The sequence below is a fragment of the Durio zibethinus genome, chromosome 5 (genome assembly GCF_047325235.1).
Source record: "Durio zibethinus cultivar Kanyao isolate XHJ-2024 chromosome 5, ASM4732523v1, whole genome shotgun sequence".
In the NCBI taxonomy this organism is placed as follows: Eukaryota; Viridiplantae; Streptophyta; class Magnoliopsida; order Malvales; family Malvaceae; genus Durio; species Durio zibethinus.
Window position 1 is genome coordinate 4225772 of NC_143166.1, and position 55318 is coordinate 4281089.

The window sequence follows — 55318 nt, forward strand, 5'->3', positions numbered from 1 at the left end:
CATTTTGTTCAAGTCTAGAAAAACTGAAACTTGAAATCCAAAGATTTACAATTTGAAAATTCAAATATTCGTCACAAAACTTCAAAGATTTGAAAGGTTTCATAATAAAACAAAAAATTGAAAGATTCTAAGACTCCAAGATTCATAAAAATTTGTAATGATTTCAACGTTTGCAAAAATTCAAGATTCATAAAAATTCGTAAGAGCTTCAGATTCACAAGAATTTAAAAATTAACAAGAATTTTAGATTTACAAGAATTGTAAGATTCTCAGGCTTTTCAAATTCTCAAGAGCTCAAAGTTTAGCAAGAATTTAAAGATTTGCAAGAATTTTTATCATTGTAAAAATTCGTAAACTATAATTCACATACAAGAATAAAATATTTGCATTCAAAAGCTTTTTTTAGTGATTCACAACCAAAATTTAAAGTTTCATGTTTGAAAAATTCAAAGATTCACATTAAAGATTTCATGATTCACAGCCAAAATTCAAAAATTCTCATTCAAAAAATTTTAGGGTTTCATATCCAAAAGTTCAAGATTTTCATTTGAAAAATTTAAGGATTCACATATGAAGTTTCAAAGATTTTCATTCAAAAAATTTTGGGATTCAAATTCAAAGTTTCAAAAGTTCTTTTTTAAAAACTTTATGGCTTCACACCAAAAAATTCTCATTCAAAAAAATTTTTAGGGTTTCCTATCCAAAATTTCAAAAATTCTTATTCGAAAGACTATATATTTGAACAATTTTGGAAAGTTTTCTTTGTTAAAAAATCTTATCATGAAAGATGTTCCTCATTCAAGGATTCAAAAGTAAAAAATTTCTCTCCAATCAAAATCAAATTTGGCATGCAATAAATGTCAATGCAAATGTCTTTTACATGTTACAAATGTAACAATACAGATTCTCACTAAATGATGCAAATGTATATCTTAAACAATAATGCAAATGTCATACTATGATTCAAATGTTCTTTATATGATGCAAATGCATGCCCCAACCATGATACAAATACAATTATCAAATATTTAAAAGACAATGTAAACACAATGTATGTAATGCAAATGTCATTAAATCAATGCCATGAAATTTCAATTATGGTAATAAAATTCTCAAGACTCTACCATCTCATATATTATTTCTTAGCTTTTCGACATTACTGATCTCAAAACAAATTTCATCATTTAATCTGTCATTTTTTTATCTTGTCACAACTTATAGGTTATGTTGATCAATCCAACATTGAGTTCATCATTGGGTCACCTTATTTGCCCCTTTCAAATCATCCTCTCGGGCTTCTTTCACTTCTATCATCTTGGATTTCTTTCTAAGGGATGGAAAAATCTTTTACGGACATTGTCACTCACTTATTTATCATGATTCTAATTCATGATAAATATGATACATTGCTCCAATTCATTTAGGGGATGTAAACTTGGTAAAGAATAAGAAAAATGAGTATTCATTATTGAAAGGAAATCTAGTCAAGAACAAATCAAAGATGGATAAAAACAAAATAAGGTGGCTATTTAAAAGGGATATCAATATTTAGAATAATGACTATTCAGACAAATTTGAATTCTAACTCAGAATTCTTTCTCAAAAATACATTCTATCGATATTCTCTATCTTTAAACAAAATCCATATTTCAGAGGTTTTCAAATGAAGTTTTTTTCCCTAGTCTCTACTTTTTTACTTAAATTGCCTTTTCGGATTTTAAATTTAAGTTTTCTTTTATTCTCTTTTTTTTTTTACACATCTCCTATTTATTTATTTATTTTTAATTTCCTTTCCCTGTGGTCTATCAATTACATTAAAATTCTAAACAATCCAATTATAAATCTACCTTAATTCAATTTATGATTTTTCAATTCGAGTACTTACATTTGATTAAAATGGACTTTTAAAGAACGTAACATAAGTTAGGGTGAAGGGTTATGAAAGAAATAAATAAATAAGCCTAAACTATATTTGAAAGGTAATCAAAGCCAAAAATCATTTTTTTTTCATGTAGGGCACCTTGACATTTTGCCCCATCATTTTTTTTTTATTTTTTGCATTTTTCATCATTTTTCAAGAAAAATTTAAGCATAAAGGGCTTTGCCCCTGAAATCACTAAAGATCTCCACTTTTCAAGCTTATCAAACCTTGTCTCTAGTGTAGGGTGATCTTTGGTTAGGGTTTCTCAAAAAAATTTTAATAGGTTCAAATGGGAAAGCAAAGGATAATTTTATTTTATTTTTGTGAAGCGTATAAGAAAGATGGCTATTTATCATTTTCAACATGAATACTATCGATGGATAACATTGATTGACCAAAAATAGATTTGTGAATGAACAATTACAAAGATTACATACTGTATTAGTTTCATCTTTCAACAAGTGAAATTCTTTGCCATATGTGTCTTTTATTATTCAATAGTCCCAATGAATCAATAATTCTAATTTATCAATCATATCATCATAAATAATATTTTTAAAATTGAATTCTGGATTATTGTAATAGCTGTTTGAACATTCATTATTTTGAATCAAAGAATGGATATGGGGAAAAGATGTGAAAAGGTAAAAGTATATAACGATAATTCACACATAAGAGAAAATATCATGAAAATGCATCATATCCGCCATTTTTGTTAAAATGATGAAAAATAAGATAAAATTCAAGTACCTAAAAAAAATCATTATCCTGAAAAAATCTTATGATGATAAACAGTTTTAATCAATCTTTCCAAAATTATGCCTATGGATGATTAGGCAAAAGGCCTTTATAGACATTTAGCTCCCTTAATTCATTGAAGCTCACTGAGCTTATTTAGATCAAACTTTGTATCTTATGCTTAAAAGTAGGGTATGTTTCTATGGAGTGCCCATATTACCATTATGGTAGTCACATGTGGCATTAATATTGTATCATTTGGGATAAAGTGACTTTAATAGTTCTCAAAAAAATAAGGATACTTGATCGTTCTTTATCAATTTTGAGAATAGCTTAAAATAGGTTATTGAGATAGGAGCAATACAAGCTATTTCTTGGTTGCCCCTAGATCTTTCCAAACTTCTCGCTTGATTGTAATGCCTTGAAACTAACATATTGACAAAATTAAGCTTATATGTTGGAGCTTAAAAGGCTGGTTGATAAGAATCTAGAGCGATATTGTTCATGGCTGGGCAATGAGGCTGGTAAGGGACTTTTGCAATATTATTGGTTGTCGGGTAGTAAGCATGATGATCATATGATGGATATAGAGCATAACTTTTGAATTGTTACCCCTCAAAACTTATTGCTTGGGTTTCAACTTCTTCTTTCTTTGACATCCCTCTTTTCTTAGCACTGCTGGCTTTTTTTTCCTCAAGCTTGTCACTTTTGATGGCATTTTCAATAATCTCTCATGATATCACCATGTTAACAAAGTTTTTTATTATGTTCTTTATCATTTTTTCATAATAGAGTGCTTTTAATGTGCTAACGAATAATATTGTCATTTTTTTCAATAAAAAAAAGTCAAACTTAAGCAACTATATCTCTTTATTGTTGGGTATATTCTTTAAAAGACTCTATTGCCTTCTTTTCCATGCTTTGTAAAAAAAAAAAATTATGGGCTAAGTCTATGATGTGGCATACTGATTAATAAATGCTCGAGCAAGCTTATTGTAAAAGTGGATGCAAATTCGATCTTACTAAACATACCACCTTGCAGCTGAAACAGTAAAGTTGTCTAACACATCCATCAATAGCTTTTTATCACTGGTATTAGCAATTATTTTTTGACAATACATAATGACATGTGTGATTAGGCACTTAGTATCATTGTACTTTTCAAACTCAGAGACCTTGAACTTTGGTGGGATTACAACATCTGGGACCAAGTAAAGGCCAACTACATCATGAAGCCATAAAAGTCTATACCTTTGATGGCTCGTAGTCTCTCCTTTAACAAGTTCATTTTATGTTCAAACCTTGAATCCCCTAAACTTTCAACTGCCTTCAATTTCAGCTTCTTATTCTTTTTAAGGTCATCTAAATTAGAAATTATGATTGACTCTACTGCTTTTTCAATAAGATAGAATTAGCAAAACTTTGAAATTGCCCCTGAGTTGATGCAAATGGCCTTTCTATGTAAGTGTACCATGCAAGGAATATGAATTGTTACGGTGATGTGCCTTAAGTGGAATGAGCCTAATATGGGCTATAGCTAGAAGGATACAAAAGATCCACATCTTGCAATAGATAATCTTTAGGTCTAGCCTTTTTTTTTATAATCTTTCCTTTGTTTAGCTTGTTTAGTTCTTTCAAAATTTTGCTCAACTCCCCTTTAAACTCTTCTTAGGCCCTTTCCAACTTCTCAATACTGCTTGCATTTCTTGCTCCATTATTTGGCTTGGGCTCAAATGTTATACTAGTGTTGAGCTATCATTGAACCTTGATTTTCTACAATTAAGGTGCAAATTTAGAGGGATGTTTATGTAACCACTCAATTATACATGAGATTGAATGTAGAAATGCATGAATGCAATAAGGACGATTTAATGATGTGAATGCATGCATATACAATTAACAAAAAATGGTTACTATGATATATACAAAAAACAATATGACATATACAAAAAACAACATAAAGGGTTAGTATGCAAATAATATATACAAAGAAAATATATAAATTTACAAGCAAAATAATGTACCATCATGTATCCTATTGAGGATTTTTAAACATAAGGGAAGGTATGGCTCTAACTTAGTTCGGACCTTTAAGGTTTATTTATATGCTATGTTCAAACATTTGACAGTATAATGGTTCTCAAATTATTCTTCACTTCATTGTTCATGATAAACTCATAAGTCACCCTAATCATCACCTATTATAGGTTATAAGCAAAAATGGTTTAATTTGAATAGGAGTTTTCTGCTAGCCTATACAAAGATATAAAATCTTATGAAAAAGTATGTATTTTACTCCCTCAGAAGGGACAGAACTTAGGTGTATAGCTCATGTTATGCATATACAAATGAACGACGGATATATAAAATGAATAAATAAATAAAACAAATAAAATACAAATAAGAAAAAAAATTAAACTTATTAGGTTAGACTTGGATAATAAGAAATCATTTACTAAACTGACTCTCAATGTCCCCAATGGAGTCGTCAAACCGTCATCACGTATAGATCCGTGGACCCACCACTAAACATAGACTTTAAGAGTTGCTACCAATCTTTTTTGTTTAGGTATGATTGACCACCTAATCGAATTTATCTCATTTAAATAGGAGTCCCAAGATTAATTTATATATCTTTACATAGTAAATTCTAGTCCACAAAACCAAAATTTAGGTCTAAAAATATGATTATGTGTGAGGAGGTTATAACATCTTCATAGCACGCATCCAAAAGATGATACCAGTTTGATTTCAAGTTATCTAAGCCTTAAAACATATTTAAAATTTATCAAATAATTTAATATTGAAATTTTTTCTTAAATTACTCTAATATATTCGTAATAATTTTAAAATATTTTCTCATTTCAGGAGTATTTAGGAAGACTATTTGTCACACTTTGAAATGGCTTCATCATCGAATTCACTTAATTTTACTTCCAAAAATAAATACCTATAAACTGGGTTTATAGTTAGAAATATCCTCTAATCTCTTAGTAAAATTTTCTATTGAAAATTATCCTCCAATCTATTGGTAGGATTTTATGCAAAAAGATAGGAAATATTATTTTATTATTATTATTATTTTTTAAACTTGATTTTTTTTAGGAAATTATAAAGTTTTCTAATATGTTAGTAAAACCTTATTTTGAAAATAAAATATTGGCCCTCCAATATGCTAATAAGGGCTTTTTTTTAAATTAAAAAATAATTGCTTTCCAATCTATTGTAAGGTTTTTATTTAAATATGCTTTTATAAAAATATATTTAAAGAATAATAGATAATCAAATAAATAAATAAATAGTTAAATAAATAAAAATACCTGAAGTTGGCTCGGCTAAGCTGCTGGGCTACATGACTTACTAGAATAAATCTTCATTATTCCATATTCTACAAAGAATTCAAAAATAATAATAAAAAAAAACTACAATGAGAAATTGTATCTTTTTTAAAATGATTTTCCTTTCATTTTTTTCTAAAAAATTTTCGTATAATCTTTTTCTTCTTTTGTTTGTATGTGGTTTCTGTTCATTTATAGGTAGGGACAGATTCATGATTTATGCTCAATGAGGGCAAAAATATATATAATACTGAATATATATAAGTTAATTAAAATTTATAAAAAAATTATTTTAGAATACATAAAAATAACATATTACAATTGGTCTTTATGACTTTTCATATTTTGAAAGCATTGTAAAATTTTTCATTATCAATATCACAAAATATATATATATATATTTTTTTTATATATGTAACCAAACAATCATTTATCTAAGAATCTCTCATTCGGTTACGCAAGCAATTCTTCACAATCTGCATAGCAAAAAAAGCTCTTTCAACTAATACAATAGAAATTAGTAATATCAAAACTAATTCCACAAGTATACTAATGGATACACAAAATGTTTCTTTGATTCAACAAGTTTCATAGAAAGGTCACTAATACTTTTCATACTTGTAAACTCATTATGAAATCTTAAATCAATAATGTAAGTTTCAAGTTGATTATCAAGAACTAGTAGCTCTACATTAGAAAATTCAACCAGATAAAATTGAGTAAGACAAATCAACTTTCCCTTATCAAAAGTTACAAAAGAATCATAAGGATTTAAAGAAGTCACACAAAGAAATAACACTATATTCACCTTATTAAAACGATTGTTGAGTTCTTAAAGTTGCATATCAATTACAATATAAAATAACTTAACCCAATAATAATGTAAATTTATCATTGTTAGAGCATTGCATCAAGGTCTTCTATAAGTTATAAACCTATCGTTGATATTCGGGATGCTAATATTGCTTTTCTCACAAAATAAAGAAACCTCTTTATGCAAAGATTCCTATCTATCATCTCTTATCATTTATAGTCGTTGCTTCGTTATTGTTAGTAATGTCATCGCATTCACAATACTTTGTAATGCCAAAGACAATTCATTTGTAATCCCCAAGATATTTTTCATTAAATGCAAGTTAAAAGCAAAGTCAAAAGATTGAGTCAAATCTAATAAGTCAAAAGCTTCACCTCTTTGTTTCGAGCTATTCCCAACCTCCACAACAATTTCAAGCACATCAATGATGGAACTAAACATAAAGATCAAATTTATTAAAGTTTTATAATATGAACCCCATCGTGTATCTCCAGCTTGTTGAAGACTTATTTTTTGGTTTAAACCCCTTCTCATAGAAAGTTCACTAACTCTTAATGCCTCAACAACTTTATTAAGTTATTTTTCTCGAAGAACATCTCTTGATTTACATGAAGCCCTGATAATATTCACCACATTTTTCACAGTGTTGAAAAGTAATGCAATTTGAACTAGATTCTTTGCCACAGCTACAAGTGTCAACTGAAGTTGATGAGCAAAACAATGAACAAAATAAGCAGATGCATTATTTTTCATGATCAAAATTTTTAATCTATTGAATTCACCTTGCATGTTGCTTGTTCTATCATAGCCTTGCCCACAAATCCTTGACATACTCAAATTATGCTTAGAAAATAATGTTTTAATAGTTACCTTAAGTGACAAAGCAGTTGTATCACTTATATTTATTATACCCAAAAAATGTTCAATAACATGCCCTTTAGAATCCACACAACGCAAAGCAATAGCAGCTTATTCTTTGATTGAAACATCACAAGATTCAACAAGTGAAATGAAAAATAATTTATCTCTGAGATCTTCCATGATAAAATTGGTAATCTTAATTGTTGCAGCATGAACAAGATCTTTTTGAATATCATATGTTATCACTTTTGAATTTTTCGGTGCATTCTCCAAGACAACACCATTGATGGTTTCATTATGATTGGTAAAAAATCTAAGAAGCTCAAAAAAATTTCTTTGATTATGAGAATTCTCAATTTCATCCCAAACCTTGAAATAAAAGAAAGCGAATACAATCAAGTGTCACAGTTAAACAAACTCGATAATCTTCTCTTGCTTGATCAGATTGTTTTCTAAAAGTAAATTTAATATATTGCTTTTGATTTAGCAAATCTTGACAACACTTCCAAGCTTTGTTATGGCTACTATTAGGACCTTTAACATAAATATCAAATCTTTCTTTCTTTTTCCAATTTATGAATCAATTTTAAACAAAACAATCACCACATACTTGTTATTTAATATCTGTTCTATAAAGATAACAACACAAACAAAAAGCGGCATCATTTCTTATGTTATATTCCAACCAATTAACATAATCTTTAAACCATGTAGGAATAAAACAACATAATGCCTTTCCAATTTTTCTTTGGGAAAAATTATGTTTATAAGATTGACATGGACCTTTTTCCAAATAAGTTTTTCGAACATTGTCTCTATCATTAGCATTATAGTCCAAAATTTTTTTTCATAACCTGGGATCCAAAGAAAGATCATCTAAGTTTAATTCAACACGAACTTATTTTGTACAAAGTTGTATGTCGTTAATATTGATTTCAGATGATTCTTCAAAAATTAACTTTTTCTTAATAAGATATTTTTTCATAACTAATTAAATTAAATAGTTTAGTTTATGTAATTTATAAAAAATAAGAACACATATTCAAAATACAATTATGCATGTTAATAAAGATCAACTGACCATATATTTGAAATATATGAGTATAAATGCAATTCACATACTGTAACCATACTACTATGCAAGAAATTGGATAGAACTTTTAACTAATTTTATAATCTCTATATAAAAATTAATCTTTGCCAAACTTAAAGTTATTAGTTGAATGAGTAATAACTAAAAAAAATTAAAATATATATATATATAAAACACAAAAAATTCAAACATAATAAAAAAAATATAAATGCTATCAATAACATGAATACATTATCAAATTATTTTATCAATATAACAAATTTCAAATAATAAATAGACACTATATATAAAAATATATTAAAAAAATTGATTGACTAAGTATAAAATTATATATAAAAAAATAACTTACTTGAATATCTTGTTGGAAGAAGAGGATAACCAACTTGTAATTTGTTTCTTTGCTTTAAAGACTTTCTTTTTCCTATTTTTACTTTTTTAATTTTTTTCTCTCGTTGTCTCTAATTTTGTCTGAAAAACTAAAAGTTGCAAATGGGGTAGATGGAGGAAAATGGAAAATCGATTATTTTTATTCACAATCCATTCATTTGCTTTTTTTTTTTTAATAACGTTAAAATATTTTTTAATTAAAAAACCTATCACTTTTAATTAATGAAAGTTTTACTTTTACATAATATATATATATATATATATATTCAATGGAGGAATTATTAAGGATTTAAAGTTTTCTAATATTTTTATAATATATTTTTAAAGGGACAAAGATCTCAATAGAGTTAACTGACCCCAATGCCCCCACTGTGTATCCGTCTTTATTTATAGGGATCGAATCCTTTTAATTCTGAAAAATAAATTAACATAATCTAATATGTGATTTGATTTTAATTTATGATTAATTGTATGATTTTATTTGATTTTGCAATGATTACATGAATGAAGCTCAAAGATTCATCCATAATCAACTCTGAGATCAAAGCCCCAATTCCTGTTTTCTTATTTCCCTTCTTTTTTTTTTTCACTTTTGACCTTTTTAAAAAGTTATAATTAAATTATAATTAAATCAAATTATAATTAAAAATTTTTTGTTGGGTCTAAAGTTTCACAATCGGGCCAACCTACGATCAAATGTTCGTTTTTTAATGCCAGAGAAACTCCCGGACAGAATGGATGTCTACAAGACAAACAACCGTGCTTCTACGGGTTGAAATATGTTACATTAGTTGATGAAGCTTATTTAGTTACCATTAGATTCAATCCAGGGTGTTACGGATGCAATTTGTTTGCAGTCTCGGTTACTTGTTTATATATTTCATTGCTGTCACCAATCTCTCCTCCCTCCTGATTAAACTACCTTTGCTCGAAGAGTGTGGTTAAATCCAGAGTGAATGGGAATGGCAGGACAAGCAGCAAATGGTGACTGATTGGGATGGCATCTGCAGCCACATTTTTTGATTGGTTTGGTGCCCCCATTAGTTGTTGAGCTTTATTTTATGCACTACCAGTCAGCTGCTATTTCTGTTGTTACGTTGTTTCTTGTATATGCTTCTATGATAGCAAAATTGTACTACCGTGTACCATCTCATGTTGAGCAAACACAAGCTACGGAAGGGAAGGGAAGATGTTGCTCACGACAGTAGTTGTAGTTGAATACCTTGTTCTTAAACTTGGAGCAACCCGTACTTAATCAAGCTCATGCACCCATAATAGGACCAAAAAAATAGAAATACTGTGTTGTAATTAAACATGACTGACCTGATAGTTCAACATTTTATCAGTCCAACATTAGCAAATTGGAAATTAAAATTCATCGCTTTATCAACAAATCTGTAGTTGGCTTAGGATTAATCAAGACTGCAACGTTAACATTAGTGTCATGCCTCTAAAGGAAGCTATACTCAATTGACCGGATGTAAAAGTTCTTAAAAAAAACACCTGCAGCAATGTTAGATAATCTAGTTTCAAGAGGAAACTAGCTCCATTCTATAAGTTAGTCATAAATCCAGAGAGTAAACATCAAATAGAAGCACCTACATGAACAATTCATATTTGATCCACATTGCAAAGAGTTAAAACAAATACCCAATTTACAACTGTAAACTATCCGCTATCTAGTACCGGTCTAACCACACAGCAGTAACACCTACAAATCACTTAGATTTCTCCATAGCAGAGACAGCTAAAGAAAAGCATATTTCAAACGAAAAAAAAAAAGAAAAGGAAAACTCCCTAATCTGATTTATGAGCATCTACATGTCTTTTGTCCTTTGCTTTAGCTTGCTTAACTGCCTCACTTAACTCATCAACAGGAATCAGTGGCAAATATCCAAACACATTATAACCTTTCCTAGACATGTCCTTGACCAGACGGGTATACTTCTCGGACAAATTAGCAGCTGTGGGAACAACCATCTCTGCCACCGAGTGGAAAGCTGAATTGTGATTCAGTTTAACCCACAAATTGGTTGAGTTCCATAGAACAAACTGCTTGTACTCAGTTGCAGCATAGTGCAAAGCTCCTCAGGGTCCGTTGGTTCGAGCCTCATCAACTAATTTCTAAGCCTTCAGTGCCGTCTTGTGAACCAAATCTTGTGCTAGGCTAATCACTTGTTTAGCTGCTGCTGGAGCATGCTCATCAAGTTTGTGTGAAGCCTCATCTACCTGCAATGATTTTAATTAATCCCGTATTAACATTTAGTCACCAATAAATCAGTGAAGAAGAGAAAAAGTGATATTGAGAAACTTTTTATCCAAACAGGGAATCATAAAAACCGAATGCCTTTTTATCAAGAAAGCCAAGAAGATGCTCAGGAACGTTCTTGAATTTCTCGTAGACGGGACCAATGACGGTAGTAACGGTACCCTCGACTATCCCAACGGTGGATCTCAACGGCTCGGAGTTCTGTTTGGCGTAGTCGTAAAGATTAGACACGCAAACCAGCGCGTGGATCGCAGCCACCCTCACGAAGGCTAGGTGCTTCAGGTCTTGATTCTTGTTCTCGAACTCTGCCTGCTAAAATTTTAATAGAACAAAATTAAAAAAAAAAAAAAGAAAAGAAAAGAAAAAGAAAGCCGTAAGCTTAACCATTCAAAGCAGAGAAAAAGCGAAGAACAAAAAAGAAGACCAACGAAACCTTCTCCATGGTCGCCACCTTTTTGAAGTTTTTTTTTTCTTTTTTGTCTTTTTGTTGTTCAGTTTTCTGAAATGTGCGAGTGCGGTATGTTTAATCTTGGTCGACGTGAAAAGATCTATTAATCTTGGTCGTTGATAGGATTCAGCGGCTGATATTGGATCTAAGAACGGGGGAAGTGAAAGTGGGCCTTCGTAAGAGGAGTTTTCTGGCAGAAAATAGAAGTTTCCAGATCGACACATGGAGAAAGGTAACATGTTGGAGAACGGACATGGGAAAATGCATAGGAACCTTCTCTGTATTGATGACTCCTACGTTGATTTGCTTTATGAAGCTGGTATGTCATTTCTTCTCTTTCCTGGCGTTTTCTATATTTTGTTTAAATCATATTATATATTGGTGAGGGAGAATGGGTGGCAGTGATGTCTTCTATAATAATCTTGTTTTTACCGACATTTTGATTTTTTTTATTTTTTGGGTTCAAAACCAACATTTTGATTATGAGATTGAAAGATTAATTGTCCTAATTTGCCTTTTTCTGAATAATCCTCTAATCAGGCTGGGGAGCTTTACAATCGTTTAGTTCGGGGTGTTTAAAGTTTTCTGAACTCTCATAGTTGAATCATTAAGGAAAAAAAAAGAGCTTCCAATTTCATGCGTTTTCATCCCAATGACTTCTTTCACATAAATCCGAACTTGCAAATAAATCTCACCTCTGAGTGGAAAACATTTACCATCTCATACCAATTACTATAAACCACAAAACACAGTACTAAGAAGGCTGCATAGGTAAATTCTCATTTAGTAATCCATCATTTAGGCAGATAACGTGAACTTTCTCAGCCCATAAATTGAAAGTACCAACAAATGAACATTCACCAACTTTCTACATCAAACAATCCAGACTCTATTGATTATGGTCAATTAACACATGTTTTCTGACCATAGTCACCAGTAGAAGAAGGAAGCAGTTACTTGTCTATTTTATTACAAACTACAGTGCCCACCTCGCCGCAGTTCTCATTTACTCTGATGTTCTCACATCCTGGGACAGCTCTCCCTTGATGCTATTGGCTGGTCAATTGCGAGGGAAACATTTCATTTAACTATGCACAATGTCAAATCAGAGTAAAAACTTGCTATGAAGTAGGAAAAAAGAAGGATTTCAATTTGGCACTAACCTCAGCCATGCTTACGGGGAATATAAATATAAATATAAATATATATATTAAATAAATACTAAATTTTTTATTTTTAACTTATGTAAATACTTTTTTATATTATTAATATGTAAAATTTATTAAATTGTAAATGATAAATTATTTATAATTATTTTATCATTTTAATTATATTTTTACATATATTCATATTAATCATATTTATTTGTATATATCCATATTATTTTTATATATTTATATTTATTCGTATCATATTTAAATAAATTAATTATATATATCTATTCATCATATCGTTTCACATATAACATATATATTAAATATATTATGTTCGTGTTTAAAATTTAAATATGTTTTATAATTATGTCATATTTATATTTTAATAATTCGTATTATTACAAGTATTTAATATCACACAAAACACAACACAAAAACACAAATTATTAAGTCTACCTGTGATTGCTTCCTAGTAAACAAAGAAATATGTTCTTAGATCGAAACTCATATTCTGGATTAAACTCTCAACAATAGGAAATAGGCTCGATAGAGTACCAATTCTTTGCAATTCCGGATGATTGGTCTCGTTGTGGTTCATTGATATTCGCACCCTGCTCCATTAGGAAGAGTTGGAGAATAATTAAACATTATGCAGATTGCAGAGTTGCATAACCAAAATCATAATTCATCACCATAGCATCAATGTTTAATGCTCTCTTGAATTCCAGCAGCTTTTTCTCTGTCAGAATGGAGTGGATGACATGCTTGCCTGCATTAACAATGGATTGATAACAAAGTAAATTTACCAGGATTAATCCTCTAAAATCATTTGGAGTACATACTAGGGTGGCAACACATATTTAGCTTCAACAAAACCATCTCAAGTTATCTTATTTATAAGCCTTCGGATAACAATCCGGTTCGCCTGACCGTCCAGCTTGTTCTGAAGCTTTGCAACCGACACGTATTTCATTGGAAGAGCATGATACAAAGCCTAAAGTTACAATAATGAAGTCAGAATGTGCCATAGGAGTCATAGACACAACTCACAAGATGCCTATGATAGCTCATATTGAAACTTCTGTGGTTGTCTTTCATCCCATCAAGGAGAGTGATATAAAGCAGGTAAAGAGTAAACTAAAAAGAAAATAACCTTTTGCTTGTTTATGGTGTAACTCTCTTTTCCAGTACTTGATAAAACACCACCTTTACAAGTTCTTCCATTATTTCCAAAATCAATCAAAAGAAATTAAAAACAGTGGCAGAAAAAAATAGAAAACTTATTATTATAGAAGTTGAAATCCAGCACATTAGTGTACTCCCTTTTTGTTTAAACTTTAATATGGACCAAATCTTTCATTTACCTTCAGTCAAAACCTGGATTAGTACAAAGAAGTATGATTAAAGTCTGGATTATTATGACAATAAGAATGCATATAGGAACTATGGAATCCAAGAGACATGCGACCCTACTACTTATTTCTGGCCATATTGGTCAAAATTAAGAGAACAAAATAGCACCCTTACCACTGAGATATCTGGGAAATTTGAGAGAACATCAGTAAGTTCAACAGTATCAAGATGACGATTATCGATCCAATCCTTCACCCTTGCCAATTGTTGTTCATCCCCCATGGGATCTTGAGTATCATTTATGCAGCAGGTAACAGATTAGTAGTTGTAAACAAACCGAACCCAGAGATTATCAAAGAACTTAAAGAGAAAGAGATAAGGTGAGAGGAAATTTGAAAAAAAAAAAACAATTAATGACTTTTTTTTCATCTTATCAATTTTAAGGGTTACAATGTCTGACTCCTCTTCTGATAACTTTAAAATGTCACCTTCATCAACCATGCCATTATCTTCTTCTAATCGTAGCTTATATGGCAGAATAACCGTTGTTACTCGCTGATCAAATTCTCCCGATAAGAACTTATAGGAACAAGATAGCGGGACAGGGTAACTAGTAGGATCTCTGAAACAATTTAATTACCTATTGTTGCCACAATAAATTGGTCTTCTCGTGATCCATTAACCTGAAATCGGGAGCAAAAAGTTAAACAAAAACCAGAACACAACTCAATTTATTTGAATAAGGTAGTGTTATTTGGTTTCAAGTACACATGCTTTCAAGGGCAATGGTACATAAATTGAACAAACGGTAGTGTCATTTTACCTCATTAACTGAGTAAAAAGATCATCTCTCTGAACAGAGTCAGCACCCAGGCTTACTTCATCTTGAATGTCATCATTTTCATCTCCACAAGGATCAAATACATTTTTCACCTGTACAAGTCACCAGTAATGAAAACTTTGATATACGCACCAAAAATCTGATCCCAGCATCCAAAAAGCCTTAAACCCGTACCTTGAGAGCTAATAAGAAGTGCTAGCTATTGACATTTTCAACCTCCATCTTTAAAGGATTTTGGCCAATGGAGTATGAGCTTCTCCTTCCGCACAGGCTCTAAAGAATGGAGGCACATAGTCCAATGGATGTGTGTGGTGAAATTAACGCATTATCTAAAAAACCTTTGCCGAAACTGTTATGTGAAACAGGAAAAATCATCACTTAGACGACAACTTTGCTTGAGTTTAATATGCATTACAATTTACTAGAATGCGGCAGCTCATCACTTTTACGACAAATGGGCGAAGAAGTAAACTCATGCTCAAACCACCAAACCCACATACATGGAGAATAAGAATTTGATAATTAATTTCTCATATTTTATTGAACAATTGGGAAATTTTAAACTACATTAGTGACCAAGGTACATGAACCAAGTCTTCAAGACGAAAATAAGAAAGGCATACTGTCACATCATCATAGTAGAGGAGTTCCATCGATATACTACGCTGAAGCAGACACAGAACATTTCACAATTAACAATAGTAAATTCAGTTCAATGTAAAATAAATATTTAAAAAGTTCAGTTGCTAAATGTTTACCTTTTCAGGCATCTTATCCAGCTACTTACCGTTTTACAAGCAGAACTCCTGAAATTTAAAATTATCACAGAAGTTATAACTTGAAAAAGGCTATCTCCAAACAACAATAGATGGAAAATTAAATTGGTTGGAATGAATCAATTTTATATCACTTCATTTGATTGGGAGTAACTTCAGTGGTGGTGTTACACTTGAATGTCCCTCCTTGCTTGAGAAGGAACTAAAAGAAACTGCATTGAGATGGAACATCAGTTTGTTAATTCAAGAATTGAATCACTAAAGCATCAAAAATAACCATAAAGAAAGGTAACTCAGAAACATTACATCAGTATTCTTCAATCATTGCTCCATATATTGATTCACATATGCAGAACAATAGTGTTTTCAGGTACTTTTTCTGCATTGCATCGTACACGCCTGAGAATAAGATATACATAGTCAAATAATTAAAGTCAAGATGCCAAGAGAAAAAAAAAAGTGAAGAATCAGATGAAAACACCTTGCCTTTCTTCATCCGATCAATCAGTCTACGAGACTCTGCATCCAACGGCATTAGCTTCTTGATCTTCGTCTCTGCTGATAATTGTCACAATTTTTAAAGAAAGTAGCCAACAGATTTTGAAAATGTTAAAAAGATAATTGAGAAAATCTTAGAAGAAGAAGCTAACCTAAAGCAGGAATGGATTTATCGTTGAAACACTTTTCAGGAAAAAGGCCTACGATATAGCTAATAATTGAATATAGCAATAGGAAGCAGGTTCCTCGTCTGTTAGGAGAAAAATCAATCAAGAAAGACAAGATCCATTTTAAAAAATTCTTTATATAAGCTTCAATATCAAAAGCTTATATGTCTAACTATTTGATAATAAAAATGAGAAACTGTGATTATTTTGCAGCAAAATTTACAACAGGAAAAAAAAAAAAAAAAAGAGCATATTTTCTCGTGAAGTAACAAATGAAATATAAGAAATCAGAATTCTAAAAACATAAACGACGAGACTTAATATGCAGATGAAGTCACAAATTATTGGAAAACATACTGAATTCACCATACATTTTCAGTTACGCGCCAAATTTTCATCGCAGTAAAAAATGGAATTCAAAATGTTCGGATCTGAAGTATATTTGGTTCATATAAAAGCATTTAAGATTCGAGTTTCTTAGAATGGTTAAATTTCAGCGAAAAACAACGACAAGAGAGATTTTCATTTCTGCCTATGTTGCATTTATCAGACCGACTTTGATCAGCTAACTTAAAATTTGAAAGGAAAAAAAAAAAAGGAAATATAATCCAATCAAACAAGCATAAATAGAGAAAAAAGTTAACTAGTAACTTAGTATAAAACTGAGAACAAGCAAACTCGACGCTGTATTAAGCCAAAAATCAAGGGCAAGAAAAAATGAGCTAAAACTGTATAGTTTTGATTACCAGAAGAAGGGAATCCGGCTCGGTGATCTCCGCTACGACAAAAGTTAAAACGAGATTGGAGTGGAGAGGATATAAAGAAAATGTGGCATCGTGATTTGTGAAGATAACCCGAAAAAGAGCGGATTCAAAGGGATTTCAAAGATCAGCATTGTTGGAGAATTTTAAGAAAGAGATAGAGAGAGGAAGCTGAGAAGTCAAAGAGAAGAATAAGAAAGAGAAATTTGGAGAGAGAACTAAACAGTGTTTGGCTCGGAAATTTGAATCAAATTAGAGAAAAAAAAAAAAAAAACAAATTGTAGGTAATGGCGGGAGAGAAGTGAGCTTGGGAAGCCGCTATTTATGGTAGATCGGTGTGGAATTTAATCATGGTTAAAAAGACACTTGCTACAGTTAAATTATAATTGCAAATGGTGTGTGAAGTGAGAAGCCTGACACATGATGAGGGTTGAAATTGTTATTTTAGGTGGATACTAAGGGTGTTTTGGTCCTATATGATTGACGTGGTAGCTTGTGCTTCACCTGTGTTTCATCGACCAAGCACTCGTAATGAATAACAGGCATATCGGCTCATACCATAAAACTGATAATTCAAACAGGTATGATAACATTACGCCAGGGATGAGGTTTTTTTTAGCTCGTCACTGTCTTACCACGACTATTTTTGCTTTTATTATAATTTGTATGAACATATAAAATATAATTTTTTATTTTTATTAAATTAATAAATAATTTTTTATAAAATATTCAATTATATCATTCTTATAACTTTCTTATTAGATAATCATGTCGTTATTAAAATAAACTGATCTAACCATGAGCAAAGCAGCATGTAAGACAGAAGAGAAGGTTGATCCCAAACAAGCACGCAGAGAAGCATTTGCAAAAAGAAAGGCACTGATTTATCAGAATAGTGTCATCATTTTTCAATGATAAATAAAGAGATTTGCAAATAATAGAAATACAAATCCAAGTTCAATGTTTAAAGAGTCTCTTGGTAACAATTACCCAAGAGAGTTCGGAAATAAGGGATACTTTCAATCACTTTTCATCTTATAACACAATTCTATATATTTTGCATGTATTACAAAAGAAAATTATTTCTAGGCTATCATTCAGAGAATGAGATTTACCTATAAAGAAGTTTTGCACACTGTCACCTATGTTAATCTCTTCAGACTGTCCGATGCACCTAGATTTATTTCTCTTCTTTCTGGTTGGAATCAAACTATCCATTTCCAACCTCGATGATGAAAAGGCCCTCAAGCCTCAGCAAAGAGAATGATATTCTTAGAAATATGATATAGGACAAAATCAGTCCTATTCAAACTATATAGCTTGCACTTGCAGATTAGTTCACACTAAAGTTCACCTTTCAAAGGGGTCTCCTCTATTAGAATTTAGAGGAGGATAAACAGCTGCAGCTATTTTCTCTCTAAGATTGAATTTCTTTGCAATCACTGGCCTGACATCTTCAACTCCAACCAAGCTCACCAAAAATGGAAGTAGTAAAAGCAGTTCTTGATCTGAATGGTCATCAAACCAGCTCTCAATTGGTATTCCATTGTCTATTTGGAACCCAAATGCCTGAGAAGAAAGCCAACAAGCACTTTGGTTAAATTTTCAGTAACAATGCTTATCATGTCTTTATACAGGGCACAACAATTTTATAAGAAATTGGCATGGTTCCATGCAATTTCAAATGCATATGAACTTAGTTCCATTATCAAGAGTGTTACAGCAATGATTATGATACTAGAGAGCTATTCACCAAAACAAGGAAAAATATCAGACTCCACAGTCTTGAATTGTCATGGATCCTGGGCATGATTCCCAGGGTAGATGCCATTCGATAGACAAGCATTGGAAGGATTAGTTATGCTCACTTCAAATTCTCTCAAGAAAAAAATTGTCTGCCAAAAGACAGACTAAGAATTCCATAAAGAGATTGAAAGGATGGATGTCATCAAATTTTATGCCAGTGTAATCAAACACACAAATGAAATAACCAATAAGATATAATGGTGTGTATATGTCTCGTGTATTAAACCTGGATGTGAGAACCATAGCAAAGATCAATCTTCTTCATGACAAATACTAATACATTCATGCTGAGTGTGCGTTGGTGTATTTAAAAAGTAACTTTTCCCCCCATGTTATGGAGGTTTCTTTTTTGTTTTTTCTTTTTTCCATCACACAGCAGAAGCGCTAGCACAAAGTCCATGTACCATAGGAACTCTAGAAGTACCTGAGGAGAGTTGTCAATAATGATAACACGTGCCAGATCACGACCAAGGACTGACAAATCTTTAAGGTAATTGCCATCTACAAAAACACATGATTCTCGGAAAACACGATGACGAAATACTCTCCTCTTTGGATCAAGCACATTTAGAAGTTTCTCTGCATAAATACTTTGACTAGCTGTAAATATAATAATCTCAAAAAGACTGGAAACTCTTTCCATAAAATCCCTTAGGTGAGGACGGCATCTAACATAAACAGTGTGTTCCTGAAGCTTGAAATTTACAGGGAATGTAAAGTCTGCATCATCGCAAGGTTCTAGCATGGAATGCACCAAAGTTTCTGCCAAGCAATACAATTCAATCAAAACCCCAGGGTAATCATCACCGATTACAGGCAGAAAATTCAATGCTAAAACACAAATGTTAAAAACAAACATGCCTAGTAAATATTAATAAATAGGAATGACACTTAAAATTAAGTTTAAATCTTAAGCAAAATCAGTTTTAAGTTGGATCTGCAACAATATTAACACAAGGGAAAAATACAGTAGGTTTTCAGCACCTACTTTCCCCTAATATTCCAACAACCAACACAGAATTATAACATGATATTTCACTGACAGAGCAACATAATATTCAGTATGGAATTCAGATTTTGATGACTTATAATTGCAGACAAAAGCTGCCACGAAATTGGTAAAAGACTTCTTTAACTGGAAAAAGCAGAAAAAACCTAAGGAGCATAAGCAGCATAAAGTACAAAAAAATAATTAGCATTTCCACTCACTCAAGTCAAAAAGCTTGACAAGAGATTAAAATATAAATCTAAAACTTGTTGCATGATAATTAAGAATTAAGAGTCAAAACTCATGTTTGATAAATATTGCCAAAACCACAACCATAAGCATAAAAATTCATCCTTTAGTTATCTAAAAGTACTCTTACCATCCAAGTCCAAGACAAGAGTGGTGGGTGGGCAACTACGGGTCTGCTTAGGTAGCAGTACAGGCCGAAAAGTAGAGACAACAGATGATAACTCAGGTAAGTTCTTTATAAATAAGTAAGGATCAAAGTCATCAAATTCCTCATAGTATTCATCCTCCTCACAGACATCGGTTGACATAGAATCTTGACCATGCTCATCAATACATTCCAATTTTGAGTTTTTCATGGCAAGGTATATGGCTGAAACTTCAGATGAAAGGACAGCTCCTAAATCTGCATTACAAATCGCAGCATTCGTGTCTACAACAAGCGTCTCATCACCAGAAGTAGACATAAGAGATTCTCCAGTAATAAGAGCATCCAGCATAGCAATCTGTGATTCCTCTATTCCACCATCTTGATGAATTTTTGAGTCTTCCCTCCAAAAGAATTTGATAAAGTCAACCAAATAGAATATATCCATTAAGATCACATAAGAGAAAGCAAAAGCACATGACAGGTACTATGATATATATAACCTACCTCCACCTGCAATCTTCCCACCAGAAATCTTAGGTATGTGAAAGCCTGGAGAAAATATAGTACCTGTCATATGGTAATCACTGCCCTGCAATATAATTAAAAAAATAAGCAAAATCTTAACAGCCTAGGTGGTTCGTATTTTTTGTTTTTTATTTTCTTGCGTTTTCATAGGAACTTCACATCTTCCTATCTAATTGCCCCAAGCAAAAGTACATTTTAAGTAAAAATATGATAAAGAATCAAAGTCAATCGGTACTCAATCCTAAATCCTCTTACTCTGCAACCATAAAGAACCACATAAAATAAAATAGAGCTCAACAAATTACCTTATAATCTACATGAGCACCATTAGCCACATTAAATCCCAAACAAGCATCAGAAGTCTCATCATGCAGCAAGCCATATCTAGCATTTAAATTTGTAGCCCCATCTTTATTTTCCCTTGGGAGTGTTACAGCTGCTGAAAGTTTCATAAATGTCATGATTTAATTCACACAGCAAATTTGACAGTCAACGAAAGACTTTGACATGGAACCCATATTAAATTAAACACATTGGAAATTTTTAATGGTTCAAAAATAAAGAAAACTGCATAAAGCACTATCACTACGTTACTACTTTCTACTGTGACAAAATTAGGAACATACCAGGTTTCTGCTTCCTAACAGATGATGTAATTAGCTCCATTACTTTCTGCTCTGGACCTTGTACCTTTTCAGATATCTTCTTCTGAGTTCTTGAAGCCTTGGGACCAGCATGCTTTCGGGAATCATTTCTTTCAGCAATTCTTTTCTTTGTTTGCATTTCACCAGGAGTCTCTTCCCAATCTTCAGGATACTATCACTACCCAGTGTGCTTGAAACAAATAATTAAAAGTCCCAGGGTTATGACTCAGATTTCAAAGCATTTAAAATACACTAAAAGGATTCAAAATGAAATTAAACTCCCAACATACTAAGTTCTGGCTGTCTAATGCGGACTGAACAATTACAATAACAAGTTAACAACCATGTAAAACCTTTAGCTCAAGCTCTTTTTAAGAATAAATTATAAAAACAAATTTGTCATGGAAGACTCTCTTAGCATATAAAAGCAAGCTCATTCAAAAAATCCAATTTACATGACCTGAAACAGTCGCCTTTTCTCATTTAAAACTATCTTCATACACTTAAAACTAGATCGTACCCAGAACTCCAACTAATTTATGTGTAAAAGAAGCACGCTCTGAGGCTTTCATTCTGGGATCTTAACTTACAGACTATAGCCACCAAAGAATTCAAATTAACCTAGAACATGCAAGCCTACTTCGACATGATAATATTAATGTACCAAAAAGAACAGCAGATTACTAGTATGAAAAATAATAAATTCCACCACTAACATTTCAGATTTCAATGAAGAAAACTAAAGCAAACCATTCTACTTCAATCACCGAATAACGAAAAATTTTCAAAACCCTAATTAACACCTCGTCCCTCAAATAGAACACTGAACTTACAATCTTTCGCAAGCAAACCACCAGAAATGCATCAAATCAACTAAATCCTATTGATTCTTCGAACAAGAATCACCAAACCAGAACCATAAATAGAGTATTTCAGCTAAGTTAAATAGAGTATGCATGAAGACAAATTTAAACCCTAGAAAAAAAGTACAACAAAACTAAGCTGTAAGCAATAACTAAAGCTACAAACTTCAGCTGGAAGTGATTTAAAATAAAATATTGCTCACCTGAAACAAAATCGAACCAGACAAGATCAACAATGACGAAGCTGAGCTCAAATTAAGCGTTTCAGCAAATGAAGCAAAGGAAGAGTAAGCAAGTTCAAATTAAAAAAAAAAAATGGAGAAATACAGAGAACTAGAGAAGCAAAAATGAGTAAATTAAAACCCTAAATTTTGTAACAATTAGAATGAGAGAGCTCTGATATGGGGCTTTTTTTTTTCTTTTTTGGAGTTTTCCCTTCCCTCCAAAGACTGGACATGAGAGGGAAAACAAGTGTACGCAGAGAAGGATCCAAAACTGTTTTTGCCTGAATAAGAGGTTGGATCGTATAATATTGAAAACATTTTTCAAAACTCTTGCGCTTTTCAAACAATCACCTACTCGCGATTGGTGATGGAAACATGGTACTCGCTATAACTGACGTAGATGGATACGTGTCCATGTAGATATGGCTAGTGGGTTTAATTGCTATTCGGGAGACTAGAATTTGAGCTTCTTTATGCTTGCTTTGGCGCTATTAATTTTAAAACGACGCCGCCCAGTAGGGATTTACTTTCTAATTTGGAGTGAGAGGGAAATTTTTTAATTTGTTTTTATTTTCATTTTAATTATTGTCTTAGTCTTTTTTGAAGGGTGCCTATACTTCCTAAATTTATTTTAAAAGCCCATGTTTCTTATTAAATTCAAATTAACCTCGGGAACTAATTAGGAAATCTAACGAGCAGCGGCGGGTATAAATTTTTTTTTTTTTTGAGAGTGTTCATTGTAATATATATATATATATATATATATATAATTATTGATAGATTTAATAATTTTATAGTGTCGGAGAAAATTTTGACTTCATTTTTTTTATTTCTCAACTTTGGAATGTTTATGGGAAAATTTTAGACATCTCTAGTGTAAATTTTTTCTTTGAATTTTGTTATTTTTCAATTTCGTAGATGTCCCTGATTCTCTCTCACTAAAAGTGGCTCTGCCACTGCCAAAGAGATTTTGGTCTCCAACTAAACAGTGAGGTCCATTTAGGTAAATATCTTATCAGAATATCAATGCAACTAAAACCCCTAACTACATTGTTCTTTCAATTTTCAATGCAACTAAACAATTGACTCTCGTATTTAATTTTATTATCATAATTATATTTATATTTAAATACATATTTTCATTATTAATTTTAATTTTATCAAAATCAATTTTATTATTTATTTAAATAAGATTTTAAAAAATAAGCTCAAATTATATTTATTTCAAAATACTATAGAAACAACTTTCTCTTTTTTATACGAATGGAAAATCAATAAAAATGAAACTTTACGGCTTTAATAGTAACTATAGCTAAGCTAATTTTTTAGGTTGTTAGAAGAAATAGTTTTAAATTTAAATTTTATATAAAAAGGAATAGTTATAGATATATTTGAATCAAATTTCTCATAGAGTTAACGAATTAGAAGTTCCTTGTTCAAAAATCCAAATTTGAAAAAGTATAAGGGCATGGAAAGAAATAACTTTAACACTGGCTATGTTTTTGGTTTGATTATTGCATGCCTCGTGAGGCGAATATTTTGAAATGTTTTGAACTACAGTTAGCACCGCTGTCTGCACGGAAAATAATATTATAGATGACGTGTCTCCCTAGTTTGCTGCCACGTAACAAATTGAGAATGTGTCGAACATATCTGTACGCTGGATATTGGGCCTGGCTCGAATACAGGGCTCTGCAGATTCGGTACTAAATCTGCCCCGTTGCTACATGCCCATTTTGTCTTTGTTTTTCCGGGTCTGAAGTCGTGGTTGTCTATATATTCGATCGTATGACACGATAATATCAATAAAATTTTAATAATTATTATATATAAATATAATAAAATTAAAATATATATTTTTATATTTTTATATTGATATAAATTATAATATATAAATTTTGTTTAAATTATAATAATAATACATAAATTTTAATATTTTACAATATACAAATATAAAAGTTACCAAATCTATTCTGCCTCTAATTGTTTAAGTAAATAAAAAAAAAAGTAGTATTTTCTCTTTTTTAGAATAAATGTACGAGTTAAAATTATAAAAAATGGTTCATTTTTTATTCAAACCTCAATTTTTTATATATCATTAAGGATAAATAATTGATTGATTTAATTTTAAAAAATTAATAATCGAATTAATTTATTTTTATTTTATAAATAATTAAATCGATTAAAAATATTTAAATAATCAATCATAATTAAACTGACTAAAATTCAATCAATTTGGTTAAATATTCGAATTTTTCATATTTTTTCTTCGAGAAAAAGCAATACCATTAAAAATAAGTTGAATACTAAATACTAAAACGGATCAATAAAATTTAAAAAAAAATCAAATCAATTTACTAAAGTGTGATGGGTTACAAGACCAATAACAAACGTGGATCAAAGCCACAACGGACCAAGTAATGAGTTCAGTCCAAAGAATAAATAAATGACCAATTCTTCAAGACTTAAGTTAAGCCCCTAAGAAGAAATAAATCAACAGCAATTGTTTTTTTACAAGCACAGTAAACAAAGGAAATCTTAAACAAAATACCCATAGAAGGAAATTTTAAGCTACCTCTAAATAGATTAATTCAAGAATACCCATCAAAAGTTCAAGCTTTCAAAGAATCCAAGAATATCCACCAAAGGTTAAAACTTTTTAAGGACTCAGAAGAATAGTTCTTAGTGAAATTATTGTGTTCATAGTTCAATGATAAAGGAAAAGAGGAAGGTCATTATGGACTTACGGTGGTTGTAAGTGTCGTTGATCTCTTCAAAAGAAGATATCGTTTTGTGACTCATCAATCTCTACAAACTTCGATCTTGTGCCGTTTTGGGGAGTTTTTATTAGCAACAAATTAAAGGTAAAAAGCAAAAGAACGAAAGAGGAAAAGAGGTGAGAGGAAGAGAAGTAGAAAGGCAGAAAAACATATTTTAAGTCTGAGAGTAAGGCACAATCAAACATAGATAGGGCATGAGAGAAGTTAGTGAGAAGTTTGGGGTTTTTTTATATGGGAATATAAATATTTATCTTTACTTATTAGAAAATTGGTTCAATTATTAATTTTAAAAATTGAAAATTGATTAATTTAATTAATTTAATTGATCCAAAAAATAATTAAAATCAAAATCGATTAAATCAAATCAAATTATACATATTTCATTAATTTCGATCAATTAAATCGATTTAAATCAATTTTTGTTCATCCCTATACATCATCACTTCAGATTGCTACAATGTGTTGTTTTGATAAAGACGACACATCATCAACAACGCTCACTATAAAATATCAACTCGACAAAAATAACACAACATCATTTCGACAAAAACATGTCATCAACAAGGTTTTGGAAAGGACTGCTTTCATAAAATCGAAACGTCACTAGCAAGGCACACCATAATACCTTGCCTCACCATAGCATAGTTCATACAAAAGTCAACTTAAGCGAATGTTTGAAGGCAATCACTTTTATTCTCTTTTATGCTTGGAGGGCAATTGTTACGTCTAATGGCCTCAACTTCTGTATTCGTTAAGTTAGCACACTCTTGACCACCATGTCATCATCAAGGAGAATTGACAATTGAACTCCTTGTCATCATATAGCTTGACCTCCATGAGTTGTTTGTCAAACTGGAGCTCCTCACCTACACAAAAATAACTCGCCTAACACCTTCACTAATATTCCATCAATGAATCGTCTCACGGTAGTTCAATTTGTGTGAAATCATTAAAATGCAATTCATTCCAACTCATATGGATATTCCTCAAAGTCTATATGAACTTTTTCATAAGTTGTCATCTACTCATATCACGTCACTGTCTAATATCCTTTATATAAAGTAAAATGAGGTGCAAGTATACTGTTATGAACTTTTCATCCATAAGTTTCCGCAATACTCTCTATAGTTTATCTTCTTTCTCCTTAACCTTAACTTAATACACAATGCTAACTTGAGCATCGAAACATGTCCAAAAAATGAAAATTCAACGTCTCATTGATCATAATTTCTTTGTTGCAGGTTCAGATTATTCCTAAATCACCTTTTAGCTCATCCTCCAACTTGCCTCTACCCAAAATATCTTCAACAAAATTTTTTATTTTTTTTAGCAAATACCGAATAGCATTAGCCTTTTTTGAAATATTACATGAATTAAGTGACAAAATCATGTCATCTTTGTAAGTGTTATAATTTATGCTAATTACTAAAGCTCTTGATTGAATTTAATGTTTCAAATAAAGTGACGTCGATTCAATTAAAAAATTAATAAAAATTAAATATTTTAACAATAATAAATTAAAAAATACATTATCCACTTTAAAAAAAAATCATGTAACTTTCTTTTTCCTTTTATAAAACACGTTTTTTTTTTTTTTCAAGAACACTGGTATAATGGATGGGCACTGGGCAAAATCTAGTCATTTCAATGAGTTTGACAAAAGATGACAGGTACAAGGCAGGAGACTAAGGGGCTTGGAGGTGAGTGACGTGGGCTTGAACCTTGGATAAGTTGTTACAAGTACTGGACTATTGTCCATTATCCAAATCAAATAAAACAAAATAATTAAAAGAAAAATGGAAGCTATCAATAACAAAATGTCCTTCATAAACGGTAAAGCTAACGACAAATTTAGTCATCTTTATCGGTATTGTTTTTATGTTGGGGATCACTTTTGTAATGCACTAACAAAAAGGAATTATGCTCTCTTATTAGTAATCGAGAAAATATATAATGACTAAACATTGTACGAATTCAGATGCAAATGAGCTTTACAAAATTAATAAACAAATGAAGATTGCTTAACCCTTCAGCATTTGAAGTGGATTGGGAGGCGGAAAAAGGTTTAGGTTGTTTTTTTTTTTTTTTTTTTATGGTAATTTGCACTGTTTGATTGGATAAGTGAGCTACATTGGCAGCATGAAACCGACAAATGCTATCAAAAGCATAAATAATTAGCTAACATCAACATTTCCGTATTTTTGAAAATGAGATGATCAATCCTACACGATGAAAGGATCAAATAAAAAAACAACATGATCAGTGACGGATTTTGACAATCAATTTTAGAGGGATTAACAAATGATATATAATATACTTTATTTTATATTTTCAAAAGAAATATTCTATCATTAATGTGAATAATATGCTAATAAAAATATGATGGGTTCATAAAATTATAAAGCAAAATATTATTGTGACAACATTATATTTTTAATGATAACAGGATACAATTTATCAATGAATTATGGAAACTTTTTTTAATTTTTTGTTAATTTAGATTGAAATAAAAAAAAAGATACAAATAAATCAATCATTAAACATTTTATCAAAATAAAAAAACTAAATATACTCTTAAAATAATGATGATGAAAATTTGAGATTAAAAGTTATAATACATTTTTTTTATCCTTTTGTGAAGTAGTTCTAATATAATTTTTTTTGTTGGAAAAAAAAATTACGACAACATGAGATACAGATCTAAAGTAAAAGCAAAAGTGAAAAAAGATATGGAGAGGAAAGATTGAAGTAAGCTAAAACGAATATTAAAGTTCAATTCTTAAAACTTGTAATTTCCTTTTCTTTAAATTTTCTAGTTTGGTCTCTATTGTACCAAAAAACAAATTTTTTGATATATATACTTGTCAAAAATTTAGATTCTTATCGAGAAAATTAAAATTTTAATTTAATTTATATAATTATGATTTAAAATGTTTGACAAAATTTTTAATTTTAAGAATTTACAAATAATGATATTTGAGTATGATAAACAAACAAATATCAAAATGATTTAAATATCTCTTAAATTATAATGTATAAATTAAATAATGAAACCACTAAAAATTTATAATTTTAATTTTAAGATCAATTTAAATATATTTAATATAAATATATATACATATATTAAGGACATAAAGGATTTTTAAAAATTTTGGATGCCAAGGCCCCTTTAGCTCCTATTACCCGCCGCCCTTGGCACTACTAAAGGATTCACAGCTGCGTGGGGGGGGGTCCCGTTTCAATCGGAAAATAGATTAGTGGAACATTAACATATTATTTACATGTTTAAAATCAATGGAAACAAAGCTAAAAGGGCTTTTACCTTTCACGTTGTGCGGGTATTTATATTACTAAGCAAATGAGAACAGAAACAAAAAAAAAAAAAAAAAAAAAAAGAAAAGCGCAAAGGGAGATTTGGATCTTTAAAAAGCCGAAACTTTAGGGTAGCTAGCATGCCTTAAAATACTTTATAATTAATTAATTCTATATATTTTAATTTCTAAGGAAGGGAGTTGGTCCAAAAGAGAGTTTGTTCTAATCATGTTTTTTGTACTAAATAATGCCTGCACTTAGAACCTCTCGTGACTTCGATTTAAAGCCACCGTGGGTTTTTGCGTGGGCTTTCCAATATATATATATATAAAGCAGAGAAAGGATATATGTTTTTTTTTTTAATGCATGTCTTAATAATTTTGCTTTTCAAAACGTTACGTCATCCGTACAATCAAAGTAAATTTTGATTCCTGTGTTTATAGATTAGAGTCTTTGAACCTGTTTACGTGTCGCCCTATTTTCTTATCTTGTGAGTGGGTTTCCAGTCCACTCAGATTGAGAGAGACGAGCTTCGGAGATGAAGCTTGGCCTAATTCAGCCCGAATTTCTATTTAATGAATAAAAATTTTTTATTTAAATTTAATTTTAAAATATATAAAATATTAATATAAAAATATTTTTTAATATTTCAAAATTTTAAACAGTAATTGGACGTCTTGGTCAAAGGATTTTAAAGATCAATTGAGCTTGATCCATTTGTCAAATTTAGACAGCATATTTATTTTAAAAATGAGACTAGGATGATTACATTTGAGAAACACTAACAATCAGGCGGATAAATAAATTTTTAAAAGATGAGGGGAGGGAAACTACAAAATTAAAGAAAATGGACTAGCATTTAATTCAAAAAGTAGGATTCGAATTTTTTTTAATTTATAAATATCCAAAATTTAGAGTAAAGTAGTTTATTTATGGTTAATCTCCCCGGAAAATATATATTTGCATATATAACTGTAATACTAATGATATGATCTAATACACATGAATGGATTCTCATTCAATTTTTTTAATTTGCATTGTTAAAGAGAGTTTTTCTTGACTTGTGCTTACTCCCAGCACCTATGGGAAAGGGTGCTTACTGCTTTTGGTATACGGCCGCTGCCGTGAAATGAATATATTTTTATTAAAAAAATAAAAATATATAAATATGGAAATTTAAATTTTATATATTTATCATTTCTAAAAGAAAGAAATAGCAAGCTTCAGGGTGAGATATTTATTTTGCTCAATTGTTAATATTTTGTATTGTACATTTTGGATAAAGTCACAAACCCAAGCATTAAAAGGTGGCTAAATTCTCTTTGTTCTCTTCAGGTAAAGAAAGCTCATGAATTTTAAATTCCATTAAAAGACAATAGATTTACACCTCCAATAAGGAGTGGTAAAAGAAGGAGAATATATAATGATCTCCTTTTAAAGAGTTTAATGGATTCCTTAGGAATGAAAGAGACTATATGTAATAAAATTAAAGAGAGTCTCTTTTGTTGGTTGCACCATTTTGGAAATGGATGTCATATGATTCTCAAGATTCCTTTATTGGTACATGCTAGAATAAACTGATCGGGATCGTGGCTATGTTAGGCGACTTTAGTGCTCCATATATCATCAAGCAGCCATATCAATGGAGACAACATATTTGAGTGATGCTTTTACAACTTCCCTTTCTTCTTTTCCTTTTCCTTTTCCATGAGTTTAGTTTAGTTTTTCCTCCTTTTTTCCAAGGATAAAAGTAAGGATGATATTGATGCCAGCCTTAACTTTTCCAAATTTCTTACTTAGGAAGGTATCTCTGTAACTCAAGTTTAGTCATGGAGATAATTGTTGAGCTCTAGATGTTTATTGATAGATTTATCAATTTTAAATATGACGTAATGATACGTATAATATAAAAAATGATATAATTTAAAATTTTAATGAAATTTACATATAAATTTAATAAAAACAAAAATGTATATGCGATTATATGAATTGTAATATAATAATTTTATATTTTATACGTAATTAATTATAAATAAACAAGATATAAATAGGAATTACAAGCTCTTAATTCTAGTATTACACGTTAACTGCTAACCATGAAATACTCGAATTAATAACTAAAAAGAAAAACCGCACAACTGTACAAAGTCTAGGGGCCCTCTTGTTTAACTTCCAGAGATATATGAAATTTTCTTCTAGCTAGTCGAGGGTTGAAGTTCCTAGTTAATTCATGGTTACTTAGTACTTTCCATGAATCACACCCTAATTTTGTTACATCATTTTTATTAACATTTCACAATTCATAATACTCACAAGTCACTACTACTACTATTGTTTCTACTTTATTGATTAATTTTTCTTGCTTCATGAAACACGTTGTGCTGTTCTGGGAACCACTTGACATGCTAATGGTGTTTTCATTTCAAGAGAAAGCCTCAAAGTCTCCGATAGATCAACGTGCTGAGCCGCCGGTAGCCAGCTGAAACAGTGGAGGAACCGTGCAAGCCACAGATGCACGGTGGCTAAACCTAGTGCCTTGCCAGGGCAGACCCTTCGACCTGACCCAAAGGGCGCAAGCCTCAAATCCGAGCCCATGATGGAGACATCTTCTTCGACAAATCTTTCAGGCCTAAAAGTCCATGGATCCTTCCAAATGGATGGGTCATGAGTTATGGCCCACATGTTGACCATTGCAGTCGTGCCAGCTGGAACGAAGGACTTCCCCACGTGGACATCATGGGTGGCTAGGCGGGCCCATGAGAGCAGTGGGCCCGGTGGGTGCATCCTGAGAACCTCTTTCACCGCTGCTTGGAGGTAAGGCAGATTTGGGAGATCAGAATCTTGAACATGGCGACAGCGTTGGCCGATGCAGGCGTCAATCTCTTGCTGGACTTTAGCTTGGATGTCTTGGTGCAAAACCATCCTGGCCATAATCCATTCCAGGAGTATGGCAACTGTATCGGTACCCCGAAATATCATTTCCTGAACAAAATACATAAAGTTTAGTGTATTTTAGTAAATAATATCCAAAAAATCTACATCGTATATCTACTTTGACCTATGAATATAGCAAAGATATCAAGCTACGAATCCCAATCTTAGCTTACTATGAATATACCCATGAATAATACTTAAAAGCGCCATGAAGGAAGGACAACCAAGAACGTGGAAAGCACAAATCAGTTCATTATATATTTGAGAATTGGCTAGGATTTGTAGGGTGTTAGTACTTTTTTTCCTGTTACTCTTGGATAACCTTGTGTAATGATTAAAAAATAAGCAAATTATAGCTTAAAGATGATACAAAAAGAATTTGAAGGAGATATGTATCTGTGTAACCTATGAAGACGAAGGCATCCAAGGAATAGTGAAAAGCTACTGTGGCGGGACTTGAAGTTAATGTCACAGCGATTCTTTATCCGAATCTTGAACCTTTTAGTCACTTTTTTCAAAGGAAAAATTGACTGATTGAGTAAAAAAAAATTCAGTTTTTTCTTGGTAAATAAAAAATCGGTCTTTTCGAGATGAAACCCTATACCCTATCGACAAAAAAAAAAAAAGAGAGATGAAACAACCTGCCTCCAATGATATCAAGCCAAATGAAAATCAGTGCCAGACAACTGGAAAACTGAAGCACAAAAAAACAGGATTCTAATAGATGATTGCTGAACTCTGATTGTTTTTTTTTTTTTTTTTTAAGTTTTTTGATGGCATGCAACTTAATTGGCTAGGATCCAAAATACTCTGCAAATGAGATATTTATGATTAGATTGATATGTTTTTTATTTTATTTGTTTATTTTGGTATATGCTACTAAGTTTGGGATATATATAATACTCCAAGTATTGAAATTATATGTATATCTCAAAGAGGGAAAGAGCCCTTACCCACAATACAGCAACCATGTCCGAATCACTCAACTGATCCTCTTTAGGCAAAGTTAACAAAGCACTAAGAAAGTCATTTCCCCCATTTATGACCTGATCTCCAGCCTTTTTTCTTTCTTTCACAATTTGACCCACAATACTTCTTACCTTGCCTGACAACTTATGACACTTTCTTTTCACCCCATGAAAGTCCAAAAACCTTAGAGGGAAATAGTCCTCCCAGTTAAACATAGTTATTAATTCATACCCTTCTTTCACCATTAACCCTAGCTCCTCCCTTTCTAAACATACAGAACTCCCAAACACACTCTCAAGTATGTGAGTTAAAGAACCCTTTTGCAATATTCCCCTCAACTCTAGCCACCCTTTCTCTTCCATTCCCTTCCTTACTTCCACCAACATTTCATCGGCCACTTGTTGGCGCAGCGCCTCTAGACAAGAAATTCTCCTAGGGGAGAACATATGGTTCGCAGCAATCCTACGAAGGTGGCGCCAGTATTTGCCAGAGGGAGCAAACCCTATGGCGCGTTCAAACATCAGCAAACGAGCTGACTCCTTGATTGGGCGGTCTGAGAATGAGGACCCGGAAAGGATTTCCCTGGCAGTGTCAGGGTGGCTACTGATTATCACACGCGTTGTTCCTAGACTAAATGTCATGAGCCTAGTTGCACCTAGTGAAGTAGTCATGTTGGCTAACTTACGATGAGCATGTGAACCCATTAGAGACAAGGTTCCAAGCAGAGGCCAACCGACTGGACCACGAAGCTGTGGAGAGTAGACATGGTGGTATCTCCATGCAAAGCCTCCAGGGACTAGCCAGTGGTTAAGGAAGAAAGGTGAAACAGATAAGAATGAGAATAAAAGTAGAGTGAAAGGCCATGGTGTTTGGTGTGTTGTGACAACATAGCAAAAGAGCAACAGAGAGAGGTTAATTGCCAACATCAAAAACTTCATTTTGCAAAAATTAGAAGAAAGATTGATTATAGATCAGAAAAGCTGATGGGAATTGTCTAGAGATGGACGTTTGTCATGAGAGGGATTGCATTTCGGATGGATTGTATATATAGCACGTGCAAAAGCGATGAGCTAATCAAACTGAGTTTCATTTTCATTTTTCAATAAGCTTAGATTTTCTTTGTCGACAAATCTGTTTCATAAAGTCACCCGGTAGACCTTTGGATTCCACTTGAAAAAAAAGCAGAAATTTTAAATGATTCACCTACACATATATTTTACTTTTCAATAATAGCCTAATCCTTTATGGCTGTATACTGTGATTTACAGCTAAGAAACTCCAAGTCCACATATCAATTAGATTTTAATGTGAAAGTATAGTATTAATCTTTGGTTATTTAAGTTTGGGTGCCATTGACATTGGAGAATAGAGATCAAACAAGATAGGAGGAGCTGGTCCACATTTGTGGTTTAAAAGGAGGTATCGAACGGCTGCTGTGAAGCCAGGTGACTGGAAGAGGGCCATGCATCTCACATGGCAAGAACGAGGCAGGCAACAACCAGGAACTGAAGCCATTTCTGTATGGAACAAGTACAAATAATTGCGATAAGAACAATAATGAGGCTGGCTTAAAGACCAAAGACCATAAGCTCATGTCAGTAGACCTGACAAAGTTGTGGGATAGTAAAACAACACCAAAGCATTGAGAATACAGTATGCAGACCCCATTGTTTTTTTCTTTTTACCCAAAATAACTTAACCAATCAAATACCCAATTAATTACTAAAATGTATGGGGTAGTACAGTCTGAAACGACCTCAAGCCACCAAGAGAGTACAATAAGATCAATAACAAAGGGTTCATAATCTCACGGACAAAATCATACTTAACCATTAAGATTACAACTTAGAAATTTAAATTTGAAAATATCTGGTCGAGTGCTTATGTTCAAACATTGAAAATGAAAAATAAATTTATAAGGTGAGAAAAAGATAGTTTACTATGTAAAAACAAAAACATCCGTTTATATTAAAATTCATCATCGTTATCATATTGAAAATTGATTCGCAATTGCATACTTTAAAAGTCATAACTTAAAATTCAAAATTAGAAGGTAGGAATTTGAATTTTGAGATGAAAGGTTAAGATTTATTGGATTCAGGTGAGAGAAATTAATTATTTCTTGTTGTATAGTTCAGCATCATGCTTAAAAAGAACAAAATTAATTATTTAGATGATCAAGTTTAGTTTCAAAATGACATGATCAAAATTCTTTTTTATGGATCATCCAAACAAAACAGAGCTTAATCAAGTATTTTCCAACCTAAAACCTGAAATGGATAAAATAGGCCAATTTGCATTGTAAAGAAAGATGAGGATAGATGATGAGGCATCGCAGCTTCCCAATAATGGTGGTAGCTGCACTCCGTACCATGAGTCACGCCTTGCTCGGGACATAATAATCTTTTCTGTGTCAGCCATTAAACCTTCAACCGATGCGTCGCCCTTTTTATTTTTATTTTTATTTTTATTTTTTTCTATTTGACAACTCCATTCCACTTGATCTCCCAAACATCTTCTAAAAAAAAGAAAATGACAATCCCCTTTTTTGTGGATTTAGATTCCCTTTTATGCCCAGTTTTTTTTCCACTACCGATCGTAGTCGACTGCGTAATGATCGCCAAGGGGTCATAACTCATACGGCTCACCTTGGGTTTCAGAACCTTGTCCGTACATCAAGGTGCCCACTCCAACGATGCTTTAATCATGGCCCAGGTCGGTCGTTCATTTTCCTCTTATAGGAATGTGAGTTCCATTTTGGCGGCCATTGCTGTCATACACGTTAAAAACAACATATACTGTCCATCGAAGAGGATTCTATTCACACCCAAAAAATTATTTAACACATCTCGATAATTATATTACAAATTTAATTTTAAATAAAATTATTTAAATATTTATTAAAAAGTTATTTTATCTTGCTTACATCATTCTTCATCAATTTTTTTTTTTCATTTTCTTTTTTTGTTAGATAGATAAATCATACTTGAAGCTCATGTAAGTACATCAAAGAACCTATACATATATGTTAGATATCACTTGAGCCAAAAAAATTAAACTATTAGGTTCTTGAGTCTTTCATGCATATATAAGATATTTTATTCAAATTTTTTAATGATGTAAGATTCTTTACTCACATGTGAACCAAATTTCAATAATGTCTATCGTTCACTTGTGAGTTCTAATCAAGTCCTATATTGGCTCTCTTATGCAAGTAAGTCCTATCAATATCTCTTTTGGGTCAGACAACCTCACATTTCTAGTGCGCTTTTAAGTTAGGGCACAACACTCAACCTGACTGCCTAGGTTGTCTCAATGCTTCTTCAAGCTTACACTTTAAGTTGACTCAACACATCGCTCGGGTGTTCTGCTTCTGCATATTATCATATACTCGCTGCATCCAAGTTGAACCTTTTAATACTGACGTTCGAGCACATAGAGTTAATGGACGTGATCAACTTTCAATCTGTCAATAATCTCCCTCTAGCAACACCACTAGGACTCAAACCCGTTGTAACCTTAGCTCTTATACTACTTGTTAGGGAGATAAATTACACTTGGAGCCCATGAGAGCACATCAGAGAGCTTATACATACATGTTAGATACCACTTGAACTCAAAAGTTTAAGCTATTAGATTCTTGAGTCCTTCATGCATATATATGACATCTCATTCAAATTTCCTAATGATGTAAGATTCTTTACTCACATGTGCATTATATTTCTTTTTCTTTCTAGCAACCATCAATATTTGGTCAAAATTTATAACCAAAATTTGTAAAAATATTTGTAATATCTTGTATATTGTCAAAATGAAAAGTGAATTTGAGAAAAACACTTACAGAAATGAAAATTTCAAAGATGATGATTACGTAAGCTGATTTTATCTATAAATTCATACATTTAAAAAATATGTTTCCGAAACATAACTTTAGTATCAAAAAATGGATTTTCAAAAATATCTATGTGCGACCAGATATAAATTAATATATTTATTTTTTAAAAATGAATTTTTAAAAGAATTTTTATACTATCGAATATACAAGTCCAAGATTATTCAATAATTTTAGAAAATTCATTTTTAAAAATAATTGAAAATGTATCAAAAAATGTATTTTTGAAAGTAATAAATATTTTTTTAATTTTTATTAATATGCAAAATAATTTGGGAACTGTACTAATAGAGCAGAATGAATCACCATAGAATTTGGATAAAAAAATGATCGTAGTTCTTCATTTACTATTGAAGAGATAAGATTATGTTTTTGAAGTAAATTTTAAAAGGCATAAAAGTTATGTTTTTAATGTTTGTTTATGTAAATACAAAATATGATAATTTAAATTGTTGTGTAAGTGTTTTGTAGTAGGGAAGCATTGATTTCTTGGGCAAGACAAGTTAGAAAATATATTTGTTTTATGATTATGATTAAAAATTTTGATTTGAAAGGTCTAAGCAAAAAACTTAAAGTTGGATTGATATGTGAACGTAGTAAAAAATACAGGCAGTAAAAGAATAAGGTAAATGTAGAAGAAATACAACATAAGGGAATAAGAACAAAGAATTGTGAGTGCCATTTCAGTTATATAGATTTAAATTGGTAAGCGATGATGAGTGGGGTATGAAGGTAGTCTATGGGTTTCACTATTATATACTACAAAACAATTAGAAGGACATGCATTTACAATTGATTATCTAACAAAAAAAAAGATAATAGTGGCAAATATGTCAGACAGTAAGGTTAGACCCAAAAACATAATGTTGACCTTAAAACAGCATGGTTAGAAGAATGTCAGCATTATAAAAACTATATATAATGAACTTCAGAGAAACAAATATGTTGAGAAAGTTATAGATTACAAATGCAATAACTCATGAAAAAGTTATCTGTTTATAAATACGTGGAGTGGTATAGGACTAACGAGTCAAGCAACTATGTGAGACTTGTTTTAGGCTCATGTTATTGGTATAGATTTGTTGTATACCTTTCCAAGTGTCCTGATTATGGGTTGCACCTATTAAACAAATAGATATTGTCTCTATTTACTTGAGATTATTGGTGTGACTTCCATTAAGGTAACATTTTTTGTTGCATTTGTATAAATGAAAGCTGATCGTTATGAGAACTACAGTTGGGCATTGTTTGCATTAAAAAGTTTAATGTTTCTTGATACATTTCCTAATGTCGTTATTACTGATAAAGATTTGCATTAATGAATGCAATACAAACTGTGTTTTCTAGCACAATAAATCTTATGCATAGATTGCATATCTAAAAAACTTGCTTACAAATTATAAAAAAATTTTTTAATGAAAGGATAAGTAAAAGGCATTTATGTTAGATTGTAGTGTCTTTATGTTTTTTTCTACTCATGACAAGTACGAAAGGCATTTATATTCACTGAAAATTGATTACGAAACTTATCTAGGTGTAATTAAGTATGAGAAAGAGTAGTGGTTGACAAAATATGAGAAAATATTTTTTGCTGCTTGGACGGATAAAGTAATGCACTTTGAAAATGTTACAACAAATAGGTATGATTTGGTTTTTTTTTTTTTATTAAGATTATTTAGATTTGCATAATTGATAACAAAACATCCATTGTAATATACCCGTATTAATTTGTTTAGGCTTAAGAGTATACATTTGAAATTGAAAAGACACCTTGAATCATCTCAAAAAGATTTTGAATCATCATGGAGTATAATTAACGCTTTTATTAAGCTGCAACATACATGGATAAAGGTTTTAGTTAAGAGAAGTCTTACGATTGTCGAGCATAATTACAAGCCTTTATTATTTAAAGAGTTGTAAGATTTGATATCTAGGAGTGCACTCAATATGATATTCATGGAGACGAAGCAAGCAAATCAAGTTAGGATTAACAATCAATGTTATGGTTGCATTATCAAATGTATACATAGATTATCTTATGCACATGAAATTGCAGAGAACATAAGGATGAGAAGTCCAATTTTTTTTATTTAAAGTGCATCATCATTGGAAAAAATTAAATTTAATGAAGACCTAAGTGTATGACATATCTAAAAAGTTGATCATTGCATTCGAAGTTGAGCAAATCATAAAATGCTTTAATGATTATAATGAATTTGGTAAATTAGTCATGAAAAGAAAGTTACAAGAACTAGGTGATCCATCAACAATTGTCTTGATTCAACTATTAAAGATTGCTAAAACAAAATGTCGCAGAACTATTAAAGTAAATAAATCTATATGATGTGACTTATCACACTGGAGATTATGTTATTTGTACAGGTTAGTACATTACCACTAGTCACTGCAAAATAGTGAAAGTGATGATACAGATTAATAAACTTCCTATTCAATGTTCTTATGGTAAACAAAAAAATGTGATATTTGTCTAGCTTTTCAGTGGAGTTATATCTATATATATAGACCATCATTGATGTTGATGCAAATGAGCATTGTGGTTTCGTTCTATTGTTGGATTACTTGGATTAGGTATAGATTGTTGGAAACAAGTGTGACAAGATTTAATTGATGAGCTGATTTGATATCAAGGCGAACATGTTACATTATATAAATCCATGAAGTGTGTTAAAGAATTGGTAGAAACCTTATTATGTTTTGACATTTGTGCCTCGTAGAAAAAGTTGATGACTTTATTTGATATGAGTTATTTGATTACCTCATAATATAATATTATGGTTGTCCACATCAGTTTGAGACAAAGCTTGACTATCTCCTTATTAAATCTGTATCACTTGCACCATTTGAGTACAGAGTCATTACAATTGGATTTGTAAATGATTGTCATTGTCATAACGTCTAGATTTGAAGATCCATCACTAGACATTGACTTAAGGAATTGTTACAAATCTTTTTTATTTATGTGTGATTGGCCACCTAACAGAATTTGTCCTTTTTTAAAAAAAAATTTTAAGTTTGGCTTAGGTATCTTTAAAAAGTAAATTTAATGTCTATGAAACCAAAACTAGATTCGAAAGTACGATTACGTAAGAGAAATGTTATAACACCATCACAATGCCCATCGAAAGATAGTATTAGGTCAATTTTGTGTTATCTGATAAGCCTAAAAATTTTACCAAGTAATTAATTATTAAAAATTATTCTTAATTAACTCTAATACTTTTAACAAAAAATTAAGAAAATTCTCTTACCTCAAGAATAGAAAAAAAAACTACTGTTTTTCTTGCAAATGCTCCATTATCAAATTATTTAATATTAAAAATTTTCAAAATTGAATTCGACTTTTGATATAGATTTTTTTTTATTTTATAAAAAAAAAACTCACACTTTTATAAAAGAAAAATTGATATTTTTAACTTTTCCTTAAAGCATTTTAAGGTTTTTTTTTTTAAGGAAAATTGATACTTTCAACTTTTTTCCAAAAACATATATTTATTTTTTTTAATTGGGAATATTTTTTAGAAATTTTATTTTTAAGAAAAATTATACTTTCAACTTTTCCTCAAAAATATTTTCTTAAAATTTTATTTTAAAGAGATCATTAAAAATTAAAGAATATTTGAATAAATGATTTTAATTTAATTCGTAGATAAATTGGCAAAAAAAAATCACATTAATAAATAAAACAAAAAAATATAAAATATAAAAAAACCTTGGAACGGCTCGGCTTAGCAGCTAAAATGGCTTAGTTTAAGGCACAAAAACGGCTAGAAGGTGCGACTCATGAGGTTTGACTCGGCTAAACCAAAGGTAGGAGCACGAGTCAGTGAACTCAGGTCAGTGCTCGAGTCGGGTCACCCGTTGGCAAAACACGCGTATCTTGGATTTATTAATGTCCAAAACGATGTCACTTTGCGATACTATAAAAGGCTAATTTTGACCTTTTTCAACAGAGTTCTCTTTCTCCCTCTCTCTTCTTCCCTTTTCTCTCATTCTCTCTCTAAGTTTCCCTAAGAACACTAGTTGAATCTCGTTGGATTCTAAAAAATTTGATCGAAATATGAGTTTTTCGTCGAAAGTTCGTCGAAAAGTTCAATTGTTTTTGGATACGTGATGCCAAAAACTAGAGAATTGGTTGGAAACTAGGGAGGTCACCGGAATCTAGCTGAAAAATTTAAACGGTGCCAAAAAATTGTTCGAAATCTGAAAAATATTTTTATAAAATTTCCAGAAAAAAAATTCAAAAAAATTCCTAAAAATTCTAGGATTGCTGTTAACCTTCTTAGAAACTTTTTTTGACTTTTGCCTTGTGTTTTCTGCTCTCCCTCATCTTTTGCTTTTATTTTTCCCTATTTCGTGTGTTTCTTCATTGTGTTTTCTGTGTTGTTTGTGTGAGTAACTATAAGATCAAAGCCCTAATCCAAATAGAAATTTCAACCTAGCTCAAATTCAACCACATAATCTTAATCAACCTCAACTTCTTATTTTTTTTTTTTAGCTTTTTCATTTTTTTATATTAATAAAAATCAAATGTAGACTCCTAGACATATTAGGGTGTCTACAGTCATTTTGTGCAAGTACCATTAATTAGATTTGATATTGATTATTTTTGTTATATATAATCATATTATAATTGATACTTGTCATATTGTTTATTTTGTACTGGTGTTCATGAAATTATTCTCATCGATACCTCTGATTATATGTAACTAGCATAGGATTCAATATAAATGTGCTTAAAGATGACAGGCTTTATATGCAATGCACATAAAGGATTTCAAGTTATTGTTTAGCGAAATCTTTGATATAGCCATCCAAGAAAAAATTAAAATAGATTGATGACATTAGATGGATATTTTTTTATTAATATATTTTATTTGATGTTTTATATTTTTATGTTTAGTAGGTTCTTTTATGTATATTTTGTTCAGCAAATTTTTTAATGCATATGTTATATATCAAGATCATATTTGCCAACATAAAAATACAATATCATGCAAAAATATAATTACAATAACAAAATTAATTTATGTCTAAGGTAGACATAAAAAGAGTCATACTCCCTAACCCTAGGTCTCTTAAATTGAACATGTACAGGTTGTGGTGAGCGAGCTATGCTTACTTTGATGTTAAGGGATAGGGTGGTGCTGTTGTTAATGTTAGAGTTGGGGAGTATGGAGAATCGAGCGGTGTTGCCATGGATGATAGAAGTGGGAGCATAGGGAATTGGGCAGTACTATTTTTAATGCTGAAGGTAGAGAGTGAGAGGGATTGGGCAATGGAATTGAAGATAGTCCTAGAGTCGATGTATGTGATGATGGGCCTAGTATAGACACCTTGGTCAGACCTGTCGTAAATGACCCAGATAATATGGTATGTGCTTTAAAAATCACATTTCTCTATACATCCACTCCCTGATGTAATCCACTAGAAATAACATTATGAAGAACTGCTAATGCCAATGAGCTCACTTATAAAACATTAACAAGGAAAATTAATATCCGAAACATGCATTTCCTCAATTTCAAAATATTTGTCATATATTGACTTTTATAGAGTTTAAGAAAAAAGCTTTGACTTTAATTATTTAATATTAAATTTTAATTTTTTTATGAAATTAACATTTCATAATTTTTAATGTCAAAAGGTAAAAAAAAAACATAAAAAATAATTTTAAAATATAAAAAGTAATAGTTTTAGATGTTTAAAAAATAAAAATAAGACATAATTTTGGGACATCTAAAAAAGGAAAGATAGACAAAAAAAATGAAACAGAGTGAGTAATTAATATTATATACGTAATAACTACTAAAGTTATGATTTATCATATTCCTGGTAAGCCTACTAATAATTAGAGCAAACTAAAACTTGAATCTATGCATCGATTCTAAATGTGCCAATGAGAAATTGATGCATACTAAGTATCATAATCCAATGAAGAATCACTTGGTATAGCACATTGATACCCTTGACGATTGACATGTAGAACATGCATATTCCATCACACCTAAAACTAATGCAAAAAGTTATATGCAATATCGTACGTCTTGGAGAATACACCTTAGTTGATTCGATATTAAGTCAAAGGGGTTGGAAGAATGGCCTGTATGTAATCATACTATTATAAAACCTTTTCCAGATAATATGGCTCTACAATAGTCCCGCACTTCATACACCTAGAAAAATAGGTAATATCTGGTAATAGGTGATATTGTTGCTGTGTCTTACAAGAGTGTCAATACACCCAAGCTGAGGGTAATGCATCTAGCTACTTCTATAGTTGCTGCAATGAATCAGTATACATATAGAGCTTTCACTGTCGATCACGAAGCTCATGATCAAAATATCCCATGTTAGCTATTAGACCCAGTGTCAGAAAGTGCTAATAAATTTATGCCTACATTTACATTAAATAAATATAAATTATATGTTATATAAAATCAAATAAATAAATAAAACTAGTTTATAAATCATTAAACTAATGCAGTATACATACTTGAACAAGTGTAATATAATCAGTAATCTAATAAACTTGAGCTTTGATCGTTATACCAAGCTATCTGTATAAATACATCAAGAAAAAGTACCCTTAAGCATATATATCAATGGTGTTCAAGATGCTCAATAGATATAAGAACATAATCGATAATTTATCTCTATTCTTGTTGACAAATAGCTTGCATTCTAAGAGATGAATCAAGAAGCACTAGTAGCACAATTCATATCTTGATCAGAAGCACTATCAGTAACTCTTTTAAATGTATCTTGCAGCCATTGTAGCTTGACAGATGTACTATAAAAAATTCTAATCTCATTAGTTGCCATGGCTGTTGATACTCCGAGCAACCTCACTAACAACATGTTCACCTCATCTGTCGTCAACTTTTAAATTAACATCATCGCCCTTTTGATGAGTACATGGAAAATTGCATAAACATCATCCAACATGATCGTCATTTTGTTGAATGGTAGGTGAAAGGTATTTGTCTCAAGCTGCCACCTTTCAACAAATGCTGAAACTATCTTATTGTTAGATAAATGATATGTGCAATTGATTAATGGTAGCAATTTCGATCGAACGACGTTCATACGAATATGCTGCCAAGAAGCAACTAGTGGCCAGTGCTGTAACTTTGCCCCATGGTTGATTGCTTTTAGGGTATCACACTCATAAAACAACAACAACAATAATAAATAAAAATTAATTATTAATTTTATGTACATTAAATAAAAAAAGCATAAGTCTCATTGAATTTATTACTTGGTCATTCTATAATTATGTTGCAATATAAGTGCTGAAGCTTTAAAGTAAAGAAGTATCTGTTGGCCCTCCAAGAAATGGTTTTAGGTGATAAACAACCAACTATGAGAGATAAACATCCTACTGCTTTACCGAACTAACAACCAGCTCATATGTATGTCCATCGACTTGTCATCTCCTTTCAAAAGCAATCAGATGCCTTCGAATATCGGCTGTAACATGTCCACCATCTCAACCAATGCTAACTCCTCTTGTTCGTGTCATATATGTTTTTACATATATTAGATGGTCAACAATTTAGCTCTTAAAGCACATATACAAGACTTAATGTGTACATAATAATACAGGTATGGAATATGAAACTTATTGATAAATTTGTAAGCTTTTGGATATAGGATGTCAAAATTTTTTAAAGGTTTTCAAAGATGCATTAAAATATGTATTTTTGAAAACTATTAAAAATTTTTGAACATGCATTTTCAAAAATTCTAAAAGGATTCTGGACAACATTTTCAAAAACCTTTAGAAGCTTTTAGATATGTATTTTTGGAAACCTTTAAAAGTTTCTAGAAATGAATAAAAGTTTCAAGAAATACATTTTTGAAAATTCATTTCCTGAACCTAAGAATCGTGGCACTGAACCTTTGTAAACACCATTTTTTAAAAAAATTTTTAATTATCATCATCATCATCATTATTATTATTATTATTATTATTATTATTATTATTATTATTATTTCTTTCTTTCTTTCTTTTTTCTTTTTCTTCTTTCCTTATCCGATCCAGCTTGACAAGATCTAATGCATTAAATGCACCATCACCAAAATCCAAAATGCCAGCCGCTCGACACACTGCCTAACTTAGCAGTGTGGATTTTGGGTTGAAAATCTGGGATTCGAATCTTAAAATATCTGAGATTTGAATATCAGAAAGCTCTATAAATAGAGCTTGCTACCTGCAATAAAAGAAGGATCGAAAAAATAAATTACCAAATTTTTTTTTTTAAAAAAGGCTTTTTGTCAAAAAAATTTACAAAAACAAAAAAATAAAAAACAGTCCCCTGAAACGGGGAACCCAGCACCAAAAACACCTGCAAAAGAAAAAAATCAATCAAAGTTACTTGCAACAAACAGTAAGTTAGAATACAAAAAAAAAAAGAGAGTAGGTTTTGGTCGAAAGCTCAATAGCAGATCTAGACCATTTGGGTCTCCTTTTGGTAAAATAGAGGCTAGATTTTGGTTTAGGGAGTCGAAGGGAGCATTTTAGTATTTTTAAAAATTTTTTGACCAACGGTTGGCGACCACCGATGGTGGCTGGCACGATGATCGATGACTGATTGATTAGCCTAGAGAGAGAGGTTCTGGGAATGGGAGAGGGTTAGAGAGAGAGAAAGAAATGGAAAAAATGACAGAAAGAGAAAAATTTTGGCTTTTATAGAAATTACCAAAGACCAAAATGATGTCGTTTCAATAATGCCCAAAACAACGTCGTTTTGAGTTATGAGGATTCATGCGTCAACCCGTGATCCGACCCGATGACCTATTTTTCCTATACCCTCTGATCGATCCATCTGAACTGACCCAGATGGAATCGAACCGTTCTTGAACCGCTAAATTGAACCGTCCTAACAAATCGAACCGTCAAACCAAATTACCTGTTGACTGAACTGTTGACCTGTCTGATTAAGGTAAAAATAATTTTTTGAATTTTTTTAAATTTTTTTATATATTATTTTTGTTATTTTAATTATTATTCTTAATATTTATGCATGTTAAAATGTTTTAAATTTACTAGAATTAAATTTTGTTGTTTTATAATAATAATTAATAAATAATAAAATATAATAAAAGTTTTTGATAATTTTGAATAAACCTTATAAAATAATTGGTAAAATTTTTTTAATTAAATAAAAATAATAAAAAATTAATAAAAAGTAAGAAAAGAAAAATTTGTACCCGACGATGAGATTTAAAGGTATTCCGAGTAGTGATACCTACAAAATCTCTAGGTGAAAAGATTTTTTTTAAATACTACAAGTGTATTAGAGTATTTATAAAAAGTTTTCAATACAATAAAAATTTTCTTTTCTTAATAGAATAATAAAAATTAATTAATAAATTAAGAATAAGTAATAAAAATGAAAAAAAAATTATCCGATGATGTGATTCTAAAAGTATTATAAGTAGAGATGCTTTAAGAAATTCGTAGGTGAGAAAATTTTTTTAAAAATATTACTAGTGTATTGAAATATTTATAGAAAATCTTCAATATAATAAAATTTTCATTTTCTTTAAAGTTTTAAATGGAAAAATTAAATAAAACAATTAATAAAAATTTCTAAAAAGAGAATAAAATGTGTGCATCAACATGGTAACATTCTACATTGCATGCACAACATAATTTTTTACGAAAAGTAAATTTGAACCTTCAAAGATGAGATGCTAAGGTATTCCAAGAAGTGATGCCTAAAAAATCTTTAGATGAGAGATAGTTCTTTTAATGTTACAAACGTACTGAAATATTTTAAGAGTTATTTCAATAAAAAGGGTTCTAATTTATTTTTCTCGAATAAAATTTGAACAATAAAAAAAATAATTTCCAATAAATAAAAAAAATCAAGAAAATTATTGTTCAAACATCGAAAATAAGACTATTTTTATTAAAATTATAGGATAACACGTAATTAAGTGGTACTATTTTTAAACGGGTGCTATGAGGGTGCTAATCCTTCCTCACATGTAACTGACACTCGAACCCAAACTATTTCGTAAATCATAAAATTATCTTTCTTAATAAATTTTATTAAAAAGATAAATTTTAATAGGTGGTCCATCGCACCTAGGCAAAAGAGATTGGTGGCGACTTCGTTATTTTTATTTCGTTTCTAAATTCGTTGGGCGGACATAAAATCGTTACGATAGCTTGGCGACTCCACTGAGGAAGCTTTTTATTTTCGAAAGTCAGGCCAAAATTAACTACGTGTTATCCTTAAATTTTGATTTAAATAGTTTAAATCAGTTTCTTACATTTTTATTTTTCACTAAAAAAAAGTAAAAAAATAAAAAAAAATTCACACATGTTTTTTTTATTATGCCTCTTATGCTTTTTTTGTATATATTACTTTCAATAATTTGGATATATTTGCACACACAATAACACGATGCATCTCATGCATGAGCTCTATACCCAAGCTTCGTCTTTTATAAGAGGAAGTAAAGTACCTATGCTCTCGTGAGATGATAAACTCCATAATGGCAAGCGAAATACTTTCACTCAAATTGAACCCTTTCGTTCGTAGCCTGTAATGGGTAAGGATCGGAGTGCCTCACTAGTCCAGTGTGGATAATAGTGAGGAACAATTTGGGAACCTTTAGACACGTGTTAATCCAAATTTAACATGTAATAAGCCTAAGAAACCAGCTTTAGGTAGAGCCTCATCCACCTTCTTGTAGGAAATACCTAAGAATAAAAGTTGTGTAATATAAAACAAAACAAAACAAAACAAAAAAAATCTCAAAACTAAAAAAAAAAATGTTTTCTCTCAAATCATTTCCTCTCACTAACTCAATTTTATTTTTTTTTTCTTTTTTGCATTAATCATTTCATACAGTTCTGCATTAAGGTATTTACACTAGGACATCTTTTTCCTAAGAAGTCTTTATAGATCCCATAGAACTATAGATTGCTTAAATCTCATGTAACAAAAAGAATTTTTAGTATTGAAATTTATCTAAGAGCAAATATCTCCCACTCACATTCATGCATCATATGCACTATTTTTATTTTTTTTAAAAAATCAAAAATCAAAAATCAAAAAATAAAATTTTCAACGCATGGCATTCTGATTTTAAAAAATTATCGTAATTCAGGTTCATGAACAGCTTATCCACTAAAATTTTGACTCAACCTACCTGCCAACACCATAACTTAAACAAGAATCATGGAACAAAAATAGGCTAGTTAATTTGAAATGATGGAAAAGGCTCAAGAAGAACTAAAAAGGGATATTGATAAGATCTTGGACATGCTCAAAAAACTTGATAAAGGAAAAAAAGTGAGAAAATTTCAGCTTTCAAGGGCAATTGCCAAACATGATGAATCCTGTTTACCCTCTAGGGTTTGAGCCATGATCAATCCAACATTCTCAAAGAACCAGAGTAGAAATTTTTTCTCCCGGTGGATATTCCAATCTTTATATAGGAATGACATAAGCACCTATTTCAAGATATTTTTAAAATTTTTCTAATCATGTTATGATAGAAAAACCACCTGAGCAATCTTGATCCCTGACTTAAATGATCCCAAAGAAAAAAAAAAGCTAGGGATAAAGATACCTGAAAAAGTGAAAGATACTAGTGCCTAGGAAAAGATGAAGCAATTAGAAGAAGGGCTTAGAATAGTGGAAAGAATGAATTTTTATGGTTCTATAGATGCAACCGAGCTTTGTTTGGTCCCTGATTGGTCATTCTACCTAAATTTAAAGTTCATGAATTTAAAAAATATGACGACACGAAATGCCCAATGAGCCATATCACTATGTACTGTTAAAAGATGGTAGCACATGCTCATGATGAAAAGTTGTTAATGCACGTATTTTAAGATAATCTTACGAGTTTTACAGCTAGATTGAATGTTTAATTAGACATGACTCGTATTCATTTCTAGCAAAAGCTTACAAAGGTATTTCTTACACAATATCAGCATGTTAGAGATCTAGCTCTAGATCGTCTATCTTTACAAGGTATAAAAAAGAAAGTAATTGAGAGCTTCAAGGAGTATGCATAAAGATAGAGGGATGTGACTGCACAAGTCTAACCTCTTCTTATAAAAAAAGAGACAATTATCTTATTTGTGAATACTTTGAAAGCACCGTATTATAAAATGTTGATAGGCAATGCAACCAAAAACTTTACAGATATGAGAATATCATGTGAGATCATTAAAAATACCATAAAGAATGGTAAACTTGATACAGGAGAAATAAGTGGAGCAAAAAAAGGTGGAGTTCTCAAAAAGAAAAAAAATAAAGCTCAAGCAGTGAACTATGTGGGGCAACAATTCGAAGGTTTCACCTCATACCCTATACCAGTGTACCAAACCCATTACTCTTTCATAAACAATGTTACATCCATCCTTTATTCTTGTCAACTGTATCAGCCACTACAACAATCAACTTATCCACCCTATTGCCAATCATTTTTTTAGACACCCAGCTATTCATACAACCATCCCGCTGCACCTACCAAATCAAAACGAAGATCCAATCCAAGTAGTGGTTTGAGAGCCCTAAGAAATACTAAAGAAAGGATTACTTTCAACCCTATTCTCATATCTTACACAGAATTATTATCCCAACTTATTCAAAATCAATTTTTAGAGCCTGTGTGTCTAAAATCCCTTCAATCTCCTTACCTAAAATGGTATAATCCTAATGTAAAATGTGATTACCATAGTGAAAATCAGGGCCACTCGATAGAAAACTATCTCGCACTGAAATATAAGGTTAGAGATCTCATTAAAGTTGGAAAAATAAAATTTGAAACTAACGGTGATCATTGTGTCCTTGATATATTGGAAAAGATGTGAACCGAGGGTGTTAAAGCATTGATATGAATAATTTGGATGCAATGGATAGATAAAGAATTAGAGAATGATTCTGTGAGTTTTATGAAAAAATGATGATTCGTTGGGTGTTGCAAAAAGGTGGATTGATTCAAAAAGTATGCCGCTTTTATTTTTTTTTTCATTTCTATATTAGACATGCGTATGAACTTCAGAACTTGTATGAAAGTTGATTTTGAATGCTAATTGAGAAAGTATTTTTTTTCTTTTCTTTTCTTTTCATTTTTAGCTCAAGTTTAAAAAAATAAAAAATAAATTTTTTTTCTCTTCATAATAAAAGTCTCAAAAAAATTGGTGGTTGTTATTATGAATCTATTTGAATAAAATATTCTCGTGTCTTTTTCATGTTCCAAAATCACTTAAAGAACCTTTATGCTCCAAAGGATACAAGTTTGAACTTTGTGATACCTCTTGTCAAGGCAACAAATACTGAAATGATCAATTTGGAAAAATCTTCTGAGTTCCCTAAAAATCAGACAAATATGATGCTTTTTTTATCTAGATGTTAGTGAATTGATAGGTGCCAAGACCATGCTTCAAACAAAAAGTCATTTAGATAACCATAAATACACAAATGCACCTTTTTATTTAAGGGCATGTTGACAGAAGAGAATGATTTTCAATTGCCCCAAAATTACCAAGTTCATGCCACCATCCAATTTGGTGATGATGTGCACATTTGGGACCTAAATAAACCATTTCAACTTGATTTCCATTGTCACATAAACCCAGTTGGCTTATCAAGATGAGATAAATATTAGTTGTGATGTGAGCTATGAAAACAAGAAGAAAAGAAAAAATAAAAAAAATATTGATGGTTATATTGTGCACTCTAGATATTCAAATGATCCAAAAAAATAAAAAAAAATGATAAAATTTTTTTTGATTTTTCAAGGAATCATTCTTTAGTACAAGTGACCAGATTTGAGATGACAAATGGCCATTTTTCCTTATCCTTTCACAAATAAGAAATTATCCATTTGCTACCTGTTTGAGCCTAATGAATTTTTTCTAAATAAACCTTGATCAAGGATCATCTTTTACATTAACAAAAAGATACAAAGAAAGATTTATCTGATGAAGGCATACTCTGACAACAAAGAAAGAATGCCTTAAGTTGTAGGAAAAAATGTCAAACAAATTGAGTTTAGAAGTTCTGAACATATTCCAGCAAATGTTGAAATATGCAAGAAAGAGCCACAGTGAAAGCAAAAAAAATAAAGAAAAAAAAAAGAGAGAAAAAATAGATGATTGGATGTTACGACTGAAAAAATAAAAGGAATGAATGCCCAAAAGAAAGTCCTGCACATGATGTAAAATGATCCTTGGTATGATCACCTTTAAACATATGTTTTTAGCTTATTTATCCATTCCTTCAGAACCTCGAACCCTGGCCTATGTTACATACCTTGAAAGTCCATTTTGATCAAACATGGATGCTTAAACTAAAGAGTTTATTTCTTGTAGAATCTTTCATGATCGACTTCACTTTTGTCCTTTTTTTTTCAAGAATACTTGAGTGCATGATGAAATCATAAAAAATAAAATAAAAAAAGGGTAAAAAAATGAAAAAAATAAGCTCTAGGGTGAAAACTAAAAAATGGGCAATCTAGAGCGAGAATGAGATTGCAACATGATAACGTATCACAACCAATGATTGAGATGTATGTAAAGGTTATTATAAAAAATTTTGGCCTTGCCTAATATGATCTTGAATTAACCACAATTGGTCTTGACATCTATTAAAATACCACATTGTGATACTAAAAAAGGTGTCAAATCTGATTTAATCACAAAAGACCCCCAAAAAAAATTTGTTGTTGAGCCTAAATAAAAATTTAATTTTCCCATGCAAACCTTAGTTTGACAATTGATCATCCCAACCTTTTCAAAAGATAGAATTGCCATGTGTATAATAATGATCACCTTTTTTTAGAGACTTAAGTAAGAGTCGCATTGTTTCATAAAGGTTGACTAAGGTAATTTTTTTAAAGAATTTTGTCATTAAAATAAAATGTTTTTAGGGAAGAAAAATAAAATTTTGAAAAAATTTTAAGGAAAATAAAGGGCAGTATGAGAATACAAAAGTATGTTTAATCAGTTGAGTTTTACCACCATTCGATAGCTTATTTTCTTTAATTCCTTTTCATCAAGTTTGAATTGGTCATATGCATGTTTGATTTGAAGATGAAAAAATGGGAAAGAAAAGTCGAGAAATCCAAATTGTGAAGAAAAAAAGCAAAATTGATGAAAAATGAGCAAAAAAGAAAGGATTTGGAATTGAGATGAAAGATTCGGGATTAAATGAAAGAGAACTTTAAAGAAAAGAAGATTTAGGGTAGTAGCATATCTTGACTTTTTTTTTTTTAAATTTAAGCATTTGAACCTTTTGACATTGCATTTGCATCATTAGCTTATCATTGATTGATAAAGCATGTGTGTATTAGTATTTTTTAAAAAAAGATATTTGCATTTCATGTACATCATTTTAAGAAAAGATATTTGTATTTCATGTGCATCATTTTAGGAAAAGATATTTGTATTTGCATCCTCATTTTAAGAGAAGACATTTGCATCATAATGGTGTTCACCAATTTTGGAAGCATTAATGAAGAAAAAAAAAGGAAGGGGCAAAAACATACTCAAAAGATTAAGATGAGATGGCACAAGATGAGAGCTTTAAGCCCAATCTAGCTGACAAAAAAAGTTGTCAATATAGTGAAATCGACATCAGTCAAAGAAAATATTACGATAAATTATTTTCAAAGTTCTCGGTGGTGATATTCGAGTATTAGAGTATGAGTTACATTTTTTGATGGTGATATCCGAGTTTAAAGTTTGAATTTGCACTTGCATTTTCTTAGTGGTGAAATCCAAGACATTTTCAAAATCACTAGATGATGATATTAGAGTATTAAAAAAGTCATTTGCATTTTCTCGGTGGTGATATCCGAGTATTAAAATTTGAATTACATCTTCTCAATGGTGATATCCAAGTGTCGAGATTTGAATTACATTTTTTCAGTAGTGATATCAAAGTATTAAAATTTGAATTGCATCTTCTCAGTGGTGATATCCGAGTGTCAAAGTTTGAATTACATTTTTTCGGTGGTGATATCTGAGTATTAAGATTTGAATTGCATTTTCTCGATGGTGATATCCGAGTTTAAAATTTGAATTTGCATTTACATTTCCTCGGTGATGATATCTGAGTATTAAAGCTTGAATTGCATTTTTTCGATAGTGATATTCGAGTTTCCTTCGGTGGTGATATCCAAAATCATTTGCATCTTCTAAGTGGTGATATCCGAGTTTAAAGTTTGAATTTGCATTTGTATTTCCTCAGTGGTGATATCCGAGTATTAAAGCTTGAATTATATTTTCTTGATGGTGATATTCAAGTTTCCTTCAATGACGATATTCGAAGTCATTTGTATCTTCTCGATGGTGATATCTGAGATTATTTATCTTTCAATGGTGATATTCGAAGTTATTTTTTTAATGGTTTAATTTAAAGTTGTTGAGCCTCTGCTTAGATGAGCTTTTTTTTCAAGATGAGATTTTTAAAGTTGTTGAGCCTCTGCTGAGAGTATGGTCGGCAATCCAATCTGTCTCCGACGGGTTCCGACTCGACCCGACCTTATAGGGTCGATTTCTTTTTTTGAATTTTGGGTTTTGGGTCTGGTCGGGTTCAGGTTTTAGGCAAACCCGACTCGACCAAACCTGATATTATATAAAAAATTATTTTTTAATTAATTAATTAATTATATATATATTTATATAATGATATTTTAAAATATTCATATTTAAAAAATAATATTTTGTATTTAAAAAATAATATTTTATTAATTTAGGGTTGGGTATGATTTATATAGTATTGGGTTCGGGTTAGGTTCGAGTATGAAAAAATAAAAAAATTTCGAGTAAGGTTGGGTTCGGGGTGAGCAAAACTCGCCCAGAACCTGACCTGATGCCAACCCTAGCTGAGAGAAGCTTTTTCAAGATGAGATTTTAAAGTTGTTGAGCCTTTACTGAGAGGAACTTTTTCAAGATGAGATTTTTTAAAGTTATTGAGCCTCTGCTTAGAGGAGCTTTTTCAAGATTTTTTAAAGTTTTTGAGCCTCTGCTGAGAGGAGCTTTTTCAAGATGAGATTTTAAAGTTGTTAAACCTCTGTTTAGAGGAGCTTTTTTTAAGATGAATTTTTTAAAGTTGTTGAGCCTCTGCTTAGAAGAACCTTTTAAATTTTTAAAAATGTTGTTGAACTCCTTGAGCCTTAAATTTTTTTTTCTCAATGTTTCTTTTTTTAGAGCAAAATGGTTGTTTATTTGTCTTTGACTTATTTTTTATTCTTAGAAATAGGTAAAGAGGAGTAGCTGTAAACATCATTTAAAATTTTTTTTTTTATTATCATTATTATTATTATTTTTCCTTTCTTTCTTTCTTTTTCCTTCTTTTTTTTTTTTCCTTATCTAATCTAGTGTGACAATATCTTGTGCATTAAATGCACCATCACCAAAGTCCAAAATGCCAACCGTCGTCACCATCGACAGTCGCTTGACACACTACTTAACTTGACAGTGTAGATTTTGAGTTGAAAATATGGTATTCGAATCCTAGAAAATCTTATATTTGAATCTCAGAAAGCTCTATAAATAGAGCTTGTTACTTGCAATAAAAGAGGGGATAAAAAAAAAAAACTGCCAAAATTTTTTTTTTTTTAAAAAGGGCTTTCTGTCAAAAAAACTTTTGTAAAAACAAAAAAATTAGAAACAATCCCTTGGAACGGGGAACCTAGTGCCCAAAACACCTGTAAAAGAAAAAATCAATCAAAGTTAGTTGTAACAAATAGCAAGTCAAAATACCAAAAAAAAAAAAAAGAGAGCGAGTTTTGCTCGAAAGCTCAAGAGTAGATCTAGGCCATTTGGGTCTCCTTTTGATAAAACAGAGGCTAGATTTGGGTTTAGGGAGTCGAGGGGAGCATTTTAGTGTTTCTAAAATTTTTCGACCATCGACGGTGACCAACACAGTGGCCAACGACCGTCCATCGACCTAGAAAGAGAGGCTCTGGGAATGAGAATGAGTTAGAAAGAGAGGAAGAAATGAAAAAAATGATAGAAAGAGAAAAATTTTGGCTTTTATAGAAATTACCAAAGATCAAAACGATGCCATTTCAATAATGCCGAAAACGACGTAATTTTGAGCCCTGAGGATCCACGCGTCAACCTGTGATCCGACCCGAAGTTCGTGCACTAGACCTGGTAACCCGCTTCTCCTATACCCTCTGATCGGTCCATTTGAACTAACCCAAACTGAATTGAACAATTTTTGAACTGCTGAACCGAACCGCTGGACCAAATCGTCAATTTACCGGACCGTTGACCGATCCGGTTCAAGTAAAAAAAATTTTTAAAATTTTTTATATATTTTTTTGTTATTTTAATTATTATTCTTAATATTTATGCATGTTAAAATGTTTTAAATTTACCAGAATAAATTTTTGTTGTTTTATAATAATAATTAATAATTAATAAATAATAAAATATAATAAAAGTTTTTGATAATTTTGAATAAACCTTATAAAATAATTGGTAAAATTTTTTTTAATTAAATAAAAATAATACAAAATTAATAAAAAATAAGAAAAGAAAAATTTGTACCCGACG

General features: G+C 30.9%; 5 protein-coding genes and 1 pseudogene across 9 annotated transcripts; all 6 read right to left on the bottom strand.

Annotated features, from left to right (window-relative positions):
• Positions 1-7024: 7024 nt before the first annotated feature.
• On the bottom strand, positions 7025-8335 carry LOC149518692 (uncharacterized). Its single transcript, XM_089760371.1, has 6 exons — positions 8276-8335; positions 8091-8234; positions 7804-8041; positions 7594-7746; positions 7420-7510; positions 7025-7337 (listed from the first exon to the last, which is right to left on the bottom strand). The coding sequence occupies exons 1-6, from the start codon at positions 8333-8335 to the stop codon at positions 7025-7027; spliced, it is 999 nt and encodes a 332-aa protein (XP_089616497.1).
• A 2397-nt stretch (positions 8336-10732) lies between these two features.
• Positions 10733-12013, bottom strand: LOC149518693 (REF/SRPP-like protein At1g67360; annotated as a pseudogene). Its single transcript, XR_016342120.1, has 3 exons — positions 11855-12013; positions 11500-11730; positions 10733-11381 (listed from the first exon to the last, which is right to left on the bottom strand). The product of XR_016342120.1 is annotated as an REF/SRPP-like protein At1g67360 (transcript).
• A 351-nt stretch (positions 12014-12364) lies between these two features.
• On the bottom strand, positions 12365-18667 carry LOC111281960 (meiosis-specific protein PAIR2-like). 2 transcript variants are annotated; one of them, XM_089760682.1, is made up of 10 exons: positions 18535-18667; positions 16480-16551; positions 16300-16392; positions 16128-16205; positions 15392-16023; positions 15200-15309; positions 15017-15059; positions 14551-14663; positions 13579-14400; positions 12365-12925 (listed from the first exon to the last, which is right to left on the bottom strand). In XM_089760682.1, the coding sequence occupies exons 1-3, from the start codon at positions 18635-18637 to the stop codon at positions 16301-16303; spliced, it is 267 nt and encodes an 88-aa protein (XP_089616808.1). In that variant the 5' UTR covers positions 18638-18667; the 3' UTR covers positions 12365-12925; positions 13579-14400; positions 14551-14663; positions 15017-15059; positions 15200-15309; positions 15392-16023; positions 16128-16205; position 16300. The 2 variants fall into 2 exon arrangements, with proteins under 2 accessions (XP_089616808.1, XP_089616807.1); XM_089760681.1 differs by having other exon boundaries at positions 15392-16205.
• On the bottom strand, positions 12532-16296 carry LOC111281508 (meiosis-specific protein ASY1-like). The gene is made up of 13 exons (XM_089760372.1): positions 16287-16296; positions 16148-16205; positions 16005-16023; positions 15802-15882; positions 15200-15309; positions 14865-14998; positions 14551-14663; positions 14388-14400; positions 14177-14229; positions 13954-14017; positions 13716-13792; positions 13579-13634; positions 12532-12601 (listed from the first exon to the last, which is right to left on the bottom strand). Exons 1-13 carry the CDS (start codon positions 16294-16296, stop codon positions 12532-12534), a joined length of 858 nt encoding a protein of 285 aa, XP_089616498.1.
• Positions 18303-23275, bottom strand: LOC149518694 (uncharacterized). Of its 3 annotated transcripts, none has more exons than XM_089760677.1 (7): positions 22846-23275; positions 21762-21969; positions 21441-21574; positions 21115-21199; positions 20593-21006; positions 19650-19987; positions 18303-18988 (listed from the first exon to the last, which is right to left on the bottom strand). In XM_089760677.1, exons 2-7 carry the CDS (start codon positions 21916-21918, stop codon positions 18770-18772), a joined length of 1347 nt encoding a protein of 448 aa, XP_089616803.1. In that variant the 5' UTR covers positions 21919-21969; positions 22846-23275; the 3' UTR covers positions 18303-18769. The 3 variants fall into 3 exon arrangements, with proteins under 3 accessions (XP_089616803.1, XP_089616804.1, XP_089616806.1); XM_089760678.1 differs by having other exon boundaries at positions 21441-21571; positions 22846-23217; XM_089760680.1 differs by lacking the exons at positions 21441-21574; positions 22846-23275 and having other exon boundaries at positions 21762-21781.
• Positions 23276-31046: 7771 nt separating this feature from the next.
• Positions 31047-33889, bottom strand: LOC111282374 (cytochrome P450 78A5-like). The gene is made up of 2 exons (XM_022870433.2): positions 32846-33889; positions 31047-31940 (listed from the first exon to the last, which is right to left on the bottom strand). Exons 1-2 carry the CDS (start codon positions 33797-33799, stop codon positions 31323-31325), a joined length of 1572 nt encoding a protein of 523 aa, XP_022726168.1. The 5' UTR covers positions 33800-33889; the 3' UTR covers positions 31047-31322.
• Positions 33890-55318: the final 21429 nt, after the last annotated feature.

What these genes read in the sequence shown, in the direction of transcription:
- LOC149518692 (XM_089760371.1), bottom strand. Translation starts at nt 8,335, where the DNA reads ATGCCGCTTTTTGTTTGTGTTGTTATCTTTATAGAACAGATATTAAAT. An exon ending in TATTAAATAACAAGTATGTG is followed by an intron (nt 8,235 to 8,275) that starts GTGATTGTTTTG and finishes AATTGGAAAAAG; the next exon opens with AAAGAAAGATTTGATATTTA. An exon ending in CATTTCACTTGTTGAATCTT is followed by an intron (nt 7,747 to 7,803) that starts GTGATGTTTCAA and finishes TGGATTCTAAAG; the next exon opens with GGCATGTTATTGAACATTTT.
- LOC111281508 (XM_089760372.1), bottom strand. An exon ending in CTTTTTACTCAGTTAATGAG is followed by an intron (nt 14,999 to 15,199) that starts GTAAAATGACAC and finishes AAATTGTTTCAG; the next exon opens with AGATCCTACTAGTTACCCTG. An exon ending in TAATGGCATGGTTGATGAAG is followed by an intron (nt 14,664 to 14,864) that starts GTGACATTTTAA and finishes ATGATACTCAAG; the next exon opens with ATCCCATGGGGGATGAACAA.
- LOC111281960 (XM_089760682.1), bottom strand. Translation starts at nt 18,637, where the DNA reads ATGGATAGTTTGATTCCAACCAGAAAGAAGAGAAATAAATCTAGGTGC. An exon ending in TGTGCAAAACTTCTTTATAG is followed by an intron (nt 16,552 to 18,534) that starts GTAAATCTCATT and finishes GACAATTATCAG; the next exon opens with CAGAGACGAAGATCAAGAAG. An exon ending in GATTGATCGGATGAAGAAAG is followed by an intron (nt 16,393 to 16,479) that starts GCAAGGTGTTTT and finishes TCTTATTCTCAG; the next exon opens with GCGTGTACGATGCAATGCAG.
- LOC149518694 (XM_089760677.1), bottom strand. Translation starts at nt 21,918, where the DNA reads ATGCAAACAAAGAAAAGAATTGCTGAAAGAAATGATTCCCGAAAGCAT. An exon ending in GTGCTCATGTAGATTATAAG is followed by an intron (nt 21,200 to 21,440) that starts GTAATTTGTTGA and finishes ATTATATTGCAG; the next exon opens with GGCAGTGATTACCATATGAC. An exon ending in TCTTGTCTTGGACTTGGATG is followed by an intron (nt 19,988 to 20,592) that starts GTAAGAGTACTT and finishes ATTGCTTGGCAG; the next exon opens with AAACTTTGGTGCATTCCATG.
- LOC111282374 (XM_022870433.2), bottom strand. Translation starts at nt 33,799, where the DNA reads ATGAAGTTTTTGATGTTGGCAATTAACCTCTCTCTGTTGCTCTTTTGC. An exon ending in ACATGGTTGCTGTATTGTGG is followed by an intron (nt 31,941 to 32,845) that starts GTAAGGGCTCTT and finishes TATTTTGTTCAG; the next exon opens with GAAATGATATTTCGGGGTAC.